The sequence below is a fragment of the Prionailurus bengalensis genome, chromosome B2 (genome assembly GCF_016509475.1).
Source record: "Prionailurus bengalensis isolate Pbe53 chromosome B2, Fcat_Pben_1.1_paternal_pri, whole genome shotgun sequence".
In the NCBI taxonomy this organism is placed as follows: Eukaryota; Metazoa; Chordata; class Mammalia; order Carnivora; family Felidae; genus Prionailurus; species Prionailurus bengalensis.
This window is the reverse complement of record NC_057349.1, coordinates 2705299-2777387: the sequence shown is the minus strand read 5'-3', so window position 1 is coordinate 2777387 and position 72089 is coordinate 2705299. Positions and strand designations below refer to the sequence as shown.

Here is a 72089-nt window from a genome sequence, read left to right as displayed (position 1 = left end):
CCATGAGGTCATGACCTGAGCTGAAGTCGGAAGTTCAACAGACTGAGCCACCCGGTGCCCCATGAGGCATTGTTTTCTAATCACAATAAGAAGTAAAACCTAATAAAATCTTGAAAGCAAACAGACATAATTCAAACCTAGAATTGTTTACAAAGGCTATGAATGTATTCATTTTATCAATTATAAAATGTTTAGAAAATACTGACAAAATACTGCATATTATTTTCTGAGATTTTACTAAGTCAGTGCTTCCATGAAATTCATAGCCTCAAATAGTTAAGGCAGAAAATGATAAAATTGTATCTTATTCTTCATTTCTAGGATTATTCTATTCTTTTATTTTTTAATTTACTTTTTTGGTTTTGTCAACTCTCATTTGACATCTTCCTGGGATTTTTTAAAGTGTGCATACAGTTTTCTTTTCAGTTTCAACCGAATAAATTTTTCCCATACTTCTCTAAAGTATATTTAAGCCCATTTATTATGTCTTCCATGTAGAGTATCATGAGATGTTACTTCTCTTTTGGATGAATACACTCTGCTCCTATATTACTGCAAGGTAACCATTGAACAACTGAATTAGACCTTGGAGAACAGCATTTCTTTTATTCTGTAACAATTAACTAATTATTCTGTCTTCTCTATTCCCGACACACACCAAGCATTTTCAATTACATTGTTGGAGTATCTCTTAAACTGCCTCTTTTCCTTTAATCCCATTCTATTGATTGCTTCATACCCTCTGTCAACAGAAAAACTGAACTCTGCCTCCCACATGGTATTAATATATAATTCCTTCTAACACGTACCCCACAGTGCCACCGCAATTCATCTGATAGGTGAAATATGGTAAATTATTGTTTGAATTTGCATCACAATGATTACCATTGAATTTCAGAATCTTCCTGTATTTTATTGGCTAATAGAATTTTCTCCTCTATGAATCACACTTAACCTATTTTTCCATTTCCATTGATGTTTGTTTTGATCCTACTGAATTGTATGGTTACTTTGCATACTTTACATACTTTCTAAGCTCCATACAGTTTATTTTACTGTATTTTCTCGTACTGTTGTTCCTTTTAAAGCTTTAATTAATAAAGTGTTTTTGTATTGAGTTTATAAAGCAATGTGAGGATATTTATTAATATGCTACTGTAATATAATACAAAGTATATATATATATTTTTTTTAATTTTTTTTTCAACGTTTATTTTATTTTTTGGGACAGAGAGAGACAGAGCATGAACGGGGAAGGGGCAGAGAGAGAGGGAGACACAGAATCGGAAACAGGCTCCAGGCTCCGAGCCATCAGCCCAGAGCCTGACGCGGGGCTCGAACTCACGGACCGCGAGATCGTGACCTGGCTGAAGTCGGACGCTTAACCGACTGCGCCACCCAGGCGCCCCAAAGTATATATTTTTTAATCTTCGTCCCTGGCTTCTGGCCAAAGCTCCCTAAACTTTTGTAATTTCCTAAGTGATAGGGGTACAAAGAATATCTTTTATTTATTTATTTTAATGTTTATTTTTGAGAGAGACAGAGAGTGTGAGTGGGGAAGGGGCAGAGGGAGCCAGGGACAGCAGATCCGAATCTGAAGCAAGCTCCAGGATCGTGCTGAGAGCAGAGAGCCCCACGCGGGTTTCGAACTCATGAACCGTGAGACCATGACCTGAGCCGATGTCTGACGCTTAACCGACTGAAGCACCCAGGTGCCCTGAGAATGTCTTTTATTCTAATGCTTGGTCTTTGAACCTAGTTCCTGACACAGAGCTCCAAATCCTTTGGAATTTCCTGGGTCTTCAGTTCTAATGTGGTGAGTCTTGCTGGGTTCCTGGGTAGCTTCAGGGTGGGGGCTGGCCACCAGAAATACCACGCAATGACTACAGCTTGGAACTTTTCAGCCTCTCCACCCATCCTCCAGGGAGGGGAGAGGGGCTGGAGATTGAGTTAGTAATTAATTATACCCACATGAGGAAGCCCCCATAAAGATCACTGCGCATCCCAAGTCCATAGGGACAGATGCTCGCTAGTGAGGTGGGGCACTTCTGGACTTTGCCTGATGTATCTCTCCATCTGGTTGTTTATCTGTGTCCTTCGTCATGTCCTTTATTATGTAATAAACTCGTAAACATAGTGTTTCCCTAAGTTCTGTGAGTCATTCTAGCAAATTATGGAACATGAGGAGGGGGCTATGGGAACCCTGATTTATAGCCAGTCAGTGGGGCTGGTGGGACTGAGCCCTTAACAGGTGGAATCTGAGCCCAACTCCAGGTAGATAGTGTCAGATCAGATTGAATTGTAGGACACCCAGCTGGTGCTGGAGAGCTGGTTAGTGTGGGGAAAAACACCACACATCTGGTCACAGAAGTGTTTGGAGTGAAGTGAGTAGGAAAAACATTTCCTTTAGTTGGTGTAGAGGGATTTTCCTTTACAACTGCCCGTTTTCTTTATGACTTTTGTTTTTTGCATTTTTGTTTAATAAAGCCTTACTTCCTCTAAAATTATGGAGATATTCTGCTGTATGTCCCCCTAAAGTTTTATAGGTTAAAAACTGAATTATAAAACCATCTGAAATTTTCTGAGTATTGAAAGACACATTTCTAAATGTACCTTATTTTCCAAAACAGCCAATTTCTTCAAAAGCAGATTATTGAATAACTCCTACTAAAATCGACATAGCACTTGTCAGTGTGGACACTTGATTCTGCTCTATTGATCTGCTTGCCTCTTTTTATGTTAATATCACAATTTAAATATTATACATGAAATGTATTCCAAGTCCCTTTTTTATGCTTTCAAGTGTGGTTAGTCAATGTTATGTCATTACTTTTTAAATGCAGTTTAAATTTAGTTTGTTAAGGATTTTGAAAAGGAAAAAAAGTACATTAGGTAGAAATGAAGGCAATGTGAATAAAGCATGGACTTTAGCCAATAATAATGTAAATGCATTGGTTCGTTAATTGTGATCAATATTCCATATTATCGTAAGGTATTAATAACAGAGGAAACTGGATGTGGGTTATATGGGAGCTCTCTGTACTATCTTTGTAATTTTTCTATAAACTTAAAACAATTCTAAAATAAAACATTTATTAAAAGTTAGGTTTTCAGGTTTACTAAAATAGCCTATACTGATTTTTTTACTGAAACTTCCATATGTAGTTTAAAATTAGTTTGTCAAGATGAGTTTAAAATCTTATAGTAATGTTTTATTGGGATGGAAAGAGATTTATAAATTCATTTGAGAGAAATTGATGTTAAACTAGTAAGACTTCCAAAAATATAGTACATTTCTGTAGTTACTCAAGACTTTGCTAAAGATATTTTTCTTCATTATTTTTATCTTTTTAATATTATTTTCTTAGTGTCCAGTGGTTACTTTTGGTATACAGCCACAAAGAAGGTTTGTCACTGATTTTTCACGTTGATGAATTTATCTTACCAAATACATACCAGTTGTCATGGTCTGAGTGCTAAACTTCTTGGGGTTTCAGGTATATCACCATAACATTAAGCAATATTTTTATTACCTCAAGTATTTTGATTGTCTTATCTGTCACTTACCCATTTGCGTGTCCTCAAAGGACACATACGGCCAGGAGTGGCTGGTGTCCTAGTGAGACCCGAGGAGAGGAGACGTGCCAGGGGCGAAAGTGTTATCTAACAGATAATGAAACAGAAATATGGACAAAGTTTGGGTTTTGTGATAACATTGTTGATCTCCTTCACCAAACCTTAACTATAGTTTTGCACATGAGATAATCATCTGATTGTTTCAGTCACTCTACTTGGGTTTTCTCGGCAGCTTCCCTGGGACTGTGCTCCTAAATCATGGACCATATACTCTGGGTACTGATCATTGATGGATATTAAATTTAACAGAATGTTTTTTGGTATCTATGTGGTCGCTTTATATCCTTTTAAGCCTTTTGAATTATATGCCAAGTATGAACGTACTTACATAGAAAGAGGAGGGGAGGGGAGGGGATCCCGGATGGTTCAGTCAGTTGAGTGACTAACTCTTGATTTCAGCTCAGGTCATGAGCTCAGGGTGGTGAGGTTGGGCCCTATGTTGGGGTCCACACTGAGCATGAAGCCTGCTTGGGATTCTTTCTCTCTCCCTCTGCCCCTCTCCCCTACTCGCTCACATACTCTCTCTCTGTCTACAATAAAAAAAGAAAGAAAAAGAAGGGGTGAGAGATAAGAGGTAAATCTTTTCATATTTCTGTGAAAAGTATTCTGTTGGTGGGACATATCTAGCCCATGATTTTTTTTCACTTTAAGCTGTAGACGTGGTAAATTATATTTTTAGATTTCATAATATTAAGCCTTCTTTGCTTTGTTGGAGTAAACTCTATGTGTTCATATTATAAATTTATTTTTCTTCATACTGATTCCATTTACTAAAATTTTATTTGGAATGTTCCCTTCTATGCCCACAACTCAGCCTGACTTTTTTTTTTCCTTTTACTATCAGTCTGATGACGATATCAGGATGATTCTTGCCTTTTCAAGGACTTGGGAGCTTTTCATATTTTTTGAAATGTTTGGGGAAATTCTCTGTTCTTTGAGAGTTTGATAACATCATTCATAAAACCATCTGTGTGTCTTTGAGAAATAGATTTTTTTTTATATTTCCAATTATTTTTATGGAATTCTGTATTGAATATTAATATTTTCTCACTGGGAGCCAATTTTGGCACATTGACTTCACAGAATATTGCTCATATTATCTAGTACATCACTGATAAGGAGTTCAACAATATTCTCTAATACTTGTTTTATAATCTTTGTGTACCCTGTTTTCATTCTCCTAATTTTCATTTGTGCTGCTTTGTTAATTCTTTTTTCAAGTCATACTAATCAATTACTTATTTCATGCATCCTTTGAATGGAAAATATTAATTATATGGATTAACTATTTTTCATTTTTACCTTATTTCATCAATTTCTCCTTGAGTCTTCTTTATTCTAGTCTTTCTTCTTTCATTTAACTTTCTGTTGTTTTCTTTCCATTTTGAATTGAAACTTTAATTCATTTTTTCCCATTTTGTTTCTGTCAAAAGGATTTAATGCTATAAATATTTCCTCTGTGAATTCCTTTGCCCCTCAACTCTAGATATTCATATATAATGACTTCTTTGTCTTTCAGCTTTAAAGGTATTATAACTTTAATTTTTATCTTCAAGCAACATTTATCCAAAAGTGTGTTTCCAATTCTTTTGGGTCCATGACTTCACAGCAGCAATCACTAGCTCATTGTTGGTGACGGGAGCCCCTATTGGGCCCATACATGGTGATACTTCTTACCCCTTCTGTAGCTGATGATTTCTTGGATGGTCATCAACATGTGATAGAGATGTATACTGTGTGGCCCCTCTGGCAGATCCATTCATGTATTTATTTACTCCTCAGACCTCCTTGTCCACAAATTCCCAATCCTGTTCCTTCCAGGTCCCTGATAAACCAGCCAAACCCACTCACCCCTGCCTAGGAATATACTAGATACCTACGTTCGACTTATGTTTTCTTGATATGAAGTGGAGGACGAGGTGGTTGGCCTGAAGCGCTGCCCATTGGGAGGATTTCCTCTCACAAGTGTCTTCCTGAGACACCCTGAGTGTGGGGTATAAATCAGAAGTAGTCTAAAATATTGGCAGGGGGACCTGGGTGGCTCAGTAGGTTAGGCGTCTGACTTCGGCTCAGATCATGATCTCACAGTCTGTGAGTTTGAGCCCCGTGTCGGGCTCTGGGCTGACAGCTCAGAGCCTGGAGCCTATTTCAGATTCTATGTTTCCCTCATTCTCTGCCCCTTCCCTGCTCGCACTCTGTCTCAAAAAGAAATAAACATTTTAAAAAAAGTTTAAAATATTGGCTTTCGCCAAAATACCAAGATGACTCATCTGTTAACCAGGTCTGTGTTTTTCCTCTTGTCTCAGGTGGTCCTAGTAAACTCCCTCTTCCTCCCACCTTAGTATATTGGTGTGAGTCAAGAGAGAGGCATCGGTAAAACTAAGGTAAATGACACAGCAGTCTGGACCACCTATCCCCAGACCACTTAAAAATGTCATTGTTGAAAAAGAAAACCAAAGCAGGAGCCATCACAATCCTGGACTGTAGTCTCTACTACAAAGCTGTAATCATCAAGACAGCATGGTATTGGCACAAGAACAGACACATAGAACAAAGGAATAGAATAGAGAAACCAGAATTGGACCCACAAACGTATGGCCAACTAATCTTTGACAAAGCAGGAAAGAATATCCAATGGAATAAAGACAGTCTCTTTAGCAAATGGTGCTGGGAGAACAGGATAGAGACATGCAGAAGAATGAACCTGGACCACTTTCTTACACCAGACACAAAAATCAACTCAAAATGGATGAAAGACCTAAATGTGAGACATGAAACCATCAAAACCCTAGAGAAGAAAACAGGCAATAACCTCTTTGGCCTCAGCCACAGCAACTTGTTACTCAACATGTCTCTGAAGGCAAGGGAAATAAAAGCGAAAATGAACTATTGGGAGCTCATCAAGATAAAAAAGCTTCTGTACAGCAACGAAAACAATCAATAAAACTAAAAGGCAATCAATGAAATAGGAGAAGATATTTGCAAATGACATATCAGATCAAGAGTTAGTATCCAATATCTATAAAGAACTTACCAGACTCGACACCCGAAAAACAACTAATCCAGTGAAGAAATGGGCAGAAGACATAGACACTTTTCCAAAGAGGACATCCAGATGGCCAACAGACACATGAAAAGATGCTCAGCATCACTCATCATCAGAGAAATACAAATCAAAACCACATTGAGATACCACTTCACACTGGTCAGAGTGGCTAAAATTAACAACTCAGGAAACAGATGTTCGTGAGGATGTGGAGAAACAGGAACCCTCTTGCACTGTTGGTGGGAATGCAAACTGGAGCAGCTGCTCTGGAAAATAGTGTGGAAGTTCCTCAAAAAATTGAAAATAGATCTACCCTTTGACCCAGCAATAGCATTGCTAGGAATTTACCCAAGGGATACAGGAGTGCTGATGCATAGGGGCACTTGTACCCCAATGTTTATAGCAGCACTCTCAACAATAGCCAAATTATGGAAAGAGCCTAAATGTCCATCAACTGATGAATGGATAAAAAAGATGTGGTTTATATATACAATGGAATACTACGTGGCAATGAGAAAGAATGAAATCTTAACATTTGCAACAACATGGATGGAACTGGAGGGTATTATGCTAAGTAAATAAGTCAGTCAGAGAAAGACAGATAAATGTTTTCACTCATATGTGGAACTTGAGAAACTTCATGGAGGACCATGGGGGAAGGGAAGGGGAAAAAAATACTTTTAAACGGAGAGGGAGGCAAACCATAAGAGACTCTTAAATACAGAGAACTGAGGGTTGATGGGGGTGGGGGAGAGGGAAATGGGTGATGGGCATTGAGGAGGGCACTTGTTGGGATGAACTCTGGGTGTTGTATGCAAGTGATGAATCACAGGAATCTACCCCCAAAACCAAGAGCACACTGTATACACTTATGTTGGCTAACTTGACAATAAATTATATATATATATATATATATATATATATAATGTCATTAATGTGATAGAACTCTAAATCTTATAGAGTTTATCTCCCATTCTCTGCAGTACATGTATCCTAAAGGGAAATCGAGAGTAGTGGTCACTTCCTGCTGACCAGGCCAATTAACGTAATGTCATCAACATAGTGAAGAGTAGGATGTTCTTCACAATGTCCAGATGACCAAGGTCCTTTCAGGCTCTACTGTCAGTGAGGACAAAAAAGTCAACATTACCTCTAAAACACATATCCAATCTAATTGTCCTTATTGTTGGGTGTTGATAAGAATGCATTCTTATCAAGAAGATCAATGAGTGCATAATAATGGCCAGTGTGTGTGTGTGTGTGTGTGTGTGTGTGTGTGTGTCTGTTTTATTAAAGATGCTCTATCCGACCGCACAGGGGCAATGGTGGTGCCATTTGGTGAGTTTGTAGTAAGCCGCTGTCACCCACCGCAATCCATCTGATGTTTTCAGGAGCCAGACTGGTGAATGGAATGGGGATATGATGGAAACCGCTATCCCTATACCTTTAAGTCTTTGAGGGTAGCATTAATCTGCCACTTTAGCCGTAATGTGGTATTGATTCTGATACACTATTGTGGCTGGGAACCTGGGGCAGCTTAATGGGCCTTTTAGCCTTTTAGACAATAGACCCCAGTCAACAAGTCAAGAGACACTGTGAGAGAGCTTCTCGGTCAATGAATGTGTGGAGATTTGGGGGCATTGGCGCCCCTGGAGAAGGTGTGGAAGCTCCATACCTTTTCCCAGATCCTGCCCTACACCTCTCTTCCACCTGGCCGTTCCTGAGTTATATCCTTTTATAATTAACCAGTAATCTAATAAGAAAAAAAGGGACCAATGTGAAAGCTTTACCAGCTGCCAAGAATATTCTTCTCAGTTTTGCTCTGAGGCATGGCAGGTAATGACCACCACACAATCTGTGGATCCACTGCACTCTGGCAGGCACAATAACAGCTCCTCAAAGATGTCACAGAATCTGTGAATGCTCCTTTATGTGACACAAGAGATTTCGAAGACATGATTAGGGATATGGAGTTTGAGATGGGGAGGTTACCCTGAATTATCTAGATGGGGCCCAATCATGTCACAGGAGTACTTAAGAGCAGAGAGTTTGTCCCAGCTGTGATCAGAGACAGTGCAAGAACAGAAGAAAAGTCAGAAGGACAATATGAGAAAAACTCAGCCAGATGGTGACTTTGCAGATGGAGCGAGAGGACATGAGCCAGAGGGCACAGGCCTCCTCTGGCCGGTGGACCCAGCAGGGACACACATTGTCCGCTGGAGCCTCCAGAAAGAAACAGAGCCTCACCAACACCTTGATTTCAGCCCAGTGACTCCCATGTTGGGCTTCTGACCTCCAGAACTCTCAATTAATTAATTTGCAGTATTTTAAGCCACCAAGTTTGCAATGATTTGTTAAAGCCACAATATAAAACTAATATAGACCCATTTTGAGACGGAGCTGGGCCAGGACTCCATGCATCCATTGGCCTGTATGTGTCTTCACTCTAACAGATGGCCCACAATGGCATTTTGTGCCTCTTGGTATCAATGTTATCTCGGCCCCATAGCCAAAAATCCTTGAAAACTCTTGAGAGTTTCCTTTTGCCCATATTCAGGCAATCTGGCAGGTTACCACTCAGGTAACCCTGCTATTCAAGGAGGGACCTGGGACACTGCTGCTGAAGACCAGACAGACCACAGTTCATACAAACGCCGTGGGGGACACTGCCTTCCTCAGTGGGAACCCATCTCTTTCTAGTCCCGTGAGCTCTCATTCTGTGTGCTAGGTCGTATCCACAAACTGGCAACCGATTCGGATTTCACCAAGTGGAGGCAAAGTGCCACTACCAGTCCCTGGGGGTTAAGGGCCCCTTGCCAAACCAGCTGAGCCCAGAGTTGGGACAAGAGAAGTATGAGTCTGGAATAATTGTGTTAAAATGCAAGAAAGTGTTGGAAGAATGATAGGGACAGGTCAAAAAGACACAGAGTGGTGGTGACGTAAAATTTTAACATTAGTGGAAGGTGGGTGAAGGCACACAAACTCTGTACTATTATACTGCACCCCTTCTCCAAATCTAAAACTTTCCAAGTAAATGTCTAGGGGTGCCTGGGTGGCTTGGTTGGTTGGGCATCCAACTTTGGCCTAGGTCAGGATCTCATGGTTCATGAGTTCGAGCCGCACGTCAGGCTTTGTGCTGACAGCTCAGAGCCTGGAGCCTGCTTTGGATTGTGTGTCTCCCTCTCTGTGTGCCCCTCCCCCACTCACGTTCTGTCTGTCTCAGAAAAAAATCAACATTAAAAAAAAAAAACAACTAAAAAAACAAAGTAAATGTTTAAAATGGACACAGAAGCCAGGGTGGAGGAGTTCCTGCTGTACAAACCTGGGGTAATTTTAGCATTTAAGTAAATAATGACATTAACATGTTGTAACCAATTGAATAAATAGGAGTCTATATTGAATAGAAGAAAGAAAGGGGTGGGGGGGAGAAAGATGATAGAGGGGGAGGGAAAGAGAGGGGAAAGAAAGAGAGAAAGGAATAAAGAATGACTTTTTACCTTAAGTAAAATGTCAGCTCATAACTGTTGAAAGAATAGTGGAATTAGAAAATCATAGTTGTAATTAATTCAGTCAATTATAAGTATTAAGTAATAAAGTAGAGAAAGTAATGAGGAATGGGATAAAATACTTCCCATAAAATACTTCCCATAAAATACTTCCTTTATTTATTAAAAAAAATTTTTTTTTTAGAGAACCTGAGGGAGACGGGCAGAGGAAGAGAGACAGAATCTTTTTAAAAATTTTTTTAAATGTTTATTCATTTTTTGGGAGAGAGAGAGAGAGACAGAGCATGAGCTGGGAAGGGGCAGAGTGAGAGGGAGACACAGAACCCGAAGCAGGCTCCAGGCTCCGAGCTGTCAACACAGAGCCAAAGTGGGGACCGAACCCATGAACCATGAGATCATGACCTGAGCCAAAACCAAGAGCCAAAACCAAGAGTCAAATACTTCTTTTTTTTTTAAGTTTATTTATTTGGAGAGACCAGATGCTTCTTAAATTACAGTGAGAAAGAAGTGTAACTTTACAGTGGAGAAACCTTGAACATACTACCTTAATCAAAGGATCAAAGTTCATACACCTGTCATGAGCCACACTGACACCATGTGCCTTCCTGATAAGGTGCGGTGAGAACACAGCATCAGCTCTATGATATTTCTGCCAAAGATGTGTAAACTACCTCATCATAGGAAGTATTAGATAAGTCTAATGTGAGGAATTGGGGTTATTGTAAAAACTAACCTGTGTACTCCTCAAAGGTGTCAAAGCCATAGAAGTCAAGTAAAGACTGAGGAACCTTTCTGGATTGAAGGAGACTGAAGAGAAACAGGAAATAAACGCAATACACGATCCGGGATTGGATCCTTTTGCTACACACACTGCGGTTGGGACAACTGTTCACACTTGGAGTGCGTGAATTAGGTCATCGTAACGTGTAGATGTAAGCTTCATAATTTTGGTGTCTGTATCGTGGTTATGTAGGACAATGGCCTTGTTTGTGGGAAGTACACGAAGGTTCTCGGGGGTGACGGAGCAAACCACTCTCAAATAATGCCGGAAATAAAGTTATCTACTAATCTTACAACTCTTCGGTAAGTTCGAAATCATGACAAAACTTAAACATCTAACACCTAAAAGAGCGCTAAATCTTTTGGGATGGTCTCAGGCTTAGTTGGGTCTCTCGACCTCAGAGATGAGCTACAGGAACTTGGGATCTTGATCAAAGTGAACACAAGGCCCCCTCCCCTCCCCCCCACGCAGAGTCTGAAGGAAGCACAGATGGGCGTTTTCTCACACGTGTCCCACTGGTCTTGCTTTCTGGACAGAACAGCAAACTCGTCTAATTGCTTCAGTGGAACTTGCATTCCCAAAGGCTTTAGTGACGAGAACAAAATATTTTTAGATCTCCAATCTGAGATATTCAGTAAGAATTTAATGTATAAATGGTCTTTATTACTTCAGAAGAGTCCTTTAGGAGTCTGAAGATGTGATCTCAGACTCCTGGCGTGAGACGGACTGAAGCCTCAGGATGGCTTCACAAATGGCAAAAGGGTACCGATTTAACAGGAATCCTGGAACTGTGTTTGGGCTCAACACAAGTCGAGGGTCAAAGTGACTGAGGTCAGGGTTGTAGATGTAAATTGTACACTTGTCTGGGGCACAGTTGCTGTCTCACGCTGATGTCCTCGTAGAATTCATCTGCAAGTTCAGAAGTTACAAGGCAGAGTCACAAAAGGGCGAATACCTTCAAGAACAGAGCCCAGCAATCAGCTTCCTGGAGCTAAAACTGATTTGCAGAAGAGAGAAAAGAATGAGAAGACAAGAATTAGAACAGAAGTAAATCCTGACAATATTTCCTCATGGATGCTTTAAGAGGAGGCAGGTAATATTTAAATTATATATTTTCTAACAGTAAATCAACGTTTTTACCCTGATCTACTTTTCTGTTAACCATAAAAATACGATTGGCAGGCACACCTACTGATTTTGTTAATGGTCGCGTTTTCCTTTGACAAACTTGGACAAAGGAGGGTGGTGTGGATAATTACCGGAGGAAGGAAATGATGGACCTGACTTTCATCACAGTTGATGATGTCAAGAAAACAGATAATCGTAGAAGTAGAATTCATGTAACAAATGAAGGAGTAAAAATTCACGCTTATAAAGTTCCAGACAAAGTTCAGATTTCTGGATTCTGACACAGAACTTCTACTCAAACTTCCAGAATTCTACATACTCATCAGTTGTTAATTATGATGTCAGAGATGTATAGGTCTACTTACTTAACCCCCTTAGCTTTCTTTATTTGTAGGCCATGTTTAGATATTGCTAATAATTTATAAAATTCTATCATTTTTTTTTTTAACAAGCGATGTCTTTTTTTTTTTTTTAATTTTTTTTTTCAACGTTTATTTATTTTTGGGACAGAGAGAGACAGAGCATGAACGGGGGAGGGTCAGAGAGAGAGGGAGACACAGAATCGGAAACAGGCTCCAGGCTCCGAGCCATCAGCCCAGAGCCCGACTCGGGGCTCGAACTCACGGACCGCGAGATCGTGACCTGGCTGAAGTCGGACGCTTAACCGACTGCGCCACCCAGGCGCCCCTAAAATTCTATCATTTTTATATAACCTGTGTGGACAAAATATGTTTCAAAATGTTTCCTTTACCATGGAATACTATTAAAATATTAAAAAACTTCCCATAAATAAACTTCCTATAAATAGATATTTGAAAAATCCCTCACTAATAACCAATTCATCACATTGGATTAAATTTCCATCAGTCTAAGATTTCACTAATTCAAACTACAGTGGAATCTGTTTCTTCCTTGCTACTGGAAAATCCTACTGATTTTCTCGGACCTCATTATTCTTACCTCTCAACACGGGCTGCTCTAAGTTTGTCCGTATCAGCCTCAGTTTTGAGAACAAGCTGACTGTCTTAAACCTCTTAAATAGATTGATAATTCATGCGCCTCATGGGATCAGTGACTCTAAGTATAAACAAATGCAAAACGAAATGTTAATAAACTAAATGTTTTCCCAAGTCTTTATACCACGTTCTCTGTGCCATATTGCCTTAATTTGTGCCTGGATGGATTAGTCCCTTTAATGTATGCTAAAAACTCTGAAAATTCCCTAGAAGTTTTTTTCCAGATACACAAAATTGTATACATTATGTACGTATGTATGTATGTATCATATTTGGCAGCAACTGAACGTGAGTGATTTGAGAAGGTGGGGAGGTTGCAGATGTCCATCCGCCTGACGGGCCAGCTCACTATGAGGTCCCCGAGAAACTTCGCGCTCTCTTAGTCCCCTAATCAAACCCAGATCTCCCAGAAGCGCTTCCTCTCCTTCCGTCTCCCCCGCCACCCCCACCCCAGGCAGGCACAGACTCCGCCCTCCTGTCTCCCGGCTGGATCTCGCAGGCTGGGCCGCTGTCTCTCTCCCCAGAGCAGGTGTCCCACCTGCTTCATCACCTGCGGCATCTCCGACTCCCCGCCCTCACGCCCCCCCCCCCCCCCGAGAGCCCCTCCCTCCCCGCCAATCCTCTGCTCGCAGTTCGGGAGCGCGTCTCCTTTCAGTCACTCAGTGCTTCTCCTTTTTGCGGTTTTGGGGTTTGCTTTTACATAAAGCCCGATCCGGCGCAGGAGCTACGAGGCCGCGCGCGCACGCCGGTCTCTACTGCACCTGCAGCCCGAGCGCCGGTCCCGCACCCCGCAGTCTGGGGGCTTCCCGGCTCCCCCCACGTGCGCCCCAGTCACCGTAGGGCTCTTACGTGAGGTGCCACTTCTGGGAACACAGCCCGCGTGCCCCGGGCCCCAGGGAAGCGCCCCACCCGTGTCTACACGCCCTCCCATCACCCGAGGGTTCCCTCTTGCGGGACACTGTCCGGTGAGGACCCTCCACACCCCGCTCTGGCCCGTAAGCCGGGAGAGGGCAAGGGCCTTGCGCACCCCATCTGTCACACTGCCCCCAGAATTTCCCGCCGTGCACCCATTCCTCACACTTTCATTCTGTGCAAGTGGGACACCAGGCATTGGCGGACCTACCAGAGGCTTTTGAATAAAGACTAGACTGGAAAAAAGGAAGGAATTACAAAGAGGGACAAGGCTACTGATGAAAAATCAAAAAAGACAAGCAGTATTACCTACTGCAGTGGGGCAGCCAATTATAGGGAAAGGACTTTGAAGTCGACATTTTCTTCATGTCTCTACTCCCAAACTGTGTAGGCCCAAAGTCACCCACTCTAGGTACAGGGCACCGTGGACTTCACAGCTCTCGTGTCTTCCAGAATGCTGCCTGGATGAAAGAAAGAAACCCCGCAAAAACCACATGTAAGCACAACAAAGCAAACCTCCTTTAAAGGCCAGCAGTTCCTGAACCACACGTGGCCAGGAGCTCCTACAAGGAATACAACCGCTGTGATAATAATAAATCTTTGAGTGAATGATGTTATTAGGCAGAATTATAAACATTTCACAAGTTAGCGTCTTTACCTTGACACCCATATAAGGGATGGTGTTGCTATTGTCACCCCACTGGACAAATAAAGATCCTCATATGCACCTGACTCGGCTTGGGCCACGGACCTGCACACTAAGCTGAGCCTTCAAGCTCACATTGTTCTGACCAAGGGGGGCTCGCCCATTACTCTGCGCTGCCTTCCGGGGAACCGGAGGCACATCAGCAGTGGGAGAGCATCATCAAGCAGCGTCGTCCAACCCACGCTCCCAAATTTCAGACCATATTTCGCCTCCAAATTTTCAAAATTTGTCACCAGTTCTAAGCCTGACAATTTCCCACAGCCGTAACAATCTGTTTGATAACTGAAGCTTTATCGGCCCTGGAATTGGCATGTGTCTGTGCATGTCTAGAGTCAGTCTGCTTGATAAACTAAAAAAGTCCTGGTAAATAATTCAGCAAAGTAAAAGTACACATTTATTTTCTTTGGTGTCTGTTTTCTTAACCACATATAAACAAATTAACTCATTTGATCCTTCCAACAGCTCCCTGAAGTGGGAAAGTTATTATGCCCATTTTACAGATGATAAAGTTGAGGCACAGAGTGTTTAAATAACTTGCACAAAGTCTCTTATACTCACTAGGGTTTACTAGGATATCTAACCATGCTCGAGCCTGGGCTCCTTGCCACTATGTTGACTCTCAACTAACTGTTGGTCACTGAAGTCAAGATATTCAGAAGTTGAAGGCACAGATCTGTATGTCAGAATAAAAATTTAAGAGCTAGTGACTTAGTAATCATCAACATATGAATGGCATGTGAGTCAAGTGTAAAGAGCGTATCACTCAGAATAAGTGTTTGACGTAAGTGAGGTCCAAATGAAAAGAAGTACTAACACCCACCCGACACTTGTGTTGGGCAGTATGAGTCGTTGTTGATGCTGTTGTTGTTACTTCTTTTGTGTGACATATTGGCAGCATTTGATGCTTTTGTCCATATCAATCTTGAAATTCTTGGATTCCATTTCACAGTGGAATAGACAAGACTTAACAATGGAATATAAAGAAAGATAACAATTGAATGAAAATCATACTAATAATCAGGACAAAACAGTAATAGTCTCTATTACATTGTTAAGATATGGTTCAATATGTTATTCAATATAATTACATACATGACTTCATCCTTACAATATTCCTACGAGGCATACGCTTCTCTATTCCTATTTCACAGATAAGAAAACTGAGAACAGCGTGGTTAAAAATCTTGACTAATGTTATGTGACTGGTAAGGGTAAAGCCAGGACTTGAAGAATTGTTGTAATATATTGCTTTGGGCTGTATGTTTGGTATTTATATTTTTTAAGTAGTAGATTGTAAGTTTCATTTTAAAAATATATATTTGTATCGAAATAATATACGCAAAAGTTGAAGCGATAAAAAGTACAAAAAGGTCTCTCATAAAGAGCGAAAATAGTTTCACATACTGTCTTCCAGCACGAAAGTGCATGGTCCAAGATGGCGCTCTTAACTCTTTCTACGTCAGTTTGTTCTAATCATTCTGAACACATACTTGTATCTTGAATCCTTGATCTACCAATGTTCAAATCTGTTGATGGTGCTTTAACTGATCTTACTGGCTCTCTTGAATCATTATTGTCATTCTTCCATTGATTGGGTGACTTTTAGGAAAAACTCAGACCTCTGTACTTTGTTTCACCACATTTGCAACAATTTCTCCCTCCTCTCGCCTTCCTTCTACCCCTCCTCTATCCTATGCCTCCCAGCTCTTTCCAGCAACTAACTCTTGCCTGTCAAATTTGACCTAAGTTTTCTAACACCTCCAAGCCTGTAATAGGTGAAGGAGGATCAGATTAGCAAGATCACTGAGCTCAGACAGAAAATCACAGATCTTCCCAGGTGTCCAGGCATGTTTCCACCCACCTGACACCTAAAGAAAATTAATGCTCAATAAGTAAGAAAAAAATAAACACATAAAGCACCATATATTTAACGACATAAAATAAAATAATTAAAAATAGAGTATCTGTCAATATAGACATAAAATAATAACTAAAAGTATAGATATAGAGAGATATAATATATATATAATATAACACATATAATGTAGATAGATGATAGATGGATAGATAACATAATATATTCTGGCTATAATTATTGATTTAAATATTTGCAAAATGCATCTAAATTTTTTTGCATGTTTAACTTGTTTCTCTGTGATCTTGGGAAAATAAATTGTCACATTGTCCTTCTAATAATTTCAATCATAATCCTTTCTAAAAATTGTTTTAGGTTATATTTGCAAAATCTGGTTTACAAAAAAGGTTATTTTTAACTATTTATATTGGACAATAATACAGTTATGTTTGAATTTATCATTTATTTTTAATTTAAAATCCAGCAACTTGTGAACTAATGAATAAATATGTATTTTTTATTTGTTTAAGAAAACTGAGTTTTGGTGACATTTCCTTAGCTTGATTTGTCTTACATTGACTTCTTTGACATTCTCCTTCAGTTAGGACCAAACTAGTCAATTGCATCAAATGGAAGGTTACTGAGGTCATGGGCTAATGCATTATGTTTCTGTTTCAGTCCCATGGTGTTTAGAAACTTGACTTGACAGTCAAACAGGCCTGGACCCGAACCCACATCCATAGCTTCCTAACTCTGCACGCTTGGTAAGTTATTTAGTACCTATATCCTCAAATTCAGGTATGAGGATGAAATAAAACGGTCCCCCCCCTCCCAGAAATACTTAGCACAGTGCTTGGCACTAAGTCAATGCTTAATAATATTGTTAGTCATTGTACTTTCATTGTGAGTTTTTGATGAATGTCTGTTTCTCCCACTAGACTATAAATCAGTGAGGTAAATTGCTATCTAGTTGCTTTTTTTTTTTTAATGTTTATTTATTTTTGAGAGAAAGAGAGAGACAGAGCATGAACAGGGGAGGGGCAGAGAGAGAGGGAGACACAGAATCGGAAGCAGACTCCAGGCTCTGAGCTGTCAGCATGGAGCCTGATGTGGGGCTTGAACTCACAAACCGCGAGATCATGACCTGAGCTGAAATCAGACGCCTAACCAACTGAGCCACTCAGGCACCTCACTATCTACTTTCACAAGCAGTGTATCTCTAGGACACAATCCAGTGGGTGGCATATAATAGGGGCTCCATGAATATTTACTGAATGCAGAATTACTTTAGTAATTTTTATTTCACAGATGATAATGTTAACTTCTCTTACTTAAGGTTGTATCAACATACAGATCAGCAGAGCTCTCCTCAAATCACTTAAAATATGATGTCCAGTCAAAAGTTTGTTTCTCAAATCATCTATACAGCTATAATTAAGACTGTTTAGTTTTTGCTGATAATACTGCTAAGATATTCCAAATAGCATGGGAGAAGTTCTCGTCTTGATCATATATAACACAGACCTGGTTTTTCCTGCTTATAATAGTAATAACTAGTATCCATCACATGGTTTACTAAATGCAAGGCACTTGACAAACATGTGATGGTGTGCAAGACATCAGTATGTCTGAGCTCCTGGTGCAGAGGTGGAGGCGGAGTTGTGGCTCCTTCACTCTCCCCTCCCTCTCCTGGATCTCCCTGGACCACCGGCTATAGTAGGAACTAGCTGTGTAACTAAGCAGTAACTGGCAGAGTCACAAAGCTCTTTATGCACCTAAGCAAGAGGGTGGCTCACAGGACGACCCACAGAGCACCAAGTCAAGGTCTTCTGACTCCATTTTCTGTAGATCGAGCACCGGAAGCATCTCTAATAATTCAAGGTGCTGAGAAACGTCCCTTATGTGACAGGCCATAAAATCATCTTTGAATGTTTTAAAGTATGTAATTTCGGCAGTGCCTTTGACACATTAAAATGAACCTAAAACTTTTACTTCTTTGATTACATAATCAAGGGAATCTTTGGGTCCAGGAAGTATTGAAAGGATTTTGAGAATTTTCTTGTGCATAGAAATGTTTTTATAAAGAACCCATTTATGACTTTTGAATTGATCAATCAGTTTGAAATATGAGAAATTGTTTCATTTAGCTTTTTTTCTTCGTTGGCTCTTTCTTGGCTATTAGAAAGAGCTATTAGAATAGCTTGGCTATTAGAAAGAGCTATTAGAATAGCTTGGCTATTAAAAAAAAGCAGATTTATTTTTAAAACAACATGATAGCATTCTGTGTCAATGTATTAAAATTTCTAAATTGTATAAATAAGCATGTATATAAATTTCTAAATTGTATAAATAGAATTAAATCATTTTGTGTTTGTGTCATTCATAGTTTTATCACATCATTTTAGTGTTATATAAATGTTTTATGTTTATGAAATTATTTTTAATCATTTTCTAATTTATGTCATTTTAGAATTTGATGTGATTAACAACTATAAGTCTGTCTCAATTATATCCAGTTAAAAAGTATAATTATGAACATCACTCATACAAGGAAGAAATTGTTAAAATGCCATTGACATTGAAAACTTTACATAATTGGGCCCTTCATACAAGGAAACTTTATGAACTATGTAGATATATTTGTAGGTTAGGAAAACCAGAATTTCCTAGAGAGGACACAATGGAAGCAGGATGTTGTCATCCACAAAGGATGTTATAGGTCGTTATAGATTCAGTTGTCCAGTACAAATGGAAAGGTTGTGCCTCGAATTCCAATGACTAAAAGAGGATCAGCCTTTACTCCTGCTTTCGTTCCAATGCAAAAGGTCATTTTCTAATTCTGTTGGGAATCTTTTCTATGATCTGGACAATGTAGCTCACAGACAAAGAAATGTTTTTGCAAACGTGAAAAGCTCACGAGCATCAAAAAAATGAATCAATTCCATGGCTGATAGCTTCAAATTTAAAAACATATGAGATTTTTGTTTGTTTGTTTTTGAGCAAACAATTGCCAAAGACTTAAGGAAAAACATGTCAGTTAGGGTGCAGTAGAAACAGATGTTTCCACAATCTCTCTCAATACCTTAAAAATATTGAAATATCCTTAACGACTAAAGGGAAATATTTGGGGAAAATGATGACACAGCTATAGGCATATTATGCAGACATTCATGATTAGTTTTTGTAAAATTTTAAAATCTAGGCGGGGCACCTGCGTGGCTCAGTTGGTTGAGCATCTGACTTCAGCTCAGGTCATGATCTCATGGTTGGTGAGTTCGAGCCCTGCATCCTACTCTCTGCTGTCAGCCCAGAGCCCACTTAGGATCCTCTGTCCCCCTCTCACTCTGCCCCTTGCCCACATTGCCTCTTTCTCTCTCTTTCTCTCTCTCTCAAAAATAAACATTAAAAAAAAAAGTAAGGGGCGCCTGGGTGGCTCAGTTGGTTAGACATCCGACTTCAGCTTAGGTCATGATCTCACGGTCCTTGAGTTAGAGCCCTATGTTGGGCTCTGTGCTGACAGCTCGGAGCCTAGAGCCTGCTTTGGATACTGTGTCTCCCTCTCTTTCTGCCCCTCCCCTGCTCTCTGCTCGCAAAAATAAATAAAATATAAAAAAGTAAATAAAAAAGCAAAACCGAGGCAAATTTTCCCAATATAAAATTGAGTGAAAGGCAATCCACAATATAATATTTATAAACATACTGAGATTTAGGTTGTATTCAAGAAAAGGCTGAAAGGAAATAAATCAATATTACAATAGTGGTTGTTTCTGGGGTGTGGGTAATCTTTTCCTATATTTTATATATGTCTGTGTTTTCCAAAAATTCTACAATGATCTGTACTTTTTTTTTTTGATATCCAAAAAGAAATGGAAGAAGCCAATAAAAAGAGATATCCTTCCTAAAACATGCAGTCAGTGTCTGTACAGAATGTTGGAATTTACGTACTTATTTGCACTTGCTATGACCCATGTCTCCATCAGTTCCTTAGCCTACTTTACTAAGAGAGCAGCGTGCACCTGTCTGCCTCCTTGCGGGCCTGTACTGATGGTCCGTGGTCATGACCAACCAGAGCTGCCAGGAACAGTTCGTCTTGTTGGGTTTCTCAGACAGACCCCAGCTAGAGCAGACCCTCTTCGTGTTTGTGCTCATCTTCTACCTTGTGACCTTGGTGGGCAACACCGTCATTATCTTGGTGTCCCGCCTGGACCCCTGCCTCCACACACCCATGTATTTCTTCCTGACCAACCTGTCCTTCCTGGATCTCTGCTTCACCACCAGTTCTGTCCCCCAGCTGCTCTTCAACTTGGGTGGTCCAGACAAGACCATCAGTTACACAGGTTGTGCCATCCAGCTCTTCATGTTCCTGGGGCTGGGTGGCACAGAATGTGTCCTCCTGGCAGTCATGGCTTATGACCGCTTCGCCGCCATCTGCAAGCCCCTCCACTACTCCATCATTATGCACCCTCGGCTCTGTTGGAAGCTGGTATCCGTGACCTGGGGGGTCGGACTCCTCAACTCCCTGGCTATGTCCCCAGTCACCATGAGGCTGCCACGATGCGGGAACTGTGAGGTTAAGCATTTCCTGTGTGAGATGCCGGCTCTGATAAAAATTGCCTGTGTGGACACTGTGGCTGTGGAGAGCACTGTTTTCATCTTATCGGTAATGATTGTCCTGGTGCCCCTGGCCCTCACCCTCGTGTCCTACAGCTGTATTGCCATGGCCGTGCTGCACATGAAGTCAGCCACAGGAAGAAGGAAGGCTTTCAACACGTGTGGCTCGCACCTCACCGTGGTCTCCTTGTTCTATGGGAATATTATCTATATGTACATGCAACCGGGAAATAATTCTTCTCAGGACCCAGGGAAATTCCTCACCCTCTTCTACAACTTGGTGACCCCCATGTTGAACCCTGTCATCTACACACTGAGAAATAAGGATGTAAAGGGTGCCTTGAGGAGACTTGTGTCCAGAAAGTAAGGTGACGGTGACTTTTCCTGTCTGCTTCTTTTACTTAGTTAACAGAAATAAATAATTCTTGTAGTGTAATTTTAAGATTCATTTAAGCATTCCAACCTACCCAATAGAAATGCGCAGGAATGGAGTTTGGGGATAAGTATTATAAAGCCCCGGTAAGATTCTGATGATAAACTAGGTTAGACATAAATTTTAATTTGCATAATATCTTATGTCTACCTTTGAAATCATCCTTCCTTCTCCTTTCCAAACTGGTCACATCTAATTAAAATCCAACAAAACTGTGAATCAATGCTTCAGTACTGTGGATTGGCTGACTGAAGTTATGCACACATAAAATCATCTGATGATTTTTTGCTTACTGGTATTTTGTATAATTGTCATTTTTATCACGGAATTGAGCTGACGGAGTGCCAAATACAATACTTTTGTCTTCTCACATCTTTAAATTTCACTGCCTGGAGAAGATAGAGCCATTAGCCTCGACACAGCCTATACCATTTAAATAATTTGAGCTGAACACTGTTTCACTCAGCTGTATTAAACTCACCTGGACACACTTCCAGTTAGGAGAGGGAGTCAGCGTGGAGGAGAAGTAGGGGGACCCGAAGTTCTCTCGTCCCTCAAACAGCTACGTTGAGGCCAGAAAGCTCGGAATTCCAGGCATCTTGGCTACAGAGTGACAGAGATGTTTCCAGGGACCCATGGGGACAGCCTGGTGGGCCTAGGGGCACGACTGCCAACTAGGGGAGATAAAACAGGCAGTGTAGGCACGGAGGGGAGGGACCTCTTCTGCAGAGAGACACGGGGAAGAGAAAGAGCGGCGGTGGAAGTGTAGGACTGGGTCTGGACGGGAGAAAAACCACAGGTGTGGGGAACAGAGACTGGGGTGGCACCATTCTTCTCCCCATCACCACACGCCGGGGCTTCAGGGATGGGGCAGCAGGGCCACAGAGGAGGTGGGACCCCGTACACCAAACCCTGACCGCACCCCACCTGCTAACTGCAGATCCACAGGAGCGGCATGGATGACCACTGACCGATCCACTGACCGAACTTGATGGCCCCTCCCCCAGGCCAGCGCTGTCACCGGCTCCGTGGCGCCATCAGATATCTGTCCAGCACTTTTGCATTTTCTGATTTGATTCTTGATCAATTCTTATTATATATACATTATTGTTTTCTTCCTTTTCTTGCTCTTATTTCTTCCTTTCTCAGTTCTACCTGTTGGTTTGTTTAAGCAGACATTTTTAATCTGTTCTGTTTACACCTCTTCTGTATTACCTTCTTTATTTTCCTCTCTCCCTGGATTAAGCTATATAGTTTCCCTGATTCTCTGCCGGGTCAATTTTTTTTTCTTTTTTTACTTTTCTTTTTCCCCACCCCTGTCATTTCTCTCTTTGTATGGGATAAGGTTTCTTCCACCCCCCCACCGCCCCCACCTTTTAAATTTTTTCCAGGGTTACTTTAATGAACAAATCACACTTGGTGGAAGGTTCAAAACGCCACTACAAGTAGGGACATAAAGCAACCAGAGTCACAACAACAGAGCACACAATACATTCCAAAAACACCTCCTGAAGGGCCAGGCCCTAGAGAGCATTATGACCCCTTTTTAATATAGCAGTACTCACAGGTGCAGGACACATAACAAACCATTAAAACAAGTAAAAGACAGAAAACTAGCCAATATGAAATGTAAGAATTCTCCTCAAAAGAAATTCCACGAAGAAATGACACCTAGAGAATTGCTAACAACAGATGTAAAACAATATATCTGATCAAGAATTTAGAATAGTAGCCATAAGATCAGTTGCTGGGCTTGAAAAAAACATAGGAGACAGCAGAGAATCTATTGCTGCAGACATCAAGGAACTAAGAAAGAGTTATGATGAATTAAGAAATCCTGTAAATGACATGTAAAATAAACTAGAGGCAGTGACAGCAAGGAAGGAGGAAGCAGAGGGGATACTAAGTGAAACAGAAGGTAAAGTTATGGAAAAAGATGAAGCCGAGAAAACCATCGATAAGAAATACGAGACCAGGAGGGGAGAATTAGACAACTAGGTGATTCAATGAATCGTGGTAATATTCCATGTCATCAGAGTTCCAGAGGAAGAGGAAGAGATTCAGAAAGGGGCAGAAGGTTTACCTGAACAAATTATAGCTGAGAACCTCCCTAATCTGGGAAGGAAGCAGACGTCCACATCCAGGAGGCACAGAGAACTCCCTTCAGATTCAACAAGAATAGGCCTTCTCCATGGCATATGATAGTGAAAATGGCAAAATACAAAGATAAAGAGAGACTTCTGAAAGCAGCTAGGGACAAACGGGCCTTAACCCACAAGGGCAGACACATAAGGGTAGTAGCAGACCTGTCCACTGAAACTTGGCAGGCCAGAAGGGAGTGTAAGGAAACATTCAATGTGCTGAATAGGAAAAACATGCAGCCAAGAATCCTTTATCCAGCAAGGGATTCTGTCACTCAGAATGGAAGGAGAGATAAAGGCTTTCCCAGGCAAACAAGAACTGAAGGAGTTCATGACCACTAAACAAACCCTGAAGGAGATCCTATAGGGGATTCTGTGAGTGGAACACTGCAAAGACCACAAAGGACTAGAGACATCACCAGAAGCCTGAAACCCACAGATAACACAATGACACTAAATCCATAGCTTTCAATAATAACTCTGAATGTACACAGACAAATGCTCCAATCAAAATGCATAGGATAGCAGAAAGGATAAAAAACGAGACCCATCTATATGTTGTCTACAAGAGGTCAATTTTAGACCTGAGGACAGCTTCAGCTTGGAAGTGAGGGGATGGAGAACCATCTATCATGCTACTGGAAGTCAAAAGAATGCTAGAGTAGCCATCCTTATATCAGACAAACTAGATTTTTAAATAGAGACTATAACAAGAGGTGAAGACAGGCATTATATCATAATTATGGGGTCTGTCTATCAAGAAGAGTTAAAAATTTTAAATGTTTATGCCCCCAACTTGAAACTCCCAAATATATATATCAGTTAATCATAAACATAGCAATCTTATTGGTAAGAATATGGTAATTGCAGGGGACTTTAATACTCCACTTACAACAATGGACAGATCATGTAGACAGAAAATCAATAAAGAAACAATGGCCTTGAATGATACACTGGACCAGATGGACTGGACAGATATATTCAGAACTCTTCATCCAAAGGCAGCAGAACACACATTCTTCTTGAGTGCACATGAAACATTCTCCTAGATAGGTCACATACTGGGTCACAAAACAGCCCTCAATGAATATAAAATAATTGAGATCATATCATAATCTCAATGCTAGGAAACTTGAAATCAACCACAAGAAAAAATGTGGAAAGACTCCAAATGTATGGAGGTTAAAGAACATCCTACTAAAGAATGAATGGGTCAACCGGGAATTAAATAAGAAATTTAAAAATATATAGAAGCAAATGAAAATGAAAACACGACCGTCCAAACCCTTTGGAATGCAGCAAAGGCAGTACTGGAGGAAAATACATTGCAATCCAGGCCTATTTCAGGAATCAAGAAAAATCCCAAATATAAAACCTAACTGTACACCTAAAGGAACTAGGAGCAGAAGAGCAAAGAAATCCCAAAGCATGCAGAAGAAGAGAAATAATAAAGATTAGAGCAGAAATAATAACAATATGGAATCCAAATAAAGCCACTAGAACAAATCAATGAGTCTAAGAGTTATTTTGGAATAAATAAACAAAATTGATAACCCCCTAGCTGGAGTTCTCCAACAGAAAAGAGAGAGAACCCGAAGGGATAAAATCATGATTGAAAGAGGAGAGATCACAACTAACACCACACAAATACAGACAATTATTAGAGAATACTATGAAAAAGTATATGCCAACAAATTGGACAACCTGGAAAAAATGGACAAATTCCTAGACACCAACACACTACCAAAACTCAAACGGGAAGAAATAGAAAATTTGAACAGACCCATAATCAGTAAGGAAATTGAATCAGTTATCAAAAATATCCCAAAAAATAAGAGTCCTGGGCCAGATGGCTTTCCTGGGGAATTCTACCAGACATTTAAAACAGAGTTAATAACTATCCTTCTCAGGTGGTTCCAAAATATAGAAATAGAAGGAAAGCTCTCAGACTGATTCTATGAAACCAGCATGACTTTGATTCCCAAACCAGACAGAGACCCCACTAAAAAGGAGAATTATAGGTCAATATGGCTGATGAACACGGATGCAAAAATTTTCAACAAGATGCTAGCAAATTGAGTTCAACAGTATATTAAAAGAATTATTCACCATGATCAAGTGGGATTCAATCCTGGGCTGCAGGACAGGTTCAATACTTGCCAGTCAATCGGTGTGATACATCAGATCAGTAGAAGAAAGAATAAGAACCATATGATCCTGACAATCGATGCAGAAAAACCACTTGATAAAATACAGCATCCTTTCTTAATTAAAACCCTCAAGGGGCGCCGGGGTGCCTCAGTCGGTTAAGCGTCCGACTTCAGCTCAGGTCACGATCTCACAGACCGTGAGTTCGAGCCCTGCGTCGGGCTCTGGGCTGATGGCTCAGAGTCTGGAGCCTGCTTCCGGTTTTGTGTCTCCCTCTCTCTCTGACCCTCACCGGTTCATGCTCTGTCTCTCTCTGTCTCAAAAATAAACGTAAAAAAAAAAAATTAAAAAAAATAAAAAATAAAAATAAAAACCCTCAAGAAAGTTGGGATAGAAGGAACATACCTAAACATCATAAAAGCCATATATGAAAAGCCCACAGCTAATATCATCCTCAATGGGGAAAAACTGAGAACTTTCCCCCTAAGATCAGGAACACGACAGGGATGTCCACTCTCATCGCTGCTGTTTAACATAGTGTTGCAAGTCCTAGCCTCAGGAATCAGACAACAAAATGAAATAAAAGGCATCCAAATTAGCAAAGAAGATGTCAAGCTTTTACTTTTCACAGTGGACATGATACTCCTCATGGAAAACCTGCTAGAGCTGATCCATGAATTCAGCAAAGTTGCAGGATATAAAATCAATGTACAGAAATCAGTTGCATTTCTATACACCAATAGTGAGGCAGCAAAAAGAGAAATCAAGAAATCAGTCCCATTTACAACTGCATCAGGAACCATAAAATACCTAGGAATAAACTTAACCAAAGATGTAAAATAGTTGCATGCTGAAAACTATAGAAAACTTATGGAAGAATATGAAGGATACATGAAGGAATGGAACAACATCCATGCCCATGGATTGGAACAACAAATATTGTTAAAATGTCAACTCCACCCAAAGCAATCTACACATTTGATGCAATCCCAATCAAAATTGCACCGACATTCTTCTCAGAACAGGAACAAACAATCCTAAAATTTGTACGGAAACACGAAAGACCCTGAATAGCCAAAGTTATGTTGAAAAAGAAAACCAAAGGGGGAGGCATCATGATTCCTGACTTTAGCCTCTACTACAAAGCTGTAGTCATCAAGGCAGTAGGGTACTGGCACAAAAACAGACACATAGACCAATGGAACAGAATAGAGAACCCAGAATTGGACTCACAAATCTATGGCCAACTAATTTTGACAAAGCAGGATAGAGCATCCTATGGAAAAAAGACAGTCTCTTTAGCAAATGGTGCTGGGAGAACCCGACAGCAACACGCAGAAGAATGGACCTGGAACACTTTCTTATACCATACAAAAAATAAACTCAAAATGGATGAAAGTCCTAAGCATAAGATAGGAAGCCATCAAAATCCTAGAGAAGAAAACAGGCAAACTCTTTGACCTAAGCTGCAGCAATTTCTTGCTCAACTTGTCTCTAAAAGCAAGGGAATTAAAAGCAAAAATGAACTACTGGGACCTCATCAAGATAAAAACCTTCTGCACTGCAAAGGAAACAATCAACAAAACTAAAAGACAAGCAATGTAATTGGAGAAGATATTAGGAAATGACATATCGGATTAACGGTTAGTATCCAAAACCTATAAAGAACTTAACACAATCAACACCTCAGAAACAAATAATCCAGTGAAGACATGGGCAAAACACATGAACAGACACTTTTCCAAAGAAGACACCCAGATGGCCAAGAGACACATAAAAAAATGTTCAACATCATTCATCATCAGGGAAATACAATTCAAAACCACACTAAGATATCACCTCATGCCAGTCAGAGTGGCTAAAATGAACAAATCAGGAGACTATAGAGGCTGGAGAGGTTGTGGAGAAATGGGAACCCTCTTGCACTATTCGTGGGAATGCAAGCTGGTGCAGCCACTCTGGAAGACAGTGTGGAGATTTCTCAAAAATTAAAAATAGATCTACCCTATGACCCAGCAATAGCACTGCTAGGAATTTACCCAAGGGATACAGGAGTGCAGATGCACAGGGGCACTTGTACCCCAATGTTTATAGCACCACTTTCAACAATACCAAAATTATGGAAAGAGCCTAAATGTCCATCAACTGATGAATGGATAAAAAAATTGTGGTTTATATGCACAATGGAATACTACTTGGCCATGAGAAAAAATGAAATATGGCCTTTTGTAGCAACGTGGATGGAACTGGAGAGTGTGATGCTAAGTGAAATAAGCCATACAGAGAAAGACAGACACCATATGTTTTCACTCCTATGTGGATCCTGAGAAACTTAACAGAAGACCATGGGGGAGGGGAAGGGAAAAAAAAAGTTATGAGAGGGAGAAGCAAACCATAAGAGACTCTTGAAAACTGAGAATAAACTGAGGGTTGATGGGGAGTGTGAGGGAGGGGAGGCTGGGTGATGGGCATTGAGGAGGGCACCTGTTGGGAGGAGCACTGGGTGTTGTATGGAAACCAGTTTGACAAGAAATTTCGTATTAAAAAAAAGAACCATTATAGCAAAGTTTATATATGGGGGCTGTGAAATTTTTGCATAATAAAAACCACTTATTAAAAATAACACAGAAAAAGGACATGATCCTTGAGTAACGTCTTGAATTAGTAATGGAACATGGTGCATGGGAAAATAGGACAAGAGAGTACCTTTCAAATGAAGCAAAGTAATGGAAAAATAAATGCATAATAGAATGCTGGCCCCAAGCTGACACAGTGTATCCAGTGATTAATATATTGTGGGTTTGTTCCCACAACTTAGAGGGTCCATAGAACAAATACACCTTCATATGTTAAAGGTGTGCCTTTCATTTAATATTGCAGACAATGGTTGCCAAAAGTATTTTTAAGCAAGGAATGATGTGGTTGTGTTGCTTTGAGGAAAAATAATTCAGATAATGCTGTAGAAGCTTAGAGTTGGTTTGGTTACAAGATCTCTTAAGAGATAAATGGTTTGGCAAGGAGAAAAAGATCTTACAGACACATTGATAACAAATGGAAAATGTGTTCTGGAGAGTGAATGTATTCTAAAAATATATCAGAGAAAATGAACAAGGCTTAGATTCCGTGTTAGGATGAAAACCCAGGGAAGAATCAAGAATAATTAAGGGGAGGGCACCTGGATGGCTCAGATGGTTAAGTGTCAGACTCTTTGTTTCAGATCAGGTCATGATCCCATGGTTCACAATCGAGCCCTGCATTGGGTTCCGTGCTGATGGAATGGAGCCTGCTTGGAATTCTCTCTCTCCCCCCCCTCTATCTCTGCCCCTTCGTAGCTAATGCTTTATCTCTTTCTCTCAAATTAAATAAATTAATTTCAAAAATAGTTCAGGGGGTTCTCACTAAGGTTGCTGTCGGTTTGGTATTGAGATTCTGAAATTCTAACCTGTAGAATAGCAATTGTTTTCAGAAAATGAAACATCAGAAATTTTAGAGTTCACAAATAATCCATATGTATATAGCCAATATTCCATTTGCTTTAGGATGGAACTCAAGAGGGGGTATAAAATGTGGATGTGGATTGCAGATTTATCGACAGAGATTTCTAGATAGACGGTAGTTCAAGCCATAGAAATGACAAAATATCTCAGGAACAACGTAGAGAGAGAAGAGAAGCAAGGACAGAACGTTAGGAAAGCAAAACAGTGAAGTTTGTGCCCAGGGAGAAAGAACTGAGAATCAAGGTCCCAAGAAATAATAGGAAAAGAGAGAGAAGCCAATGGACAGCACAGTTTCATGAAGGATGGGACGTGCTTAACGCCATATTACACCAAGTAAGACAACGGTGAGCTCATCTGCTTTGTGCAATGGAAGAACAGTAAAGGTTTTACAGAAAACCGCTTCAACACAGTGGCAGGGGGAGAAGGAACAAAGAACATTTGAAAGTGATGACAGAAGGAGAAAAAGCATGAATACTTTGTGTCCAGTCATAAAAAGATGAAATTAATGGAAGACAACAGCTAGAAGAAAATGGGGCAGAGAGAGGGTTTTAAGTCCAATTTTATTTTTTTTATAGGATAGAGGAGCATATGTTTAGATGATGAACAAACAGATAGTGGGATATAAGAAGTTGAAGAACAAAGAGAGATAACAGGGTAAAAAGTTCTCATAAAGTTGGAAGGTAATAGAGTTGATTACACCATTGGAAAATAATTTTCTTCAGTGACTCAGTAACAAAGAAAGGATATGACTAACATGAGGGGGAAAGGCTCAGGAGTTTCCTCTTCTAAGTAGGAAAAGATGACAGTTCTGAAAACAAGGGGGGGACTCTAAAGACTGGCCCTGGGGATATAATGTACAGTATGGGAGCTACAGTAAATAACACTATCTTGTATACTTGGAAATTGCTAAGAGAAGAGATCTTAGGAGTTCTCCTCACAAGAAAAAAAGGCCACTATGTGCAGGAAGATGTTACCCAGACTTCTTGTGGTGATCATTCCACAATATATACCAGGATCGAATCATTACGTTGTATGCCTCAAACTAAAAGTACGTTGTATGAAAATTGTACCTCAACTTGTACCTCAAAATTGTACCTAACAAAAAGTAGTGTAACCAATAGTATTAAATAGTATTGGTAAATGGAAGTTAAGAAGAGACAGTCGTTTCACTCCTAGTCAATTTGGTGGGAAAAGATTGACTACCTGCTCATCTCCAGAGCCTCCCTTCCTCTTTGGCTGCCTCTGGGGAGCCAAACTCTGTATACTTCGATTGAGGCTAATGAGTTATATTGGGCAGGACCCTCCTGGGGCCACTAAAAATACACACATCCTCAGTCCCTAGAGCATGTACTTTGACTTTGGTGGCTTACCAAAAAGTATCCCCCAGATATAATATTAGCCCTTTCATACATGGGCAGATTCCATAGAGTTCACAGATTCCAAAGTGTGTTTAGCTGCAGACCCCACCGTCCACGCTCAACTACACCTCCTCGCATGTGCCAAAACACTCTGCATGAGTGGACAATCTTCCAGGTAAACCCTGGGGATGACAGAACCTATGCTAACAGTAATGATGGAGAGAAGCGTTACTACCTTGAACAAGCCTGAGCAGTGAGTAATTGTGTCTGCCCTTGCCTCTCAGAGTCACCATTTTCAAGGTATATCCTGTTGAAAGGTCGCCATATTGTAAATACACGAATCTGTCTTTATTCTAAGGGCTTTGTTCTATCTATTGGATCCTAGCTTTCACGGGGACAGCGGACATGTACTTTCATATGCAGGACCTTCACTCTCCCATCCATATGCCAATCTCTTCACTTCATACAACTGTAGTGGTTCTTCAAAGACCAGTGGCTGCTTCCAAAAGTTAGGTGGATATCTGTAATCTTTGTTATTCTTCCTTGGAAGGAGAGGCCATGCTCTTACTCTAACACTCATTCGAATGTTACTAAGAAGATGTGAGATTCTTTCCTTTGCTGCCGATTCCTTACACCCAGGAAGTTGATGGTGCTGCCTGCAGAACTGGTGTCTTTGGGTGAGTTGCTCTTTCCTGACAGTAACTTCTAGATGGAGGAGCAGTGTGACCTCCAGGTTAGCTGATTACCACTTCACTGGAGAGTGAAAGACTAAGTATTTTCTCTTCCAGCTCAAACCAAATGCTTGGTGGCAGATCCCACAAGCATGGAATCTGTGTTTATGTTTCAGATCTGTGAGTGTAACAAACAGGTCTATAGGACAATTGCCATCATTGGATATTCATGCCAGATGTGGGGAGTCAGTTTTCCCTTATACTGTAGGCTTCTGCTCTAGGAATAAGAGAATACGAGAACTTGAAATCAGATAGAACTCATACCTGCAACTTGTCTTAGCCTTGCATGCAGGTATTTATTTATAATAAAGAACTGTTATCATTTCACAGGCATCTGTGCATTCTACTATTGCTATTGGGTTGAATTGTGACCTTTGCAAACCTCCCCCACCAGAAAAGTGGTTGAAACCCTAAACCTCAGTTCAGATTAACATGGGACTTTATGTGAAAACAAGGTTCCTGCAAACATATTCAAGTTCAGATGAGGTTACACTCAATAAGGGCATGCTCTAACACAAACTGACTGGTATTTCTATAAGAAGGACAGAGTAGACAGGTGAGGGAGAATTCCATCTGCCTACAGAGGTAATAGTTGAAGTCCTGCAGCCACAACTCAAGGAAATCCCAAAACTGCCAGCAAAAGAGCCACCAGAGACTAGAAAGGTCCAAAGATGTATATTCTCCCCTGACAGGTTTCAGAGGTCCCGCCAATATCTTCATGTTGGACTTGTGTCCTCCTGACATATGAGACAGTGCATTCCTGCTGTCCTGAGGACAGACCTGGTTAGTGGAGCTTGGTTATCAAGACTAGGAAAATAATACAGCATATGGAAATTCATGTGAAAATGTCTATGTCAACTTAATTCTTCCCTTCTAGGCACAATGCATTTTACACACTTCCTAGCAGAATATATGTTTTCTTGGTTCTGATCAGTTTCTCTGCATCACTGAGAAGAACAAAATTATTGAGAATCAAGTTCTTGGCTGAGTGATGAGCTGTTTTGTTGATCTCCCAGAAATAACAGCCTATTGTAAACCCTGTGGGAGCCTTCTTCTGGGCACCACGATGGCCTGCAGAAGCCCCTTCTCTCACCCTTACAGCACATGGATAGAGGGAAGAAGCAGAGGTAAGCCCCAAAAACATGTGACAAATTCTACTGACTAGTGCCCTTTGTATGATTCTGGATATTTGGGACCAAGGCCTGATCATGTGGAAGATATAGACGTTAAGAGCCATGCTGTTACTACAGACAAGCAAGGACTGAGGAGGCTTCTTCAATATGGGACAATGGATCTACTGGAACATAAACCTCCCAGGGTTCGACAAAGAGCTAAGAATATCTCCTATTTCTTATTGAAAGCTAGAAACATCATGTCGTTTATTTGAAGGGGACAGTTGGGGTGGGAGAGTAGTCTTGAGAATCTCAATGCTTATTAGTGGTAGGCTTATACTTATGATCCTGGTATTTTGTTTCTTACTTTATTGCATTTTTAAACTTATTTTCTCAAATTCATTATACCCTTCAGCAACACAGCAACAAGAGCCAAAGAAGCAGTGAAAGGATTTAGGAATAAAAGGATAAATGGACCAAGAATCCTAAAGGAAGCACAATAGAGAGGTGACCGAAGCTCCTCTTGGCTCGTCATTGATTTTGCTACTAGAAAAGTTACTTTTAAAAATATAGAGTTCTGCAAGGTTCCATACAACCTAGCTTTTGGGCAACAAATCCTAGAATTTGAATAATCGAGACTATCTACTTGTTGTTCAGGATTTCCTTTGCTTTGCTATTGTCTCTGAGTGTCTATAAACCCTAGACTCACATTCAATAGCCTGTTCAAGTTCATAATCTTCTTCCCTATTGTGATTCATTCAACAAAGACTGGGACTCTAGTACATGCCAGATTCTTTTCAATCTCTTCATGAGATATTACTCTTGTCCAGGTTGTATTTACTATTAAACTTGCCTCACATGGCATAGGGGGAAGGGAGGTTATTTCTAAGAGCAAGCCCAGTTATTTTGCTGGAAACAGAATGATTCACATGACATGGCATTTATAGGAAGTACAGACTGAGATGCTGTAAAAAGTATTTCTCCACTGCACTAAAAAAGTTAGAAAGGGAGTTGTAATGTGAGACAAAAGAAAATGAAACATTGGATTGATGATTTCCTGACATTTTACTGAGATTGCTGTCAGTGATAATAAGTCAGGATTTGTCATCCTGCAAAGTGAACACAGGCATGATGAATTCTTCAGTCATTTCCAAGATGCTTCCCAATCAATAACCACGATTTTAGGCTCCATCCCCAGCGTTCATTAGTTTATGCATCAAAATGTATTGTTCCCCTTGTATAAAATTGGTAATGGTAAATTTCTCTATCTATGCACTTTCAGAAAACACATTTTTTCTCCCCACAAATTAGAAGTAGGGGAGCGCGATGCACGTATTTCAATTCTTGATGGCATACAAACATAGAGGGAAGGGACAGTGCAAATTTGCACCTTACTCAGAATGACTAGATTAATTTTTTTGAGAAACTACAGTTACCTTCAGTGTTCATGCATTCACGAAAAGACAGTGTCCCTGCTGGTCAAAAGTCCAGGGTGGAGTCAGTCTGAAGCCTGGTGAGTGCCCCTGGGAAACTTACTGAACCTCCTTCACACTCACTTCACTCATCTAGTCAACAGAGATCAGGAACGTGCCAACCTCAGAAGTCATTGGGAGAAAGTGCACCCACGTCCAGGGCAGTGCCTGAAACACAGAAGATGCTCCCGTTCAGGGGCTGTTTATCACCCCATCGCTCCCCAACAAGGAAGGGTGTGTGCAAACTCTCAGGCCTCCACCCAGATTCCACACACCCACTCTGGGAAAACAGGGCTGGACTGAAGCTGCAAGAGAAAACAGGGAGTCCTGCTAACTGTGCAGACTGAGTGCCATGGAAAGAACGAATGGCAGCACCTCCTCAGGATTCCTCCTCCTGGGCTTCTCCGACAGGCCTCAGCTGGAGACGCCTCTCTTTGTGGTCATCCTGATGGGCTACGTCCTGAGCTGTCTAGGCAATGGCACCATTATACTCCTGTCGCTGCGGGACCCTCGCCTGCACACCCCCATGTATTGCTTCCTCTCCAACCTCTCTTTCATGGACCTGTGTCTGACCACCTGCACCGTCCCTCAGACTCTGGCCAACCTCAAGGGGCGGGACAAGACTATCACCTCTGGTGGCTGAGTGACCCAACTCCTCATGGCCCTGGGGCTCGGGGGCGTGGAGTGTGTGCTCTTGTCGGTCATGGCCTATGACCGCTATGCCGCCGTGTGCTGCCCACTGCACTACCTGATCATCATGCACCCGCAGCTCTGCCTGCACCTGGTGCTCACTGCTTGGCTCACAGGGTTCGGCAGCTCGGTGCTACAGACAGCCCTGACCATGACCCTGCCCCTGTGCGGGAGAAACCAGGTGGACCATTTCTTCTGTGAAGTGCCGGTGATGCTCAAGCTGGCCTGCGCCGACACCTCCATCATCGAAGCTGAGGTCTTCGCGGTCAGTGTCTTCTTCCTCGTGGTGCCTCTGTCGCTCATCTTAGTGTCCTACGGCCACATCACCAGGGCCGTCCTGAAGATCAAGTCGGCCCGGGGCAGACGGAAGGCCTTCGGAACCTGCGGTTCCCACCTGATGGTGGTGATCATCTTCTTTGGCACACTCATCTCCATGTACCTCCAGCCTCCCTCCAGCTACTCGCAGGATGTCAACAAGAGCATTGCTCTCTTCTACACTCTGGTGACTCCCCTACTGAATCCCCTCATTTACACTCTGAGGAACAAGGAGGTCAAAGGGGCGCTGAGGAGACTGGTGAGAGGAACCGCAGGCTCCAGAGGGAGCTAATACAGGGTTTGCAGATTCTGGGTGACTACAACCCGGTTGTCACTCAAGTCAACAAATCCTTATAAAGCACCTCCTCTGTCTAGGGCATTGTTTCACTGACTTCGACTGTGATCAGCAATCACAACACTCAGCCCTGTCTCCATGGAGCTCAATATTTTAGTGGGGAGAATATGGGTTCAATAAAAGAATCTAAAAATAACTAGATGTATCCTCTATTGGAATGTATACAATAATGAGAATCAACAAATAATAGCTACATACATCAGCATGAATGCCTCTTGCAAGCACACTGCTGAGTGAAGGAAGCCAGCTGCAAAACAGTTCATACTGTTAGAACTGAATGGTATAAAATTTACTTTTAATTCATGTGAAATTCAGAAGCAGGCACAATGAATCTGTGGTATTGGAAGCCAGAATGGTGGTTGCCCAGAAGAGTCACGACTGGAAGGAGAAGTGGGGGAGGAGAATTCGGGGTTCTGCTTATATTCTGATGATGGATCTGAGCGCGGTTGATAGAAGGTGTACAACATGGGAAATGTCATCAGACTTTACCCTGAAGCTACTTCCACTCTCGTGTGCATGATGTACTTCGAATCACTTAATTTTAATGGGTTTGAAGCAAGCCCGATATGATCAGAATAGTATGATACTAAATAATCACATAAAGATTTGTGTTCCATTCACACGTGATTGGCTTTGTATTGCAAAGGAGCTATGTTACTTCTTTCCGGTGTACTGAACCAGTAGACTATATAGTGCTTATGATCTAAATAATATTTAGTCTAGTAGAATGAACCTTACCTAACTTTCCTTCAAAGACCTCAATCCAAGATCATTTGTACAGTGAGTTCTGGTTCTCTTCTTCCTTCTAAGTTGATTTGCAATTGTTTTATGGTGTCCATTTCATTTATTTCAGCTCGATCTTGGTTATTTCTTTCCTTCTGCTAACTTGGAGCTTATTTTGGTCTTTTCCTAGTTCTTGGAGGAGTAAATCCAGGTTATTTGTTTAAGAATGTTTTTCTTACTGTAGTCCTTTAAATGCTGTAAACGTTCCCTTTAGCGTTGCTTTAGCAGCATCGCATAAATTTGGTAAATAGTGTTTTCGTTTTTTCAAGATGTTTCTTGATTTCCCTTTGATGTCTTTGACACATTGGTTTGGGGGAGGTATGTTATTTAATTTTTACATATTTGCAAAATTGAGCTTTCCTTTTTTTTTTGGCTTTCCTTCGTTGTTGATTTTCATTTTCATAGGGATATGATCAAAAAAGACACTTGCATGAGGGCAATTTCCCCCAATTTGCAAAGACTTGTTATATACATTATCTTATGGTCTATCCTGGAGAATGTTCCTGGTGTGCTTAGTTAGAATATGCATTTTTGCAGTTTGCATTTTGCTTTTGGATGAAAGTTTCATATATGTGTATTAAATGCTTTTAATTATGGCTCAAGTCCAATATTTCCTTGTTGACTTTCAATCAGAATGATTTGTCCATTGTTAACATTAGAGTATTGAAGTCCCTACTGTTATTATATTGTCTATTTCTCTCTTCATAACTGTTAGCATTTGCGTATTTTATTTGGGTGCTCCCATGTTGGTTCCCATATATTTACCCTTGTTATATCTTCTTGATGAATTGACCCCCTTGTATACTGAGGTTTGTATCACTTGTTTTCATTTTTAGCTTAAAGTCTATTTTGTCTGATACAAATATAGTTACCTCTTCCCTCATAAACATTTATAAAACAACTAGCACCAGTCCTTCTCAAACTCTTCAAAGAAATTGAAGAGGCAAAACTCTTCCAAACACATTTCACAAGATTAGCATTAACCTTATGTAAAACACACATAAATCGTACAAAGCAAAAAAAGAAGGAAACCTATAGACCAGTATCTCTGCAAAATACAGATGCAAAATTTTCAACAAAATATTGATAAATCGAAATTCAGCAGCACATTTAAAGTTTCAAACACCATGATCAGAGGGATGTAGTAGGGATATGGGACAAACCAACATACACAAATCAGTCAATGCAATACATCACATGAGTAGAGTGGAATAAAAAAACGTATGTTTTTCTCAATAGATGCAGTAAGGCATTTGAGAAAACATGATATATTTTCATGGTAAACACTCTCAACAAATTAGTTGTAGATGGAATGTGCTTCAACATAAGAAAGGCCATTTATGACAAACTCGTGGTAACATACTCAGTGGCAAAAGGTTGAAAGCTTTTCCTCTAAGATCAGAACAAGACAAGGATGCCCACCCTCATTACTCTTACAGAACATAGTACGGGAAGTCCAGTCATTTGCTGAAGAGACTCTCTTTTCTCAACTGGATATCTTTCCTGGTAGGTTGAAGATTAATAGGCCATTGATTTGTGGGTCCATTTCTGCATTCTCTAGTCTGGTCCATTGATCTATACGTCTGTGTTGGTGCCAGTACCATACTGTCTTAATGATAAAAGCGTTGTAATGCAGCTTGAAGTTTGAAATCGTGCTGCCTCCAGCCATAGGTATCTATTCCAACATTACTTTGGCTCTTTGGCATCTTTTATGGTTTCACACACTTTGGAATTGTTTGTTCTAGCTCTGTGAAGAATGCTGGTGTAATTTTGATAGTGATAGCATTGAATGTGTAGATTGCTCTGGGTAGTATCTACAGTTTAACAATATTTGCTCTTGTAATCCACAAGTATTGAATGCTTTTCCATTTCTTTGCATCTTCTTTAATTTCTTTCCTAAGCTTTCCATAAGTTTCAGTGGATTCAATAAAGCAGGAAAGAATATCCAGTGGAAAAAAAGACAGTCTCTTCAGCACATGGTGTTGGGAGAACTGGACAGGTACATGCAGAAGAATGAACCTGGACCACTTTCTTACACCATGCACAAAAATAAACTCAAAATGGATGAAAGACCTAAATGTGAGACATGAAACCATCACAATACTAGACGAGAAAGCAGACAACAACCTCTTTAACCTAGGCTGCAGCAACTTCTTACTAGACAGGTCTCCAGAAACAAGGGAAACAAAAGTAAACATGAACTATTGGGACCTCATCAAGATAAAAAGCCTCTGCACAGCGAAGGAAAAAAAAATCAACAAATCTAAAAGACAACAAACAGAGTGGGTGGAGGCATTTGCAAACAACATACCAGATAAAGGGTTAGTATCCAAAATCTATAAAAAACTCAACACCTAAAATCAGGTCATCCAGTTAAGAAATGGGCAAAAGACATGAACAGACACTTCTCAAAAACAGACATCCAGATGGCTAAAAGACACATGTAAGATGCTCATCATTGCTCATCATCAGGGAAATACAAATGAAAACCACAATGAGATACCACCTCATACCTGTCAGAGTGGCTAAAATTAACAAGTCAGGAAAAAACAGATGTTGGCAAGGATGTGGAGAAAAGGGAACCCTCTTGTACTGCTGGTGGGAATGCAAACTGGTGTAGCTACTCTGGAAAACACTGTGGAGATTTGTCAAAAAATTAGAAATAGAATTACCCTATGACCCAGTAATAGCACTAGTAGGAATTTATCCACAGGATGCAAGAGTGTTAATTTTAGGGGCATGTGTACCCCAATGTTTATAGCAGTGATATCAACAATAGCCAAATTATGGAAACAGCCCAAATGGCCATAAACATTTGCATGAATAAAGAAGATGAATGAATGGATAAAGACTGTGGTGCTTACACCTGTCAGAATGGCTAACATTAGCAACTCAGGAAACAACAGATGTTGGCCAGGATGCGGAGAAAGAGGATCTCTTTTGCATTGTTGGTGGCAATGCAAGCTGGTGCAGCCACTCTGGAAAACAGTAAGGAGGTTCCTCAAAAAACTAAAAATAGAACTACCCTACAACCCAGCAATTGAGCTACTAGGCATTTATGCACGGGATACAGGTGTGCTGTTTCGAAGGGACACATGCACCCCCATGTTAATAGCAGCACTATCAACAATAGCCAAAGTATGGAAAGATCCCTAATGTCCACTGATGTATGAATGGATAAAGAAGATGTGGTATATATATACAATGGAGTATTCCTTCACAATCAAAAGGAATGAAATCTTGCCATTTGTAACTACGTGAATGGAACTGGAGGGTATTATGCTAAGTGAAATTAATCAGTCAGAGAAAGACAAAAATCATATGACTTCACTCATATTAGGAATTTAAGAGATAAAACAGATGAACATAAGGGAAAGGAAACAAAAATAGTATAAAAGCAGGGAGGGGGAGAAAACAGAGGAGACTCATATATATGGAGAACAAACTGAGGGTTGCTAGAGGGGTTGTTGGTGGGGGAATGGGCTAAATGGGTAAGGGGTATTAAGGAATCCACTGATTCCTTTACAACCTTTACATCCTTTACATCCACTGCTACCCAGTTTGGATGTAAAGTTAAAAAAAGTTAAATTAAATTGAAAAAAAAAAAAAGCAACTGTGATACACACACACACACACACAATGGAACAGTACTCAGCAATAAAAAGAATTAAGTCTTGCCATTTCCAAAAACGTGAAAAGATTTTTTTCATCCCACATTCACAATAGCATCAAAAATGATAAAATACGTAGGATTAAATTTAACCAAGGAGGCAAAATAACTCTACACTTAAAACTACATAAGTTGATGAAACAAATTGAAGAGAATTAAGATATCCCTGTATTCATGAATTGGGCATTGAGAAGGGCACTTGTTGGGATGAGCACTAGGTGTTGCGTGTAAGCGATGAATCGTGGGAATCTACCCCTGAAACCAAGAGCACACTGTATACACTGTATGTTAGCCAACTTGAAAATAAATTATATTTTAACATATTAATACTGAACAATTTTCACAGTATTCAAAATCATCTCTAGATTCATTGCAATCCCTATCAAAATTTGAGCAGCATATTTCACAGATAGAGTAAAAACCAATCCTGAAATCTGTATGGAACCACAAAATCCCAATTGGCAAAGCCACTTCAACAAATAAGAACAAAGCTGGAGGCAGCCGACTTCCTGATTCAAACCATATTATAAATATCTAGGAATCAAACAGCATGTTACTAGCTCAAGAAGTGGACACATACACCAACTAAGAGCACAGAAATAAACCCATCCACATACGGACTACTAATATTTGAAAAAGGAGTCAGGAATATTCATGAGGAAACACGAGGAAACATGAGGTCTCTTTAATAAATCGTCACAGAAGGTGGGTAAATACATTCTGAGAAATGAAATTGGAGCCCTATAGCACAACGCTCAAAAATAACTTGAAATGGATTAACATGTAAACTAAGACCTGAAATTGTAAAGCTCCTAGAAGACAACATAGAGAAAACAATTCTTGACATTGGACACATTGACAGTTACCAAATGAGGCTGTTCTAGTGTTGTCCTATCCACTAACACAGCTACTCTTTATGATCCAAATTTCAATGTAAAGACTGAAAGACTGTGACTTCTAAATTTTTTAGCTCATTGTGTCTATAGGGGTATAGTTTGTTCCATGGAGCTCTTGAGTGGTACCAGATTCTACCAACAGCCATTGCTCCCCCCATCTCCTGGAAAGAGTTTTTTTTTTTTCTCCATTCAATGTGACCTGCAGGGATAAACTGTTACCACATACCCTAGGGTGTGTTTGTATTTCAGAACATATTGGAAATACATCATGTATGAGCCTGGCACTTCTAAGTAGGATAAGCTCAAGGAAACATATTTTCTTGTACTAATCATCTTCACAAGAGGGTTCAGAGATTGGCCTACAGAAGATTGGACATAGAGCACATTTTGTGCATGAGCATGTCTGTGGGGGTGTATGTCTAATAATATATGAATATATATGCTGCTTCCACCTAAATGCAAATGAAAATGTAACACGTTGTGGCAGACTATGAGGAGAATCATTCTGTGGGAATAGAGGTGGTTTTTCTAAGAAGGGCATTGAAACCTGGGAGAGATTGATTTCAAGCTAGAAAGAACACATTGTTAGCCAACATGTTTCCTTTAAATACATTAAAACTGAGTTCTCGCTTGAGATAAGTTACTAAAGAAGCTCTCGAAAGAGAATCTTGCAAAACTGTTTCACATTTCCAAGTGCTTGAAATGGGGACTTACAAATGTGAGAAAGCATTATGTGTGACCTGCTACCACAGATTCAGGGGGACGGGGCCCTGTCAAAGGCTTTGACCACTGATCAAGACAGGCCATTGATCATGGAGGTCCCAAATAACCCAATCAGTAGAAACGTCCACGATGCTTCTCTGAGACTCAACACACAAGTACAACAACTGAACAGCCTCATCCTGAAAAGAGGTTGAAACCATTCTCAGAAATGGTTCACGAATCAGAAGAACTTACACTTCCTAGAGATCTCGTAGATTTCATTCCCTCCAGTGGTTAAAATAAATCCACCCAACAATGTCAATGAATAGAATTAAATTTTTTATTTTTATTTTTTTTTTAATTTTTTTCAACGTTTATTTATTTTTGGGACAGAGAGAGACAGAGCATGAACGGGGGAGGGACAGAGAGAGAGGGAGACACAGAATCAGAAACAGGCTCCAGACTCTGAGCCATCAGCCCAGAGCCTGACGTGGTGCTCGAACTCACGGACCGCGAGATGGTGACCTGGCTGAAGTCGGACGCTTAACCGACTGCGCCACCCAGGCACCCCTAGAATTAAATTTTTTAAACGGAGCAAGTGTGGGAACCCAGAAAGGCCCCCCAACGTGGACCTCAACAGCCTATTGATCACTTTGAATAGAAGCTACTGGGGAAAGAGCAGGTGGGAGGACATCACACCCTCCTCTGTCCCCCTGGAAGCAGGAAATATCTCCCGAATGAAAGTCCCCTCCCAGGTCTAAGAAGGAAAAATGACCACTTATCACCACAGGTAGGGACCTTAGAGCTGAGAAGGCTGTAGAAATAAACCTGCTATTTCTTTACTAACCCACTACCTCAGCCCACATTCCACTTCGCATTCCCTGCTAACTGCAGCTCCAAACCCCAGTTTTCTTTCTCCTGTCAATTCCATGCTCATCTGTTGTCTCTCTATAAACGGGGTAAAAACCACCTACTTTGCTCATTTCTTTGGGTCTTAATGTCCAGATTGGGCCTCCGTGTGGTGGTAATAAAACTTTGGGTGTTTTCTCCAGTTACTCTGTCTCATGTCAACTTAATTCCAAAACAGCGGGGAAAGAAGGAAATGTCTCCTCCAGAAGCCAGTGTCCTGTGTCTAAGGCCACCTAGGGGAGCCCTTCCCTGGATGCCACTCATCTCCAGTCATTCATCCTCTCCTTTCTGCATCTACACGCAGCCCCCCTTTCCCCTGCAAACCACGAGTCCACACACAGTGGTTCCCAGTCTGCACCATCAGGGCTCAAACATGCCACAACACCACTGTGGTGTTGAGTGGTGAAAGAGAGCTCTCACCCGTGTCACAAAACAAGCATCCAAAAAGCAGTCATCTGTGAAGGGAGGCATTAGCAGGGGTCTGTGACCTGTTCCTGCCTCCTCCTTGAGCCCGGTCATAGTGGGACTCTGGCAAACAGTAGCTGCGAAATGAGCAGACTAGGAGGTACTGGAGGGTCTCACAGGGGTGACTGCACTCTGATGACTGATCCAGGAGTGAGTTTAGCAGGACGCAGAGGGCGTGTTCAGAGTGCAGTCACCCTACACTGCACACCCTGCCGTTATGCTAACGTGTGACAGCCCCAAGGCCAGGACAGGGCTAAGAAGGTAGGGACGAATGTAACTGAGAATGTCCCTTCCCTTCTCTGGGCTCACTGGTGCCACAGGGGAGGGCCTGGGGGGTGGGTTAAAAAGGTGACAAAGATTAAACAGAGTACATGTGATGACGGAAATGTGGAATCACTGTATTGTACACCGGGAAGAATATAAAACTGTAGGTTAACTCTAATGGAATGACCATAAAAATTTAATCAAACACTAAACTAATAAAAGTGAATTCTAAAGAAAAAATTTGTTGCAAAACAAAGAAGTGTGTTTCAAAATGAAAACAGTATCACAATGGCGACATGACACCATGGCCTGATATCTGAACAGCTTTACCAGGATGGATGTTAGCAACTTTTGTCCGAGCTAAGGTTTGTTTTTCCTACACTTGCCCTCCTGCTTCTGGGAAAAAGTTGTGATCCAGTCAGGCTACAGCCATTGTCACAGAGCCGTGAGCTGCTTGAGAGAATCAGCAATAGCCTCCAGCTTTTGTGAGAAAATGCTACAGTATTAATATTTATTACAGTGTTCTAGTGGTCTTTATTCTTATTTTGCTATGTATTATGGTGTCTTGTACCCGTCCTTTGCAATTAGCAATGGAATAGTGTTCTCTAAAAGGGGGTGAAATGAGAAAATCCTGTGAAACTTTTTACAATATTAATATGATGCAGATGGTTTAGGAACACTAACTCAGCGTCTCTGGAGGCTGCCATGCGTCCATGAACTTGGAGTTTGAACACTCACTTGCATGAAAGAATGAATTAAGGAAGCTCCCTTCAGAGTTGTCAGGGGAAATGTGGAGGACACAGAAATCTTAAAGATTCTGGCATTCGAAGTCTTCCATGAAAGGGTCTTTCCCCAGTCATGTGGAGTCATAGCCCCTACACAACACCTTCCTCATTGCCCCCATCACATCCTTGTTCCGCAGGGTATATATGAAGGGGTTGGCCATGGGGGTGACGATGGTGTAGAAGAGAGAAATGAACTTGCCCTGATCCTGGGAGTAGTTGTTGCTGGGCTGGACATAAGCATAGATGGCCGAGCCATAGAACAGGGAGACCACCGTGAGGTGGGACCCACATGTCCCAAAAGCTTTCCTCTGCCCTGTGGCTGACTTTATTCTTAACACTGCCCTGACTATCTGACCATAGGAGAACGTGATTAATGCCACAGGTATGAGGAGAATGATCACACTGGCAAAGAAGATCTCATTCTCATTCCCAGTGGTGTCAACACAGGCAAGCTTGAGCAGTGGGGTGACCTCACAAAAGAAGTGGTGTATTTTATTTCTCCCACAAAGTGGTACAAGAAATATGAGCACCGTCTGCAACGAGGAGTTGGCAAAACCAATGAACCACGATGCAGAAGCCATCAGGGCACAGAGACGGGGGTGCATGATCACTGTGTAGTGCAGGGGCCTGCAGACGGCTGCGTAGCGGTCAAATGCCATCACCCCCAACAGAATGCATTCTGTGGATCCCAACCCTAGAGCGACGAACAGCTGAGCTACACAGCCAGTGAAGGAGATAGACTTGTCTGCTCCCCTGAGATGAACCAGCAGCTGAGGAACAGTGCTGGTCACGTAACACAGGTCCAGAAAGCTTAGGTTGGACAGGAAAAAGTACATGGGAGTCTGCAGGTGTGGGTCCAGGCGGGACAACGCAATGATGGTTGTGTTTCCCAGCAGGGTGAGCAGATAGAAGATCAGAAGAACCACAAAGAGGACTCGCTCCAGCTGAGGCCGGTCAGAGAAACCCAGCAGGATAAAGCCAGTGAGAGAACTTCCATTTTTCGGGTCCATCTTTTCTTACTATGTGTTTCCTGTCAAGACCAAGCATTTAGCAATTTATACAATAAATCTCAAAAAAAAACCCCACCAAATACAGTTTGTGGTTGGTGGAATGATCATATGAAAAGATATAGCCATGGGATTTTATGAAAACTATTTGAATAAATGATGCACCCATGAAATTGCCATAGTTTTGTGAATTTAGTTCCACATTGTCACAAAAAGTGAATCATTAGTTTTTTAGATAAAAAAAATCAAATAATGGACCTGTTTTTGCCTCAGTCATAGGAAATACGGCCTTTCAGTCTGTGCTTACTAGTACTGTAAAATGTACATACATCTCACTAAATGTAAATGGAGTGAATTCTCCAATGAAAAGACATAGGGTATCAAAATGGATAAGTAAACATGTCCCATCAATATGCTGCTTACAAAGACTCATTTTACACCCAAAGACACCTACGCATTGAAAGCAAGGGGATGGAGAACCATCTATCATGCTACTGGATGTCAAAAGAAAGCTGGAGTAGCCATACTTGTATCAGAAAAACTAGATTTTAAAAGAAAGACTGTCACAAGGGATGAAAGAATGGCATTATATCATAATTAAGGGGTCTATCCATCACGAAGACATAATGATTGTGAATATTTATGCCCCCAACATGAGACACCCAAATATATGAATCACTTAATCACAAACACAAAGAAACTCATTGATAATAATGCCATAATACTAGGGGACTTTAACACCGCAATTACAACCATGGACAGATCATCTAAGCTTAACATCAACAAGGAAACAATGGCTTTGAATGACACACTGGACCAGATGGAGTTAACAGATATGTTCAGAACATTTCATCCTAAAGCAGCCGAATATGCATTCTTCTCCAGTGCACATGAATCATTCCCTAGAATGGATCACATACTGGGTCACATTAACCCTCAACAAGCACAAAAATAACAAGGTCATACCATACATATTTTCAAAGTACAATGTTATGAAACTTGAAACCAACCAGAAGGAAACATTTGAAAGACCATGAATACTTGGGTTTAAAGAACATCCTACTAAAAAATGAAAGGGGTAACCAAGAATTTAAGGAGGAAATTAAAAAAGTATATGGAAGACAATGAAAGTGAAAGTATGACTGTTCAATTCTCTGGGATGCTGCAAAGGTGGTCATAAGAGGGAGGTATTTAGCAATCTAGGCCTTCCTAAAGAAGGAAGAAAGGCCTCAAATATACAACCTAACCTTACACCTAAGGAATTGGAAGAAGAACAGAAAATAAAGCCCCAAACCAGCAGATGACAGGAAATAATAAAGATGAGGGCAGAAATCAATGATATCAAAATAAGAAAACCAGGAGAACAGATCAATGAGACCAGGAACTTGCTTTGTGAAAGAATTAATGAAATCAGTAAGTCCCTAGACAGACTGAGGAAAAGAAAAAGGAAAGGACTCAACTAAATCATGAATGAAAGACGAGAGGTCACAGCCAACACAGCATGAATACAAACAGTAATAAGAGAAAATTATAAGTAATTGTACCCCCAATAAAATGGGCAATCTGGAAGACATGGACAAATTCATAGAAACCTATCAACTACCAAAACTGAACCAGGAGGAAAGAGAAAATGTGAACACACCTATAATCTGTAAAACAATTGAATCAGTAATCAAAAATCTCCCCAAAAAAGAGTCCAGGGCTGGATGGCTTTCCTGGGGAATCGTTGCAAACATTAAGGAAGAGCTAACACCTATTCGTTTGAAGCTGCTCCAAAAAATAGAAATGGAAGGAAAACTTCCAAACTCATTCTATGAGGTCAGCAGTACCTTGATTCCAAAACCAGACAAAGGCCCCACTAAAAAGGGGAATTACAGACCAATTTCCCTAATGAACATGGATGCAAAAATTCTCAAAAAGATACTAGCAAACTGGATCCAACAATACATTAAAAGTATTCTGCACCACGATCACGTGGGATTTATACCTGGGATGCAGGGCTGGTTCAATGTCCACAAATCAATCAGTGTGATACATACATTAATACAAGAAAGGATAAGAACCCCATGATCCTCTCAATAGATGCAGAAAAAGCATTTGACAATGTAGAGCATCCTTTCTTGTAAAAACCCTTCAAGAAAGTAAGGATAGAAGGAATAGACCTCAAGATCATAGAGGCCATATCCAAAAAACCCACAGTTAATATCATCTCCAATGGGGAAACGCTGAGGGCTTTCCCCCTAAGGTCAGGAACATGATGGGGATGTCCACTCTCTCCACTCTTATTCAGCATAGTGTTGGAAGTCCTAGGTCTCAGCAATCAGACAACAAAAAGAAATAAAGGGCATTCAAATAGGCAAGGAGGAAGTCAAGCGTTTACTCTGCGCAGATGACATGACAGTGTACATGGAAAACCCAACAGATTCCACCAAAAACCTGCTACAACTGATACATGAGTTCAGCAAAGTCACAGGATATAAAATCAATGTACAGAAATCGGTCGCATTTCTATACACCAATAATGAAGGAGCAGAAAGAGAAATAAAGAAGTAGATGCCATTGCAATTGCACCAAACCCTTACAATACCTAGGAATAAAACTAACCAAAGCGGTGAAAGATCTATATGCTGAAAACTGTAGGAAGCTTATGAACAAAATTGAAGAAGACACAAAGAAATGGAAAAATATTCTAGGCTCCTGGATAGGAAGAACAAATATCGTGAAAATGTCAATACTACCCAACGCAATCTATGCATTTCTTGCAAACCCTACCAAAATAACAGCAGCATTCCTCACAGAGCTAGAACAAACAATTCTAAAATGTGTATAGAACCACAAACACCCTGAATCGAAAAGTCATGTTGAAAAAAAAAACCCAAAAGTGGAAGCATCACAATTCTGGACCTTGAGCTGTATTACCAAACTGTATTCAACAAGACAGTATGGCACTGGCATGAATACAAACACATATATCCACGGAACAGAATAGAGAACCCAGAAAGGGACCCACAAACCATTAGGTATGGCCACCTAATCTTTGACAAAGCGGGAAAGAAGATCCAATGGAATAAAGACAGTCTCTTCAGCAAATGGTGTTGGGAAAACTACACAGCGACATGCAGAAAAATGGAACTGGACCACTTTCTTACACCACACACAAAAATGAACTCTAAATGGATGAAAGACCTACACTGAAGACAGGAAGCCATCAAAATCCTCAAGGAGAACGCAGGCAAAACCTCTCTGATCTTGGCCACAGCAACTTCTTTCTGGACATGTCTCCAGAGGCAAGGGAAACCAAAGAAAAATGAACTATTGGGACCTCATCAAGACAGAAAGGTCCTGCACAGCAAAGGAAACAATCAGCAAAACTAAAAGGCAACTGAAGGAATGGGAGAAGATATTTGCAAATGACAGATCAGATAAAGGGTTAGTATCCAAAATCTATAAAGAACGTAGGAAACTCAACACTCCAAAATCAAATGATCCAGTGAGGAAATGGGCAGAAATGGACAGGAATAGACGCTTTTCCAAGGAAGACATCCATATGGCTCAGAGACACATGAAAAGATGCTCAACATCACACATCACCAGGGAAGTACAAATTGAAACCACAACGAGATACATCTCACGACCGTGAGAATGGTTAAAATACACAACTCAGGCAACAACAGATGTTGGCGAGGATGTGGAGGAAGAGGAACTCTTTTGCACCGCTGGAGGAAATGCAAACTGTTTGCAGCCACTCTGGAAAACAATTGGAGATTCCTCAAAAAATTAAAAATAGAATTACCTTATGAGGGCATTTATCCAAATGCTCTCCAAAAGTGCTGATTCCAAGGGGCACATGCACCCCAATGTATATAGCAGCACTATTGACAATAGCCAAAGTGTAGAGAGAGCCCAAATGTCCACCAACTGATGAATGGATAAAGGAGATGTGGAATATATATATACAATGGAATATTACTCGGAGATCAACAAGAATGAAATCTTGCCATATGCAAGAACACGGACAGAAATAGAAGGCGTTATGCTAAGCACAATAAGTTGGTCAAAGAAAAATACTATGATTTCATTCATATGTGGAATTTAAGGAACACAACGGATGAACATAGGGGAAGGGAAGCAAAACTAAGATAAAAACAGAGAGGGAGGCAAACCATAAGTGATTTAAAATACAGAGAGCAAACTGAGGGTTGCCGGAATGGGAGGTGGGCAGGGGATGGCTAGACGGTGATGGGCATAAAGGAGGGGACTTGTTGGGATGAGCACTGGGTTATAAGTTATAAGTAGGTGATGAATCATGAAATTCTATTCGTGAAATCAGGGAATGAGGGAAAAGAGGTAGAGCCATCAGAAAGAGGAGCAGAGAGGGAGAGACGTTCTTAGAAATACGTACCTCATGATTCCACACCACTGGATTTGCACACATCTTACGTGTTTTAAAACATAGTACAACAGAATCTCCAAAATGCATTCAGATATAAGGATTTATGACCTAGAATACACTTCTTCGAAGAATTCAGTTACATTCAAAATCTCACTACTAGTTCTGCAAATAAACATTTCGGCAACATTGCCTCTGTAACTAAAGGATTGTATTTGTGAAAGCTACACCAGGTTTTTCTTCTTCTTCCTTGTTGTTGTTGCTGTTGCTGTTATGGTAGTAAAACAAGTAAAAACTCAATCAGAGACACGCTGAAAACACCACCGTTGAATGACAGTGCTTCCCTTTTGACCCACAGATGCTTAAAAGTACCAGTTTAATGGGGACATTTTGAATGCCCCTAAGACTTTTGAAGTCTAGCACAAAACCATTCCTAATACAGTGGATTAAAACGGTATTTGAGACAGTCTCAATGTGCAACAACCTCTCACATTGGATGCCAGTTCTCTCACTTATTAGGGTCAAATAGCATTTTGTGAGATGTCACTTCAATTGTGTTCTTTTTTGATAGTAATTACTATACAGAATGGCATTTTTTTGTTTCGTATATTCAGTTTATTTTTGTTTTACCAAATAACATTTGCTCTCTCTATACAACCTGAATATCCCCTAACTCACACCTGGTCAGAAAAGGGAATAGAAACAAACCATGTTTCCATCTCATGAACACCCGTAAGAATAAAATAATGAGGGGCTTCTGGGTGGCTCAGTCAGTTAGGCGTCCAACTCTTGATTTGGGCTCAGGTCATGATCTCACAGTTTGTGAGTTTGAGCCCCACATTGGGTTCTGCACACAGTGCAGAGCCTGCTTGGGATTCTGTCTTCCTCTCTCTCTGCCCTTCCCCCAGTCACACACTCTCTCTCAAAAATGAATACATAAACATTACAAAAAGATAAAATACCTGAAAACAGTATGTATTTATATATATATAGAGAGAGAGAGAGAGACAGAGAGACAGAGAGACAGAGAGAGACAGAGAGAGACAGAGAAAGAGACAGAGAGATACAGACAGAGACGAAAAGACAGAGACAGAGAGAGACAGAGAGAAAATGATATTAGGTAAAATAAAAATAAACAAAATATACAAAACAAAAAAATCGTCATTGTATGTACTAATTACCATCAAAAAGAACATAATTGAAATGACATCTCACAAAACACAATTTTACAATAATAAAGAGAACTGCCTCCACTGTGAGAGGGTAAATGCTTAGTACTGACACACCTAAGGTGATAGACTAGTAGTTTCCAATTACTAGATTAGGTCCATGCTGACACAGAACTCTCAAAGTTTTAGTGGAAGAATACATATGTCCACACAACGAGATGCTAAGTACGCAAACTACACATTTTAAAGACAAAAGATCTCAAGATGCTGTCTCTATTTAAGACATTTCAAATGTATAACATTCACTGATATGTTTCACATACACACGCTGCCCTATCCGATTCCTGAATGAATCCTGGAAAAGTGCGGACAAGATTTCCGCAGCCTCAGTGCTACGACTGAATCACTGTTGCTTTCATGATGCTTCTGTCTCACGGGTCTGAGCTGACCTCAGACATATGAGAACAGGCCCCCGATGATGAGGAAGGATGAGCAAATGAGGGGATACAGCCATCACTACATAGGAAATGACAGATGTGATGAACACTGACAGGGCTGTAGGGCAGGTTCTGTGGAAGAAGACAATGAAGTAGGATTTCCATGGCGTGTTGTTTATTCAGGGAATGCTCTCGGGATAAACGGGGTGAGGGAAGGAAAACAGCAGAGGATGTTGCTAAGCAAGGATGTGGTCTCCAGTGGAACAGAGCAGGAGCCTGATCCCATGAGATGCTGGACAGGAATCTCCAGTAGAAGCATCCATCTGTGATGGTAGAAATTCTCTGTCCTCACTGTCCAATACTATGCACAGTCTCCATCTGTCATGCCTGAGCATTTAAAACATTCCAGCTAAGCAAGTGAATTTTATTTTATTTTATGTTTTTACTGGGAAACACCTTTGCTTGTTCTTTTTGTTTAGACTAAGTTACAGAAAAGAGGACCTAAAGTGAATGTCCATACACCATCGGCTGGATTCCAGACTTATCAGCATTTTGTCACACTTGGCTTCATTTATTGCCTCGTGTCCTCCCGCTTTTGTTTGCTGGAGTTCTTGAGTGGAAATCGTAAAAACAAATTTGCATCCTAATACATTTCACTAGCAATCTGTAAAATATGGACATTTCCTGAATCATAATTTTATCGCACCTAAAAAAATTAATAGGTCCCTGATATCACCTACCACCCTACTGCACTCACATTTCCTGTACTGAGCCAGGAATGTCTTTTTCAGTTGTTCAACAAGTCAGGCTCCAAAAAATGATCCCCATGTTGACTGTATCTATTTTCTTCAAAAATATAAAGATTTTCGATGGAAGAGAAAAAAACAAGGGGAAATGACCTCAATAACCAGTGGAAATGAGAGGCTAAGGTGTCAAGTTCTATTCAAAATAGGAAAAGATATGAAAGGTAACTTTGGAGCATAGGCACACACGTATATAATTTCAACTTCATGAAAATAAGTGTTACTACATTTTGCAAATTAGTTAAGTCCACCATAGAAAATGAACAGAACCTGGGTCCTTCTGGTGAAGGAAGTGTAGCATCCCAGAGTTTAGACATGCACTCTTTGAGCCTCTTTCATTAACAGTCTCGTGCTTTCCACCCAGTATTTGCTTTGAAAATGCTAGAACTCCTGGGACACAGTTAGGTCTCAGTAAATGTCAGCTATACTGGTATGAAAATGTTGACTACAAACAGATATGCCATCATGCCCTAATCATTTTTACTACCTGGTGATTCCTCTTGTGTTTTCTGACATGGCGTCTAACTGCAATGTCTGTTATTAATAAGCCTTTCCAATTGTCTACAACACTACAAGTGGCATGCTATAAAATACAACGCAGAATAACAAAGAATTTAGGATGAGATGAACTCTGTGTGGAGGGTTTCTAAGAAGGCAGGTGTGGTGAGGGCCGCCAGTGGCTGGCCACGTTCGGGGAAGGGAAAAAAACACTCAAACCCTGATATGCTAAAGGCTTTCTCTGATGCCCCCCGCATCCCTTTCAATTGTGCCCTTCGGTAAAACTAAGGTCACAGCTTGCTGCTGTCTGCTACATAACCCATACGAGGCAGGAACAGCACCGTATGTTAACAGCACGGCTCTGAACCAGCAGAGGCGAAGCTGAGCGGTTCTGTTTTGGTGAATCCCCTGCAAACTCCATCTGCGCTTTCGGGCCAAAGTAATCACCCTCACACTGAGCAACCCCCTGCGACACTCCTGGAGAGAAGCATCAGCTCTGGTTTCTAGATAATTGTTGAAACGAAACAAAGCCTTCTTGTGTGATGAAGGAAAAAACTCAGGGGAGAGAAGGAGTTCGCCTTCCTGGCACATGATACAGAAGCCTACCCACCTTCCATTCTTTAAAACAAACAATGAAGATGTCTCAGGGAGTTTTCACTCACAACCTGGACCTGTACACATTCTGAGGCTTTGAATCGGGTCCTATGCAGAAATAAGGCTCAAGAGGTCTAGTAAAAGTGTGAGATTTCTGAGTCATGTTATGAAATGAGAGTTCACCCAGCTCACGGTCCAGGAAAATGCCAACATCTCTGGGTGTCACGACTGACAGTCCCAGGCTGGCACTGGGACCCTCCTGGGTGCAGCACCCCACAAGGCTGACCGAGACCTCCTGGCCTTCGTGGGAGGAGAGTCTGTGCCATCCCTGGGAGCCCATTCAGACTTGTGTCCCACTTCTGCCTCCCAGAGATGCCATGATAGAACCATGGAAAACCCAGGACAAGAGTGTTGGCTGCAAATATTTTTGGAAAAAAAGAAACATTTTATTTTCTCTCTGAAAGAAAGCTCACCTGGTTCTTGTCCTCGGAGACAATCAACAGAGGGTGTGCTGTGTCAGGGTTCAGAGAGTGTCTACTCGAAATTTTTAGACAGTTTTCTGCCAAGCTGGATTCGGGGGAGGAAACCTGCAGCCTCCTCCTCTTCATTCAAAACAGACATCATTAGTGTTGAATGGGTGACAGCCGGTCCCTGTTCAGACAGCACACTGTCCTCTGCTCCTTTACTCAGCAGACCAGTGGATGTGCAGATGTCCTTTGAAAATGCTGGTAGGTTTGCACCGCATTTCCACTGAATGTCCTTCTCTTCCTGGGCTAACCTCGGAAGAACTGCTTCTTGGCCACGTTCTAGAAGTTGCTTCTGGCCCTCAAATTCAGAGGGTAATTCCAGCCTTCCTTTGCACCTTCCTTCTCCGCTCTGAGGGTGTTTTGCTTTGAATGCTTATTAATCTCTGACATATCAGCCACCTGCTTTTCAGGGACCCGAGAGCCTTGGCCTGCGGCGAGGGGCAGCCTGCCCCGGGGCCTCACCAGCACGCATGCGGGTCACCTGCGGGTCCTCCTCATGGAGCAGGGTCAGGACCTGGTTGTGCTTCTCACACAAAGGGCTCTGCCCCCCCTTCTCCTTGCTCCTGGTGGATGGGAAGGAGCTGGGCAGTGTCCGTCACCCTTCCCGGCTGCCCGTGGACAGGGGTGATGGCAGAGGGGCGATGGGACATGTCGTGTAGGTGAGACCAGGATGGCCGGCTGCAGCCGCCATGCAGGCTGAGCACACACGCGGGCTGCTGGGGTCCCCGCTCGTCCAGCACATGGGGCACTTGGCTTCTGCCTGGGGTCCTGCCGGGCTGGGCCCATAGGACTTCCTACAGGAGGCTGGGCTCCCCAGGGACAGGTGCATACACCCTCACATCTCAGTCCTCACCGTGCTGGCGCCTCCTAGAATCCTGGGAATCTTTGGGCCTTTGGATTGCAGCTGCCGGGAGGCGCCCTTCCTGGGCCCAGGCCATGGCTCAGCTGGACAGATGCTCCCACCTGGATCAGCGGCCTCTGCCGACGCTCGCTTTTCCGCTCAGGCAGCAGAAAACTGGGTTTAAGTTTATCTAATTTTGATGAGTTTAAATTGACAAAGCTTCCTGTGGGCACTTTCTACTCTCTTGGACACCACTGCTTTGGAACATGAATTGCATCCGACTCAGGCCTGCTTTGTCCTTGGCACCTCTTGTACATCCCACAGTCTGCCACTGGCTGTGAGCTGCCCCCAGTGGGTTCCCCTGACCACCTGGCAATGTGGCTTCCTTACAGATGACGGCAACTCTGTCACGAAGGGAATGGCTGTGAACCTTGGAGCCCACACTCGTACCAACTAGGGTTTGGATTGGAGCCCCAGCAGGTAAAGAGCGTGTGGGCAGGTCACGAACAGTGTTCATTCAAGAGTCCATTCATGATCGTGTGCAAGGATAGAAGGACGGGACCTCGTGTACCTTACACAACACCTCAGTGCAATCACACACGCACACACACAACACACATGCACATGCACACATGCACATACACACACATACAGATACACAAACATCTTGTCATTTCCCTAATTCATCAATTAAGTAAACACTCAGGTTTCCTACTGCTTTTCTCATCATCATATTGCTATTTGCACTCACTGGAAGGATCATCATTTCTTATTAACAATAAATTCAAATAAAGGTGCACTGACACAATATGCATTACATGTGTCTTCCCCCTTGTAATTTTCAACACAGTATTTGTAAAACGCCATACCTATTTTAGAGCTTTTGTTAAGTCCCATGAGACAAAATGAGCAAGTAGTGTAAATATAGACACTGTGTTCTAAGCAGAGAGCACAAATACAATCTAATTTCACAGATAATAAGGAACCAAAGGAGGGACTTGAAGCAGATATTCTAATATTTTTACACGTATGCATAGTCTACTGTTCTAATACTGAAGGGCATATTTTATTACCACTCAATATGAATATTTATTTTCCACTTGTGCATACAGAGGAATATGAATGTACTACAATAGAATGGATGTCTAGGAAGGACCTGTTGACATCTATACTGACAAGTACATTTAGTTCCTCTATCTGGTGAATATCCACAGTCTGTTATTGTAGACAATAAGCCATAGATGCAATCAATACAGATTTGTTTCTTTCAAGAACAATTCCAAATGGAAATGAACTAACTTGCCAATTCCTACAGCAACACAGAGACCAAGTTATATTTCACTCACCTTTATTCGCCTTCTCTGTGGATTCAAAGCTATTTCCCTACCTCCACTGCAAGTTACTGCCTAAATACAGCTCTGAGGATAGGAACGCAGACATGTAGAATCAGTGCCTGCAGGAAACGCAAAGGTCTCTACCAGCACTAGGGCATCCGTACGTTTTTCTGAAGCAAAAGGACACTTTCTCAGGTGACTTCACAGGTCCTCATGTGACACCAGAGATCTGCACTCTGGCTCTCGGAGGTAGAAGATGAAGGCAGTCACAGACTCTAAGTGTGGTTTCCTGAGAACGGTGACCTCCCTGTGTGTCTGTGAGACCCTTGCAACCAGGCGAGAGGGAGCTATGACTCTGAGCTGTGGCTGGGCTGGCACACAGAACCAAGTCCCTTCCTCCGCTGATGTCTCCTGGAAAAGGATGCCCCACACTCTTAATGAGCCCTGTCACTGAGCTGCCCAGACGTGGCAATCCTCAGGGACAATGACTGTGGAGGACAATGCCAGCCAGACCTAATCTGTCTCTTCTATTAGTTCACGTATCTCGTAGAGGACAAGTAACTCCCTAGACCTCCCCAGATACCTTAGCTCCCATCTGTGAATGACCTACATGTTTTATAGAACACTAAAGATTTTTTCCTCATAACTGACCAAAATATATACATATAAATATGTAAGGAAGAATCCATTCCCTTACTTAATTTTAATTTTAAATATGTGAATGAATTCTTCATTCAATCTCATTCATAATGACCTTATATTGGATCATAGAGCTAATAATGAAGCACATTCTAATCTTTAGCATGAATATAAAGGAGGGCAACCAAATTCTACCAAACTTCCAATATAGTTATGGGGAAAAAGTCTAAAATCCTCTAAAACACTGTTCAGTTTGTACCCGAGGGTTTTAATGATTAACTGAAATAGATTTTTACAGTATCTATTTTTTAAATACAACGTCCATGGGTTTTTTGAAACTCAGCTAGTCTCTGCAATCAAATTCCAAATCTTTTTAAAATAAATACATATTTTTAAATTTACATCCACATTGTGAGTCTATAGTGCAACAGTGATTTCAGGAATAGGAGCCAGTGATTCATCCCCTACACATGACTCCCAGTGCTCGTCACAAGTGTCTTCCTTAATGCCCCTTGCCCATTTAGCCCATCCCCCCTCCCACAACCTTTCAGCAACCTCAGTTTGTTCTCTGTATTTACCAGTCTCTTATGTTTTGCCCTCCTCCCTGTTTTTACATTACTTTTGCTTCCCTTCCTTTATGTTCATCTGTTTTGTATCTTAAACTCCTCGTATGAGTGAAGTCATTTTGTCTTTCTCTGACTTATTTCACTTAGCATAATACCCTCATCCACGTAGCTGCACATGGCAAGATTTCATTCTTTTTGATTGTTGAGTAATACTCCATTGCATATATCTTCTTTATCCATTCATCTGTTGATGGATATTTGGGCTCTTTCTATAATTTGGCTATTGTTGATGGTGCTGCCATAAACATTGGGGTGCATGTGCCCCTTTGAACCAGCACACTTGTATCCCTTGGATAAATACCTAGCAGTGCAATTGCTGTATTTTAGGGCAGTTCTATTTTTAACTTTTTGTGGACCCTCCATACTGTTTTCCAGAGAGGCTGCACCAGTTTGCATTCCCACCAGCAGTGCAAAAGAGATCCTCTTTCTCCAAATCCTTGCCAACATCTGTTGTTGCCTGAGATGTTGACTTTAGCCATTCTCGCAGTCATGAGGGGATATCTCATTGTGGTTTTACTTTCTATTTCCTTGATGATGGGTGATATGGAGCATTTTTTCATGTGTCTGTGGGCCATTTGGATGTCTTCTTTGGAAAAGTGTCTATTCGTGTCTTTTTCCCATTTCTTCACTGGATTATTTGTTTTTTTGGGTGTTATGTTTGATAAGTTCTTTATAGGTTTTGGATACTATCCCATTATCTGATAGGTCATTTGCAAAAGTATTCTCCCATTCCATTGGTTGCCTTTTAGTTTTGCTGATTGTTTCCTTCCCTGTGCAGAAGGTTTTTATCTGGAGTTCATTATGAATCAATAGTTGATTTTTGCTTCTATTTCCCTTGCCTCCAGAGATGGCTCAGGTCTTTATTTCAAGGTCCATGAGTCCGAGCCGTGTTTCAGGATCTTTGCTGACAGCTCAGCTCCTGCAGCCTGTTTCAGGGTATAGCATACTCTCTGTCTCGTCTCCCTCTTTAATAAATAAGTATTAAAAAACTTTTTAAAAAGAGGGAAAATAAGGCAAAAGAGCATGATCCAAGAATGAGAGAATTGATATTGGCGAGAGTACAGAGAAAGAGGAACCTTCCTGCACTGCTGGTGCGAATGCAAACTGGTGCGGCCACTCTGGAAATCGGTATGTAGGTTCCTGAAAAAATTAAAAACAGAAATACCCTATGACCCAGCAGTAGTGCTACCAGGTATTTATCCCAAGGATACAGAAGTGCCCATTATCTAGGCGAAATTAGTCAAAGAAAAACAAATATCATATGACTTCACTCATATGTTGAATTTAAGACAGAAAACAGGTGACCATAAGGTAGGGAAGGAAAATAATATGAAAATGGGTACGAGGACATAACATAAGAGACTGTTAAATACAGAACAAACTGAGGTTGTTGCAGGGGTTTTGGGTAGGGGAATGGGCTAATTGGGCAAGGGTCTTTATGGAGGACACTTGTCGGCATGAGCATTGGGTATTCCATGTGTGGGATGAATCACTGGAATCTACTCCCGAAATCATTATAGCACCATACGTTAAGTAACTTGGATGCAATAAAAAAAAATTACTACATTGAAAAATAAAAGAAAGACTATAATGTCACATTCACTTGTTATGGGATGTTTCTATTTCTTACTCATCACTCAGAATTGTATAACAGTTATTTCATAATGAGATGGCTACTTGTAAAGATAAGACATATGGCGATTTTTTTACAATTAACATACAATTTTATTTTGTTTAAGTTTACTCCTGGGGAATCTGAGCAATCTGCATATGACATGGGATTTCCTGGAAATAGTATTCATTTCCCATATTTTCATAGTATGTCGCCGCATTCAAATATATGGGGCCCTTGGAGGATGTGAGATATAAAAGCCTTGATCACTTGAAGCCTGGATAAAAGAATTTGAAAATGGTATGAAAAGAGGATCTAAATATCTTTTACCCTTTAAAACATTTCCTGTGTTACTATAGGTAAAATATGTACAATATGAAATAGGACTTGGGTCATGTATTGTTCCTCCATGATAATGTCCCCAAAAGTCATTTGTAATGAATGGGTTGGATCACGAACTGAATCTCACCAACGTGCACACCATGCATTGGTGCTTCTCTGACTCTGCACATAATGACATGTGAGCACCACCTGGCATGTTACCATCTCAAGTTGTCAGTGTCACTGGCAGGTATGCATCCCACCCTCCCCCTCAGAGACATGAAGGCCACATAAAACCATTGTCATTCCTGTGAGGTCACACGAGGGCCTGACATCTGAATGGCTTTATCAGGATTGATGTTAGTAGGATTTTCTTTGACCTAAAAGTTTTTTTACACTGTTGCCCCACCTACTTGTGTGAAAGATCTGTGATACAGTCAACTTATGGACCTTCAATCAAAGCCATGATCAAAATACAAGAAAAAGGGATATGCCTCCAGCAATTGCTAGAAAATACTAAAATATTAATATTTCTGGTGTGCTTGGGTGGCTCAGTCAGCTAGGCATCCAAATCTTGATTTTGGCTCAGGTCATGATCTCATAGTTTGTGAGTTTCAACCCTTAATGGGACTCTGTGCTGGCCGCGCAGATCCACCTTGGGATTGTCCCTCTCTTTGGTTCTCTCTGCCTCTCGTTCACTTCTGTTCTCTGTCTCTGTCTCTGTCTCTCTCTCTCTCTCAAAATAAATATACAAGCATTAAAACAAATTTAAAATATTAATGTTTCTGACACTGTATCAGTGGAACATATTCTGATTGGCTGTGGTTTTATCATATGTGTGTAGATGTCTGTTTGCAATTACGAAAGAAATAGTGCTCCCAAAAGGGAGTGAAATAACAAAATCTTGTGGAGGTTTTTGAAATAATAATATGACGCAGATGCTCTAAATCAGAATCTCTGGAGGCTGCAATGAATCCATGAACTCAGAGTTTGAACACTCACTTGCACGAAAGAAGGAGATAAGAAAAACCCTTTGAGAGATGTCAGAAAAAATGTTGGATGACACATGCAGGACACAAAAGCATAAAGACTCTGAACTCAAATTCTTCCATCAGAGGGTCTTGCCCCCCAGTCATCTGGAGTCATTGCCCCCACAGAATACCTTCCTCATTGCTCCTGTCACATCCTTGTTCCGCAGGGTATATATGAAGGGGTTGACCATGGGGGTGACGATGGTGTAGAAGAGAGAAATGAACTTGCCCTGACCCTGGGAGTAGTTGTTGCTGGGCTGGAGGTAAGCATAAATGGCCGTGCCATAGAAAAGGGAAACCACCGTGAGGTGGGACCCACATGTCCCAAACGCTTTCCTCTGTCCAGCAGCTGACTTTATTCTTAACACTGCCCTGACGATTCGACCATAGGAGAATGTGATTAATGCCACAGGTATGAGAAGAATGATCACACCGACAAAGAAGAGCTCAGACTCATTCACAGTGGTGTCAACACAGGCAAGCTTGAGCAGTGGGGGAACCTCACAAAGGAAGTGGTCTATTTTATTTCTCCCACAAAGTGGTACAAGGAAGGTGAGCACTGTCTGCAACGAGGAGTTGGCAAAGCCAATGAACCACGACGCAGAAGCCATCAGGGCACAGAGACGGGGGTGCATGATCACTGTGTAGTGCAGGGGCCTGCAGATGGCTGCATAGCGGTCAAATGCCATCACCCCCAACAGAATGCATTCTGTGGATCCCAACCCTAGAGAGATGAACAGCTGAGCTACACAGGCACCAAAGGAGATAGACTTGTCTGCTCCCCTGAGATGAACCAGCAGCTGAGGAACAATGCTGGTCGTGTAACACAGGTCCAGAAAGCTTAGGTTGGACAGGAAAAAGTACATGGGAGTCTGCAGGTGTGGGTCTAGGCGGGACAATGCAATGATGGTTGTGTTTCCCAGCAGGGTGAGCAGATAGAAGATGAGAAGAACCACAAAGAGGCCTCGCTCCAGCTGAGGCCGGTCAGAGAAACCCAGCAGGATAAAGCCAGTGAGAGAACTTCCATTTTTCGGGTCCATCCTTTTGTACCACCTGATTCCTGTCAAGATCAAGCATTTAGCAATTTTTAAGAGAAATCTTCAAAAAAAATCAAAAGTTGGCAGGAGCTGGAATTATCATGTTATAAGACCGGTCATGGCATTTTATAAGTAACTATTTGAATAAATGGTGTACTCATTAAATTGATCAATTAGTTCCACTTTCATTCCACATTACCATAAAAAGTCAATCATTAATGAGGAGAGTAGCCAAAATGGCGAAACAGCATGGAAGTTTTTTGTGTGTCTCATATCCATGAAATACAGCCAGACTAACACTAAACCATCCTACACTCCTAGAAAACTGACTGGAGGATTAACACAACAATCTGCACAAACTGAAGCACAGAATTCAGCAGGTACGTGGCACGGAGAAGTGAACTTGGGGAAGGAGAAGGCGCAGGAAGGGAGGTGCTTTTGCGACCAGAGAGAGGATGGAGACTGCTGGGGGTGGGGGCGGAGAATAGAGGAAAAGCACCCCTCCACAAAAGCAGCTGGAGGAAAGTGGAAAATTGGAAGCAGCCGCAGGGACTAAAGTAAAAAGGGAGAAAGGAGAAAGGAGAGGGTTTAAATTCCATTAAGACTTTTGGGGCGCCTGGGTGGCGCAGTCGGTTAAGCGTCCGACTTCAGCCAGGTCACGATCTCGTGGTCCGTGGGTTCGAGCCCCGCGTCAGGCTCTGGGCTGATGGCTCAGAGCCTGGAGCCTGTTTCCGATTCTGTGTCTCCCTCTCTCTCTGCCCCTCCCCCGTTCATGCTCTGTCTCTCTCTGTCCCAAAAATAAATAAAAAGTTGAAAAAAAAAATTTTAATTCCATTGAGACTTTAAACAAGGGGAGCGCAAAGGCTGCAACTCTGCAGCTCCATACCTGGCAGTGCTCTGGTGGGAAAGGTGAATCCCCAGGAACAGAGTGGGGTCCGGAAGGTTCTCAGGCCACGTGGGGAAAAGCGGTTCCACTGCTGGAAGGACATTTGGTAGAGACTGTTGAAGCCACCTGGTCCCAGCAGACCTCACAAGGCGGCCACATTCACTGGTGCTGGGGCAAGGTTGTTGAGGGTGAAGCCTGGTGCCAGATGTGTGTTGCAATTTTCCATGGTCCCTGAAACACTGAGGCTACACTGTCTCGCGATCTTTCTTAGGGGTGGGCTGGCATCTGGCCACAGTCTCGGGGTACCAGCAACAGCAGAGTCCAGTAGGCGTTCCTGGGTGCAGCTGACATTCGGCCATCGCTCATTCAGCCATTGCTCAGTGAGACCCTCTCGCAGAGGGGCTGAATGGATCAAGGCCGCAGTCCTTCGGAAGTAAGGGGCCAGGGAAAACAGCCGCATCTGAGACAAAACTCGGGAGAGAGGTGCTGCCTGGGGCCTGGCCACGGAGAGTGAGAAAGCGGGGAGTGGACAGAGCTGAAGACAGAGGACTGGTGCGTGATTGCTGCTCTGGGAGAACAGACTGGGTAGCTGGGTGGCGCCATTTTCACCATTCCTGCACATGCGCGTATGCACCTATGAGCGCTGGAACAATCCACCCCAGTAGTCTAGCAGCACCATCTAGTGGAGAACGGAGCTGTTACACCAAGCCCTGCCCAACTGGGTGAACTTTGCTCTTCAAGAACAAAACCTCACCACCAGATTAATTTAAGGACTATAAAGAGCTACAAGGACTGACCTCTAAGGGAAAACGAAGTAGTTTCAGTCCTACTTCAATCTCTTAGCAGGTCCATCTATTCAATTTTCTTTCTTTCTTTTTATCCTCTTTTACACTTCTTTTTCTTGAATACAGAAAGAGAAAACATTCATTTTTATTTTCAATTTTTATTAAAAATATTTTTCTTTAATTTTTATTACTATATTTTTTACTTTTGTCTAAATTTTTTCAAATTCTACTTTACATCCATCATTTTATTTTAGTCTACTTCAGTGTATTCAACTTTTCCAATTTTCAAATGATCTCCTTTTTTTTCACTTTTTTCCCTTTTTCGTTTCTTTTTCTTGAATGCAGAAAGAGAGAAACTTCATTTTTACTTTCAATTTCTATTAAAAATATTTTTCTTTAATTTTTATACCATATGTGTGCTTTTATGTAAATTTTTCAAATTCTATTTTACTTCCATCATTTTATTTAGTCTAATACAGTGTATTCACTGCTTCAAATTTTCAAACAATTTCTATACAAACTATAGAGAATAAGGAAGCAGAAAAAAAGAGGGAGATTAAGGCCAAAGAGCATGATTTAAGAATTAGACAAATCAGTGACCATTCAAAGGACCATCAGAATGATAGGGGTCCAAGAAGAGGAAGAGAGAGAAATAGGGGTCAAAAGGTGATGTGAGCAAATAATAGCGGAAAACTTTGCTAACCTGCGCAAAGACACAGACATCAAAATCCAGGAAGCACAGAGGACTCCCATTAGATTCAACCAAAACCAACTTCAACAAGGCATATCATAGTCAAATTCACAAATTACTCAGGCAAGGAGAGAATCATGAAAGCAGCAAGGGAAAAAAAAGTCCCTAATATACAAGGGAAGACAGATCAGGTTTGCAGCAGACCTATCTACAGAAATTCAGCAGGCCAGAAAGGAGTGGCAGAATATATTCAGTGTGCTGAATCAGAAAACTAGGCAGCCAAGAATTCTTTATCCAGCATGGCTGTCATTCAAAATAGAAGGAGAGATTAAAAGTTTCCCAGACAAACAAAAATTAAAGGAGTTTGTGACCACTAAACCAGCCCTGCAAGAAATTTTAAGGGGGACTCTCTGAGGCAAGAAACAATGAAAAAATAAATAAATAAATAAATACCCAAAGCAACAAAGATTAGAAAGGAGCAGAGAACACCACCAGAAACTCCAACTCTACAAGCATCATAATGGCAATAAATTCATATCTTTCAGTACTCACTCTAAATGTCAATGGACTCAATGCTCCAATCAAAACACATAGCGTAACAGAATGGATAAGAAAACAAGACCCAGCTATATCCTGTTTACAAGAGACACACATTAGACCTAAAGACACCTTCAGATTGAAAATAAGGGGATGGAGAACCATCTATCATGCTAATGGTCAACAAAAGAAAGCCGGAGTAGCCATACTTATATCAGACAATCTAGACTTTAAAATAAAGACTCTATCAGGAGATGCAGAAGGGCATTATATTGTAATCATGGGGTCTATCCACCAAGAAGAACTAACAATTGTAAATATTATGTGCCAAATGTGGAAGCACCCAACTATATAAATCAATTAATCACAAACAAAGAAACTCACCGATAGTAATACCATCATAGGAGGAGACTTCAACACTCCACTCACAACAATGGACAGATCATCTAAACAGAATACCAACAAGAAAACAATGTCTTTGAATGACACACTGGACCAGTTGGACTTCACAGATATATTCAGAACATTTCATCCTAAAGCAGCAGAATATACACTCTTCTTCAGTGCACATGGGAACACTCTCCAGAATAGACCACAGAGATCACTTTCTGCAGATGACATGACATTCTATATGGAAAACCCAAAAGATGCCACCAAAAAACTGCTAGAATTGATTCATGAATTCAGCAGTGGCAGGATATAAAATCAACACACAGAAATCGGTTGCATTCCTAAACATCAACAATGAAGTGACACAAAGAGAAATCAAGGAATCTATCCCATTTACAGTTTCACAAAAAAACCATAAAATACCTAGGAATAAATCTAACCAAAGAAGTGAAAAATCTATACACTGAAAACTATAGAAATCTTATGAAAGAAATTGAAAAAGACAGAGAATAAAAATGGAAAAAGATTCCATGCTCCTGGATAGGAAGAACAAATATTGTTAAAATGTTGATACTACCCAAAGCAATCTACATATTCAATGCAATCCCTATCAAAATAGCACCAGCATTCTTCACAGAGCTGGAACAAATAATCCTAAAATTTGTATGGAACCAGGAAAGACCCCGAATAGCCAAAGTGATCTTGAAAAAGAAAACCAAAGCAGGACGCATCACAATCCCAGACTTCAAGCTCTACTAGAAAGTTGTAATCATCAAGACAGTATAGAACTGGCACAAGAACAGACACTCAGATCAGTGGAACAGAATAGAGAACTCAGAAATGGATCCACAAACGTATGGGCAACTAATCTTTGACAAAGCAGGAAAGACTATCCAATGGAATAAAGACAGTCTCTTCAGCAAGTGGTGCTGGGAAAACTGGATAGCGACGTGCAGAAGAATGAACCTGGACCACTTTCTTACCCCAGACACAAAAATAAACTCAAAATGGATGAAAGACCTCAATGTAAGACAGGAAGCCATCAAAATCCTTGAGGAGAAAGGAGACAAAAACCTCTTTGATCTTGGCCACAGCAACTTCTCACTCAACACATCTCTGGAGACAATGGAAACAAAAGCAAAAATGAACTACTGGGACCTCATCAAAATAAAAAGCTTTTGTACAGCGAAGAAAACAAACAGCAAAACTAAAAGGCAACAGGCTGAATGGGAGAACATATTTGCAAAAGGCATACCAGCTAAAGGGTTAGTATCCAAAATCTACAAAGAATTTATCAAACTCAGCACCCAAAAAACAAATGATCCAGTGAAGAAATGGGCAAAAGACATGAATAGACACTTCTCCAAAGAAGACATCCAGATCGCCAACCGACACATGAAAAACATGTTCAACGTCACTCATCATCAAGGAAATACAAATCAAAACCACAATGAAATACCACCTGACACCTGTCAGAAAGGCTAACATTAACAATTCAGGCAACAACAGATGTTGGCCAGGATGCGGAGAAAGAGGATCTCTTTTGCTTTGTTGGTGGAAGTGCAAGCTGGTGCAGCCACTCTAGAAAACAGTATGGAGGTTCCTCAAAAAACTAAAAATAGAACTAGCCTACAACACAGCAATTGCGCTACTAGGCATTTATCCACGGGATACAGGTGTGCTGTTTCGAAGGGACACGTGCACCCCCAGGTTTATAGCAGCACTCTCAACAATAGCCAAAGTATGGAAAGAGCCCTAATGTCCATCGATGGATGAATGGATAAAGAAGATGTGGTATATATATACAATGGCGTATTATTCAACAATCAAAAACAATGACATCTTGCCATTTGCAACTACATGGATGGAACTGGAGGGTATTATGCTAAGTAAACTTAGTAAGAGAAAGACAAAAATCATAAGACTTCACTCATATGAGGACTTAGAGACAAAACAAATGAACATAAGGAAAGGGAAACAAAAATAAAAACAGGGAGGGGGACAAAACAGAAGAGACTCATAAATATGAGAACAAACTGAGGGTTACTGGAGGGGTTGTGGGAGGCAGGGTGGGCTAAATGGGTAAGGGACTCTAAGAAATCTACTCCTGAAATCATTGTTGCACTATATGCTAACTAATTTGGATGTAAATTTAAAAATATAAAAAATAAAATTAAAAAAAGAAGAAAGACTCAAAAAAGTAAATAATTAATATTTAATGTCAGCAAAATCAAATAATGGGCCTTGTGTTCCCATCAGTGATAGGAATATAAGTTCTTTCAGTCTGTGCTTACTAGGACTTAAAGTACTATAAAATGTATGTATGTTCCAGACTTAAGTTATATAAAAATGTATAAGGGAAGACAGGAAGAGCTATCAGAAAGAATGAGAAAGAAATACAGAGAGGAGAGATGTTATTAGAAATATTTGTCTCATGATTCTACACAACTGGATTTGCACACACCACGTGTGCATTAAAACAGAATATGATGACACCTGGGTGGCTCAGTGGGTTAAGCATCTGACTCTTGATTTCAGCGGGGACCATGATCTCATGTTTTGAGGGTTCAAGCCCTGTGTTGGACTCATATATATATATATATATATATATATATATATATATATATATAAAGACCACACACTGTGGAAAAAGCATTCTGATATAGGAACTTATGAACAAGACAGTACTTACACGAAGAATTCAATTACATTCAAAATCTCACCACTATTTCCGCATAAACATTTTGGCAGTATTGCCTCTCTAAATAATGTATTATATTTGGGAAAGACACGGTTTCTTTTCTTGTTTTTTCTTTTTTTTTTTTTTTTTGTTATGGTAGTAAAACCATTAAAAAAAATCAGACAGAACCCGAAAAACCACCATTCAATTACAGTGCTCAACTTTTCCCTGAAAAATGCCTCTAATTACCATACCAATTTAACAGGAACTCGAAAAATTCATTGGCCATGCAGAGCCAGCTGGAATCAGAACTCTAAAATCCATTGACCAACGCTTTCCTCTTCCTTCTGCAGATTTCCACTGCACATATTACCAATTAGAGTTTGTAAAATTCCTCAAAGAGGTAGGATTATTCCTTATCGACATCCTAAGCAGAATAAACATTTTAGAAAGTTATCCAACCATGTAATTATGTACAACCTGACATGTTTTACATCACTCCCTAGGATAAAATAAAGAGATAAAGACACAGAGATAAAGACAGATACATTCTAAAGCAATGACGGGTCAAAGAGCTATAATGCAAAACTTAAAGTAGTATAAGGAAAGGCATAAAGAAACCAATATTTTGGTATTATACAAAATCAGACTCTGTCCACATTACGTAAATGATCACCTTTCTGGGAGCTACCCTGCAGAGTTAGTGACACTGGACCAAACACATTGCCAGTTTCGAGGCTGGGTGATGACCATTTTCATCCAATGCTTACTGTAACTGAAGAAGATGAATAGTTATACACTGACGAAAGAGGCATCAGAAAATGAGTCCTTCGGTTGTATCATATTCAAATGGTTGGGCATACCGTGCATTTTTAATTCTTCTAACACTTTAAAATCTGAATCAGGTTTGGGGGAGGACCCATTGATGTTTGAAAGAAACAGGTACAAAACGGGCATAAAACATTCATAATATTTGGAGGGAGGATTTGGTATTTGACACTATATTATACCGCCTTTAATTTCATATAAACATATGATCAGTGGTCTCCACACAAAAAATCTATGCAGAAATTTTCTTAATAGTAATAATTATATAGTTATTTGTGACAGTCTAAATGTGCAAAAACAAGACGTGTCCTCCGACTCATACCTGCTCAGAATAGCAAATAAAAACAAACCGTCTTGAGTCTCATAGACACACGCACACATATTGATACATTTACTTCAAATAAATTTCCCACAAACTTTTTAATGTACCTGGTAAAGGAAGCACTACCAAAGTGAAGAAGGGCAAAAATAAAATGTAAACTCATCCCAAGAAAACACCGATATACTACTGCACCTTTAGAATAAAATCATGATATGTTACCAATATTATGTCAATCAGGACAAAGAAGACAGTTGAGAGAAGATAAAATCCTGGAGAGATGAACATGTACATATGATCTGCCGCTTTCCAGGATTGTGTGTGTGTGTGTGTGTATGTGTGTGCATGTGTAAAGGATACATAATAGCTATCTATCTGACAGGTACAAAAATGATTATGATTTTCATTTGAAAAATAAAATATCAGACAAAGGAGATGCGCACTGAAGCAGACACAAGAATGTCATCATCACTGTGTGGTACAATTGCTTCCAGTGTCATGCAGAGAGCACGCGGGAAGGGAACTACAGCACTCATATCATAGTCTACCATTTTCTTCTATTGTTTTTCTCATTACAATTCAGGAAAATTATTATCCGTTAGTGACACCAGACATGGGAAAGATCAGGCTGTGACATGTGTTCTCCTATTGATTCTCACGAGTATGTTCTGTTGATTTGGGTCACTCTGTTCCTTCCTCCTCCCCTTCTCCACATCAACCCCTCTTAAAGCTTGTGCACCACACAGAGCAATCTTCCAAGAGAAAGGACATGTGTCCACTGAGGTTAATGGAAAATTTCATTTCATTTCCTTCTTACCACATTTAAAGACTGGTGAAATTAGACTAGGAACCATCATCTGTTCGCTACCATCAAACGACTGATTGCAGTAAGAGGGATGGATTCATCTGGAAAACTACATAATTGAAACTGGCTGGAAATATTGAACACGTCCTTCCTGGGCATAGGAGCAACGTATGGGTCCCTAGCAACTATCATGATATGAAACAGTACAGGAAAGTCCAGTGATAGATTACACCTATGTTATGACTTTGCATATGAGAGATAAATACTTGAAAAAAGCACAGAGTATATATGCAGAGAAAGAAATGTTATTAGTGAAAATAAAATTACACAGAACTACAAAACAAAGACATTGCCATTCTATGTAATAATTCACATCAAAAAAGTATATAATTCAAATGACATGTCAGAAGAACGCAATGTTGCAATAATAATTAAGAGAACTGAATCAAATGTGAGAGGTTAAATACTTAGTACTGACACACATAAGGTGATAGGGTAGGAATTTCCAATTACCATAATAGCTCAATGCTGACATACAATTCTAAGTTTTAGTGGAAAAAAAACACATAGTTTCACAAAACTGGATACTAGTCTATGCACACTACACATCTTAAAGAAAAAGATCTCAAGATAATGTCTCTAAGACATTTCAAATATATAACATTCACTGATATATTTGGCATACACACGCTGCCCTATCCGGTTCCTGAATGAATCCTGAAAAAGTGGGGGCAAGATTTCCACAGCCTCAGGGCTATGACTGAATCGCTCTTGTTTTCTTGATACTTCTATCTCATGGGTCTGAGCTGACCTCAGACATATGAAAAGAGCCCTCGGATGATGACGCGGGATGAGCAAATGAGGGCAATGCAGCCATCAGTACATAGGAAATGACACATGTGATGAACATTGACTGGGCTGTAGGGCAGGTTCTATGGAAGACGATGAAGTAGGATTTCCACTGCATGTTGTTTATTCAGGGAATGCTCTCGGGAAAATGGGGTGAGGGAAGGGAAACAGCAGAGAATGTTGCTAAGCAAGGATGTGGTCTCCAGTGAAACAGAGCAGGAGATTGATCCCGTGAAAAGCTGGCCAGAAATCTCCAGAAGAACCATCCATCTGTGATGGTAGAAATTCTCTGTCCTCACTGTCCAATTCTATGCCCATCCTCTACCTGTCATACCTGAGCACTGAAAATGTCCTAGCTAAGAAATTGAATTTTACATTTTATGTAATTTTAATGAATTTAAATGTAAGCAGCTTATGTGTTACTTACTAAAGTATTGGACAGCACAGCTCTGGAGCATGGATTGCATCAGATTCAGTCCTGCCTTGGCGTTGGCAACTTATGTACATCCCATAAGTCTGTCACTGGCTGTAAGCTGCCCCCACCATGTCTCCCAGAGCCCTTGGCAATGTGGCTCCCTCTCAGCTGAGGGAAATTCTCTTAAGAAGAGAATGGCTCTGAACCTTGGAGCCCACACTCATACCAAGTAGGGTTTGGATAGGAGCCCCAGCAGGTAGTTTTTGGGCAGGTCACGAACAGTGTTCATACAAGAGTCCATTCATGATCGTGTGCAAGGATAGAAGGATGGAAACTAGTGTACTTTACACATCACGTCAGTGCAATCACACACACACACGCACACACACATACACACCACGTCATTTCTTTAATTCATCAATATGTAAACGTTTAGGTTTGATACTTTTCTTCTTCAGATTGGTATTTTTACAATTTACTTAGAGAGAAAGAGAGAGAGGGAGTGCAAGCGGGGGAGGGGCAGAGAGAGGAATAGAGAGAATCTCAAGCAGGCACTGCACTCTCAGCACCGAGACAGATGCGGGTCTCGAACCCACGAGCCATGAGATCATGGCCTGGCTGAAATCAAGAGTCAGACGCTTAACTGATTGAGCCACCAGGCTGCCCGTTCAAATCGGTATTGGAACTCATTGGAAGGATCACTACTTCTTGTTAAAATAAAGCCAAAATAATTTTTATTGACAGAATATACACAAAATGGAATTTCCCTGTTGTAATTGTCAACAGAGATTTTAAAATTCCATGAATATTTTGTATATTTGGGGAAAAATAAATATTTAATAAAGATAGCCACTAACAATAAATTTTAACCATAGGGAAGAAATATTATCTAAATTCACACACAGTAAGGAACCAAAGGGAAAGTATGAAAGCATATAGTGTCATACTCTAGTATTCTAACTGAAGGCCATATGTTATTCCCAGAAACAAGGCATATTTAATTATTTTCCACATGTTCACAGAGCGGTGCAATGCATATACTACACAGAACCAAACGTCTAGGAATTACCTGGGGGCATCAGTAAAGAACAATTACACTCAGTTCTTATATTTCATGAACTTTCAGGGTCTGTTACTTTACACAATTCACCATGTAAGCATACAGATAAACCACCTTGTTTGTGAACAATTGCAACTGAAAATAAAGTAATCTATTCCCAGAGCAACACAGCGACTTAGTGCCATTTTACTCACCTTTATTCACCTTCTCAGTGGGATCTAAGCCACTTTCCTACCTCGTTCCAAGTTACTGCCTAATTACAGCTCTGGGGATGGGAGCAGGGACATGTAGGATCAGTGTCTCCAGGAAATACAAAGGCTGACTATACCAGAACTGGGTCATCCATGCATTTTTCTTAAGCAAAAGGACACTTTCTCAGGATGACTTCACAGATCCTCATGTCGCACCAGAGATCTGCCCTTTGCCTCTCGGAGGTAGAAGATGAAGGCAGTCACAAACTCTCAGTATCGTTTCCCGTGTATGGTGACCTGCCGGTGTGACAGTGAGACACTTATGAGTAGTCGACAAGGTGCCGTGACTCTGAGCTGTGGCTGGGCGCACACAGAACCAAGTCCCTTCCCCTGCTGACGTCTCTGGGGAATGGATGCCCCACGCTCTTAATGAGCCCTTGTCACTGAGCTGCCCAGACAGGGCAATCCTCAGGGACAATGACTATGGAGGACAATGACAGAGAAGACGTAATCTGTCTCTTCTACGGTTCACAGATCTGACAGAGGACAAGTAAGCCCCTAGACGACCCCAGCTACACTAGCTTTCATCTGTCCTTACCTAGATGTTTTACAAAGCAGTTAAGATTTCCTTCACATTTGCCCAAATATTCACATGTACATCTATAAGGAGGAACCATTCAGTTATTAATTTTAAATGTGAATGAATTCTGGCTGGGAGATTCGGCACTGACACGGACTGGGCTGTTGAGCAGGATTCTTCCAGACATCAGGGTTAGATTCCCAGTGGAGCACCTGGGAGGTGCCTATTGAGCAGAGTGGGACACCCCGGGGCACGCGCACCCCTGCGACACTGCGAGGATGGCC

General features: G+C 41.0%; 4 protein-coding genes across 4 annotated transcripts; 2 read left to right on the top strand and 2 right to left on the bottom strand.

The window, feature by feature from the left end:
* The first annotated feature begins 20628 nt into the window (after positions 1–20628).
* LOC122489136 (olfactory receptor 2W3-like) lies at positions 20629–21564 on the top strand. Its single transcript, XM_043590654.1, has one exon. It carries the CDS (start codon positions 20644–20646, stop codon positions 21562–21564), a length of 921 nt encoding a protein of 306 aa, XP_043446589.1. The 5' UTR covers positions 20629–20643.
* Positions 21565–34441: 12877 nt separating this feature from the next.
* On the top strand, positions 34442–35386 carry LOC122489135 (olfactory receptor 2G6-like). Its single transcript, XM_043590653.1, is given in 1 exon segment — positions 34442–35386. A coding segment is annotated over 1 exon segment (945 nt).
* Positions 35387–41571: 6185 nt separating this feature from the next.
* LOC122490249 (putative olfactory receptor 2B8) lies at positions 41572–44933 on the bottom strand. Its single transcript, XM_043592847.1, has 2 exons — positions 44025–44933; positions 41572–41685 (listed from the first exon to the last, which is right to left on the bottom strand). The coding sequence occupies exons 1-2, from the start codon at positions 44931–44933 to the stop codon at positions 41572–41574; spliced, it is 1023 nt and encodes a 340-aa protein (XP_043448782.1).
* A 14920-nt stretch (positions 44934–59853) lies between these two features.
* Positions 59854–60792, bottom strand: LOC122489112 (putative olfactory receptor 2B8). Its single transcript, XM_043590628.1, has one exon. The coding sequence runs from the start codon at positions 60790–60792 to the stop codon at positions 59854–59856; it is 939 nt and encodes a 312-aa protein (XP_043446563.1).
* Between the last annotated feature and the right edge of the window lie 11297 nt (positions 60793–72089).

Coding starts and splice junctions, on each gene's coding strand:
- LOC122489136 (XM_043590654.1), top strand. CDS start 20,644: ATGACCAACCAGAGCTGCCAGGAACAGTTCGTCTTGTTGGGTTTCTCA.
- LOC122490249 (XM_043592847.1), bottom strand. CDS start 44,933: ATGGACCCGAAAAATGGAAGTTCTCTCACTGGCTTTATCCTGCTGGGT. Junction 41,686..44,024: donor TGATGGGGGCAATGAGGAAG/GTGTTGTGTAGG, acceptor GAGGCTGTTCAG/TTGTTGTACTTGTGTGTTGA.
- LOC122489112 (XM_043590628.1), bottom strand. CDS start 60,792: ATGGACCCGAAAAATGGAAGTTCTCTCACTGGCTTTATCCTGCTGGGT.